Source organism: Ambystoma mexicanum, chromosome 4p (assembly GCF_040938575.1).
Source record: "Ambystoma mexicanum isolate Mex_15411 chromosome 4p, UKY_AmexF1_1, whole genome shotgun sequence".
In the NCBI taxonomy this organism is placed as follows: domain Eukaryota; kingdom Metazoa; phylum Chordata; class Amphibia; order Caudata; family Ambystomatidae; genus Ambystoma; species Ambystoma mexicanum.
In genome coordinates, this window is record NC_090927.1 from 1,205,841,393 (window position 1) to 1,205,913,481 (window position 72,089).

Here is a 72,089-nt window from a genome sequence, read left to right on the forward strand (position 1 = left end):
CCGCCATTAAAAAAAAAACAAAAAAAAAATATTTGACTTTTTTTCTGGCATTTTTCATTCAAGAAAAAGGCATTTGAAATTGTAACAACAACACTGCAATATAACGTGTTGTTTAGATGAGTACATTCTTTAATACTTTACATAGTTCCAAATAGGTCTCCCAATCACTCCTGACATCTTGTTACCAACTTTATAAATACAACCCGTTGTAGAGATTTTTCATCAAAATTAATTGTATATGTGATGTCATCAATGATATTTGTGAAGTCATTGTTGATGTCATGGGTGTTAGTCTTATCAATGCGTGAGTGCGAGTTATGTTTGCTTAGCTTACCATAACCGGCAAATTTTGGGGGTTTTCGGTTTTACTTGTAACCATAAGCCCCTTTAACAACATTTATTCATTGAATTTCATAGGTTTTTATTAATGCAATTTAACCATAAGTCCCTTTTGACAAAGTTTTTTCAGTAAATATATGGATGTAATCTATAGTTACTGATGTTATTTTCCTTTTGTAACAGGACACATCATATCCCTTAGTTGTGATTCTGGCTTTCTAGAGACCTGGGCCCAGGGGGAACCTCCCCACATGCCAAGTGTAGTAACATTATTTTTCCAGGTTAAATGTAATATGGTGAATCGGGAAACTGTGATTAAAGCCTAGTTTGAAATTTGACAGCAGGCTACATCTCCTCCCATCCAATTTGTGATGAATCCTGCAGATCCCTCACTAAAACCCTGCCTAAAGTCTCCTCCCAAGTGGCAAGGGAAAGCAAGACACTACCTGATCCTGACCTTTGGGGTGGTGTACTGCGGGAGAATCAACTGGGAGGAGACAAGGAACAGCCAGTGAGGAGATCCTGTGGGATGAGACACAGTATTTGTCTTTAAAAGGGAAGAACCTTTTCCAGGTACCAAGGCATGTAATGGCTTATTTTCATTATGATATATCTGAACCACGCATTAAGCATTTTGATGTGGGTAAAGCTTGTATGCAATCTCTAAACATCCTAGGAAAGAAAGACCATTTAAGACTTCTAAGGTTAAAAATCTTCCTTACTCCCGCAGGTACAGTAAAAGGAAACCTATAAATCTGTCTTGAAGACACTGCCTTCCCCTTTTCAAGTAAACTCTTGTGATTCTTCCTTAAACACATTTCAGAGAAATAAATCTGCATTTAAAAATAGAAAGCTGACAAGAAAACCTAATTTTCTTATTGGAGACTACAAGTCCCATAATACCCTAAGTACTGGGATGAGGAAAAGGGCCCAAAAGCAATGTTGCAGGAGTAGTCAGCTCGTTAGGCATAATGACCCACACCTGAGGGAAGCAGAGAGGCTTAAAAGGCCCCCTCAGGTGCAGGCAATTAGGTTGAGAAGGAGATGTAGTTGGGACTGGAGTAGTAGCAGCAGCAGAATTAGAGCACGTTTTTGTCACTGCAAGCAGAAGTGGGTGGAAAGAAGGGATGCCAGGACTTTTACCAAGAAGATTTAAGTTGCTTATCCTGAGAGTGTCTTATTTGCCCCTAAATCTGAAGTGCAGAGGTTGCTCAGCAGAAGGCGTGAAGGAAGACAGCTTTTCCCATGTGAACCTGATTGCAGAGATTGCACAGCAAGAAGAGTGCTGCTGAGGGTCCCAGGAGCGAGACAATATTCTTAACCGCATGGCAGGAATGAAGACACCCTCACCGGAGAAGTGTGTATGTCAAACGATGCCAGAAGCAGTTAAAGTCTTGCAACACACAAAGGAAGCAAGACAGAAGCCGGTGAGTGTTACCGAGCGTTCTGATCCCTTGCGCGAACAAAGTCAGGCAACCGTAGCTAAGCAGAATCACTCGCATGTGAATGAAAGTAGGATTAAAAGGACTGTTGATTGTCGGACAATGGAAAGTCACAAAAGTAGCACTTCTGTAACAGTGAAGCTCTCTGAACTACGTTAACTGAATACAAATACTGCATAAGACAGTTGAAAGACTGGTTGTGTGTACTTAAAAGTGAGGTAAGGGTTAACCAAAGAATTCATTATGAAGCAGTTGGAAATAGTAGCACTAAAGGTAATTGACTGGACGTTGATAATTGTGAGTTCTATGAAACAAGCATTGCCCAAAGCCAAGAGGGATACAAGTATTGCCAAAGCATAAAGTGTTGCACAAACATTGTTTAAAGCCCAGAGAGACTAACCAGGCATACCATGAAGCTACTCTGGCTGGCAGGAATCGAAGGGGCAAATGCAAGGATGTAAAAAGGTGAAGCTTGCTGAATGTGACTGTTTCCTAAAAGTTATTATAACTCACATTGCCAAAGCCAAAAGAAGGAGAGGTAGAAATACATCCTTAAAGGCATTATGGTTTTTGGTGTTGCAGAAAGACAAGAATGACAATGAGGCTGCCCTTCTGGAACATGAATGTTCAGAAGAAGAGTGCCTTGCTTACATGGAAGTGTTGAGGGGCACTAAAGTAAATCTTGTAGTTTCTGAAAAATTGTTCAAAGTGACAAAGGTGCAACCTGCTGAAGTTGCTATATTGATGTTGCAGAAAGACAAGTGGAAAAGAGGCTGCCCTTCTTTAAGGTGAATGTTCAGAGGAACAGTGCCTTGCCTACATGAAGGTGTTATGGAGCATTAATGTGAATATTGTCTTTTCTGAGAAATTTCTAAAGGTCACAACATTGCAAACTATTGAAGCTGTGGTAAACGTTTGGTTGTCAGTAGATTTAAAACTTCAGAAGCACAGTTGGAAGTGGAACACTATCAGGCAGGTGAGTAGACCCGCATGGTGATGCCTTACAGAAGTTAACCTGGTATGTGCATTATCCATGTGAAAGCAGAGGTGCTGTGAAGTCATTCTGACAACTATAAACAACTTTATCCCAGATTCATCGACTCCGTTCAGCTTCTCACCTCTATTTATCACTGAAGTGGAAAATATTATTAATAGCCTTAAACCTTCAAACTGCCAAGGGGACCTCTGCCCAGCATCTAGGAAGCGGCCCACGAGCTAGCTCCATTCATCACCACTCATCAATTCCTCCTTTAGCACGGGGACTGTACCGGAAAATTTGAAGGATGCCTGAGTTATCCCGCTCCTAAAAAAACCAACCTTGGATGCCAAAATACCTACGAACTGCAGACCCATCACCATGGTGCCCTTCTTGCTAAAAATCCTTGACCGAGCTGCATACCTACAGATTCAAGACTATCTTGAATCCAATAAACTCCTGGGTCTAAGGCAATCTGGGTTTCGACCCCGTCACGGAACCGAAACTGCCTTATCGACCTCAAAACACAGATCGAAGATTTAAGAGACAAGGGAAAACTTGCTCTACTACTTCTTCGCGATCTCTCTTGGGCTTTTGATCTCATCAATCACCAAATCCTGTGTAGGCAACTTAAACTAGCCACCCATTTTTCTGATAAAGCCACAGCCTGGATCAGTTCATTCCTGGACAATAGATCGATGCGTGTCTTCTCTCCCCTAGCAGCAGCATCACCTGCACCTGTCACCTGCGGGCTACCACAAGGTTCTTGTGTCTCTCCCACGTTGTACAACGTGTTCACAAAACCTCTATTTGATATTTTGGATTATCTGGGTGTCACATATACTAATTATGCTGACGACACCCAGATACTCATCCCAATCTCCGGAGACTACATCGCCGACTCTCTCTCTGTGAAAGCCATCAACCAAGTCTTCCAAGCCTGGATGGCACAACACAGACTCTGTCTGAATGACGAGAAGACAAAGCTCCTCATTCTCGGCTCTCCTCAAAAACTATCCAAACTGGCCCCTGAGTTCAATTCCTTTATCATTGATGGTAACACTATCAAGGCCTCTAAGGACACTAAAACGTTATGGATTTACTTTGACTCTACTTTATCCTTGGCCAGACAAACAAATGCAGTATCCTCCGCAGCGGCATACACCTGCAAGCTCATTACAACTAGCCGCCCTTTCCTATCACCAGCCAACTGTGTCACACTTGCCAGGACTTTTGTGCTGTCAAAAATTGACTATTGTAAGCCCTCTATTTGGGCACCAACAGATGTAACTTAAACAAGTTACAAATCATCCAAAACAATGCTATTAGAGCAGCTCTCAACATCCCTAGGAACCAACACACCTCAGACACCAGACGTGATTTACGCTGGCTCTCCGTCCCTCAACGAATTACACTGAAAACACTTGCTCTCACTCATAAATGCCTATCCAACCAAGCACCCTCCTACCTAGCCAACAGATCCGCCCTCCACAACATTAACAGACCTCACAGAACTGCTCAGACTAACTGCCTCTATACCCCGCTTCAACCTTCAAAGATCTGTCGGAACCAGCTTCCCAGTAATGGCGGCAAAACTCTGGAATTCGCTTCCCAACTTGCTAAGATCTGAACCCTCCTTCCACATATTCAAAAACATGGCCAAAGCCTGGCTAACCGCCCAAGACCCATCACCTACTAGCCAACCACCCCCCATGCGCTAGCCACCTGCCTCACCTCATGCACATAGGCTATGACCTTCTGCTCCTGTAACTGCATTATGTTTATATGTTTATAAATGTAACTGTAATTTTAAACTGTAATTGTATTGCTCCGTCTGCCTTATCATGTTGTAACTAAACTATGTGCCCGGATGCCCTCGGGCCTGGTGCGCTCTACAAATAAAAGAAATACAAATACAAATACAAAGATATCAACTGTGATTTATGATGATAGAAAGAGAGAATTGAGAAGAGTTAACAAGAAGCTGTGTTTCTATAACATTGTCGGAAGTTGTGTTTCTTTTAACCTAAGAAGGAACTGTGTTTCTTCTTTGACATTCATAAGTTGTGGCAAAGCATCTTGACACAGAACACCATTGTTGCTATTTGATGAAGTCGAAATCATTATTCATAGAAAAAGAGAAATCTTTCTGTTGTTTGAACATTGGTTAACAGAACTTTCGATTGACAAACTGAAGGAACCAAGAACTGAATAGGAATTTTGTTGCAAACCCGTATTTCCTTATTTCTTTTTTGTTGATTGTTGGAACTGAATCTAACCTGAAGGGGAGTTCACCAAGGTTATACAAAAGAGGCTATAAATATATTAGAAATACAATTGTCGATCCTGTTGTGAATTGCCATATATTTTCGTATATATGTTATGGTAAAGTGTTAGGGCCAGAAATCCCTTCTTAGAGTGTATATTTTAGTTTTTGATAGGTGTGGCAATCCTCGTCAGGATAGGGAAAGTAAGGCATTTGTTGAAACTTATAACTAAACAAAATGCCATATTTTGAGAAATCATCCAAAAGTTATTGACCTCACATTTCTGACCTCTCACACATTCCATCTTTATTTTTTAATGAATGTAAAGATGTGGGGCAGCTCCAGGAGTTGGGGTCTTAGTCTTGCTGGTAAGTGTGGCACTTGGTCGCATATGTATAAAGCAGACCTAAATATGCACAGGGAACTTGGCTTTCATTGGGGCCCAAAGTTGCACTTTCTTGAAAAGTGGTCTGCATGCTTAATTCATGGAGGCAGAGGCAATGGGGAAGCAGGTCCGCTGGGAGGAGGTGAAGGAGAAAGGAGCATGCTGTGGTTGTGTGTGCATTTATGTTTCAATCTGTGTGATTGTGGTAGTTTGCTGAGTGCATTTGTTGCTGTATAAAGTATATGTAGAAGGATGCAGCTGTGTTCATGTGACAGGTATCTATATATGTGTAAAGGTTGTTGATTTTTATGTGTGTCTTTTGTTGTTCGCATAAGAATGTTTTGGGCAAGACAATGAAAAAACTATCAGAAAACCTCACTTTGTAGTCTACTAAAAACACAAACCTGAATCTTACATCTTTCTGTTTGTATTTGCCACCTGTGACTGAATGCTAGCACTATCAACAACACATCAACTGTTGCCTTAACTACCATATAGTAATATCCATGGGTGCTATTTAGTTATAGATCCAGTCATATTTATTTTATGTTGCTGCAAATCCTTCGTATTTTGGTGGCCAATAATTCTTTTAATTATTAGCAATGATGTTAGCTACATTCTCCTTAATTTTAACACACCTTTCTGTTGTTGTTTTCTGATTTAGACAACCCTGTGTTCCCTTAGTTTATATTTAAAGAACTCTTATCGAATTGGACATTCTTGCATAGTCAAGATAATCAAATCTAACATGCATTTATTAAATATCATATTCCATTTTATTTGACCTACTTGTTACGCCTGCAAATTGGGCGTTGTAGTACTAGCTTTAGGTTGCATAGTATTTTCATCATTTTATGGTACTCTCTGAAAAGCATGTTCTGAGAAGCCAATGATTTTATGATGTCTTTGCAATTTTTAAAAAAATCATGGTTCAATTGTTTATACATTTCAATTTGTCTATGTTTCCTTACATTATTTTGCAAGTGGTTTCCTATTAATTCTAAACATATCTTTGAGGAATATGTAACCAACAACAATTGTTCATCCAGCCTGGTTCCAATTTAGCCTCCTGAAAAAGTACAAGCAATATCTTCCACCAAATAACTTCCACAACCCCTTATAAAAAAGCATGTCCTTTCTCCAATTAGCAGTGGGATCTTCTTGCTAAGTAGCCTCCCAGATTCCACTCTCTCATCACGCAGCTGCACATCTAATCACCAGAAATAAAAGAATCTAATATTTTATCTTTAAAAACAAATCACCTCTCTGAGAATATGTCCAGCATTGAACACATGTACTCCACCACAGCCTGTCTTGTAAATCAGTTAGCGATCAAACACAACATAGGATACTGGCCTTTTCCATTAATGCAAAACAAAAGAGGCGATGGCTTGAAGGTTAAGAATAAATCTTAACCTCTGATATTGCTCCGGGCAACCCTCTAGGCCATCGTTCTTTGCCTGCCAAGCCATTACAAAAAGGGGTAATACCATATGCATATCAGGTTTGGTCCCATCCCCAAATGGGCAGTCCAGCCCGAACTGCTTGGTTACATCCCTTCTGCACGAGACCACAAGCATCCCCAGACATTTTTCGGCCTCATTGGGCCTCATCTGTGGCTTGGGTCTCTAGGCCCAGCAGTCAGGGGATCCACGTTTGGGCATGCCCTTTCCACTTTCCATTGATGCACCAAGATTATGGCATTAACTTCTCCTGTTTGTGAGACTCTTTTCGTTGTACCTAACCTTTAGAAGACAACCTATCTCTTTAAATCATTTCTTGAGTCAAACAAATGAATGATTTAATCTCTTTGCCCTCAATCTTGTCCCCCTTATTATTCTGTTTCCACACTGGCATGCTTTTGCTCAAGTTTATCTTCTGCTAATTAATATAGCTGCTCCCTGATGCCTAAATTAAATATATATAATTCTCTAAGGCTGTCTGTGCATTGGGTACTGGACATTCCCACACTGAGGCACATACCCTCCTCTTCTAAAATTCTTCAGAGACAGGAAGAAAGGCAGCCCTGGGAGCTCAACAGAGTGACAGATGCCACAACCATGTTTTATTTATGTTATTGTTTAAAGCACAGACCTAGCTCGAGAGGCATAGAGCGCTGTACAGAGTGTGGGTAGCTGGCATTTGGGCTGTCACCTTTTAACAGTAGCACAGTACTATGAAGTTTGTGCAACGATATTTGCATCCATTGAATTAGTCCTTTGTGAGGTGTAGTTCAAAGAGCCATGTTTTGAGAGATTTGCAAAATTGGAGACTTGTGGGGGCATTCCGGCCCGGGACCGGATCGCGTTCCAGAGGGTGGGTCCATTGTATCCCTAAATTCTATGGCTGTCCAATTAAGTACACATGGTTCATGGTTACAGACATTTTATTTTTAGGATGGGTGTTTAGCAAAATTAAATGAGGACCAAGGCTGCAGTGCATTATGTACTTATTTACCAATGACTCAAGTTTACAATTCTTTAATCACAAACATATTTGTCAAATACAAAGATCTGGGATCATTCATGTGCTCCCAAAATGCTCTTTGAATTTCTGCAAAACTGCCAGGAACCTTTATGTTTTTAATTGTTGTTGTTGTTGGAGTGAACCGGACTGTCCATCGTGGAATCATAAACTTCTATTGTACAATTATTTAAATTGTTTTTATTTTAGACTTTGATAATGTGCTCAGCAAGACAGTGTAATACTCATCATGACAACAATATATACTGGAAGTGATCCTTAGAAAAGAGCATTGTAAAATTGTTTTGAAAATAGCAAATTTACAATCTAAGTACAATTATATGTTTTTCTTTTTTAATAGCTTCTTTTTACACAACACCTTCATTATGAAGATATCTCTGCGTTCTCTCTGGTCACACTTCGGTTAGCGATGACTGGTGGGGGGCCTCTAGCAAACAAGCACATAGACAGAGAGAGAGAGAGAATGAATGAATGAATGGTAGGGCAGAATAGAATACACCCGGGGAATCTAGCAAGTAGTAATATCCATTTAAAAAACGTTTTTTCACTTGAGAATTTCTAAGAGATGCTGAGATTACTGAGTTCAAAAGGGTGAATGACCACACCAAAAATGACAAATTTGGGTACTGTAAAAGTATCATGAAGCAGGACACAGACAACAGATTCAAAGTTACAAACAAAATGGTTTATTAAATATAATTTCAGGATGGTAGAATGCCTAACTTGTCCTATGTTAAGGTGGGTTTTCCCTACCTGAACAAAACTAAGGAAACTCTGAGTCAAAGAGTTCCACTTAAACGTCTGCCTGTGTCCAAACCTATCCTTGTCCTCACAGCTAAAGCTAAATGTGTGTGGATGTCAATAATAAAGGAAATGGTGATCAACACGAAGTTCTGAGCTTCTTCCATCTCTTAGCTTCCTTTTCATCTCCCCTTCCCCAAGCTCAAGAAAGTTCCACAAACAATCTTAAGATTCCCTTTCTCAAGTTCAAGGCATACAATCCTTGGGGTTCCCTTCCCCAAGTTTCAGCTGTTAGGGAGAATTCTCATATATGTGCTAATTTTCCTTACCTTTTGAGACCCCCAGCAACTTAGCTGGATTTTTAGGACTTCAGTTTTTACCTGGAAAGTTTGTGAGCCTTGTTTCCCACTCATGTATTTTGATATTTGTTTTACTTTTGTGTTCTTTGGCTATGGATTTTTAGACAACTCCATAGGCATCATCTTTTCTTGTGTGTCACACAGCACCTTCAGTGCAGTGGCACAGGGATGTCTTTCAGACTCCCCTGGCACAGACTACTGTCTCCCAATGAATGTAAAGTTAAGTTGACTTTGCAAGTCTGTTTAAATTGCTAGACCCAGCACACACTGCCTTACAGCAGAGTGCTGGAGGGAATACATAGTATTGCCTATGTCTAGAAAACTCAGGTAGCACTCAAATGCTAACCTTTGCTCTCAGAATGGCTGGTGGCAGTGGTATTACCATGATTTTCCCAACCGCGACCCATTTAAACGCTCCATAGCTAAAATCCACCGGAGTCATGTTTTTCAAGATGGCGTCTGCGCACCCTCTGTAAAAACAGGTTCCGATCTACTTTGTTTGCCATTTCTTGTTGGAAAGGTCCTTCTAGTGTTTGTCTCTGCGCGCCAAACCAGGTTTGGTCCCTTTGTTCGTTTGCCTTTGGCAGGCTTCAGTACTGAAGACCGCCTCTGGCACCTCAGTGTCGGGGGTGGACAGAAAGTGAGGGAGGTGCCCAAACCTCCCTGTGCTTAGACTCCTAGGAGACCTGAATGCAGATTGGCATGATTGGCTGGCTGACTGTCTGGCAAGGACAGCCACTCTGCTGGTAGAATGAATGGGAGAAAACTGTTTAAAAGGCAGGTCGCTGGGACTTGGAAGGCAGTGTCGACCCCTGGAATGAAAAAAACGAAGACGAGCTGAAGGAAGACGACTGATGCAACTCCTGGACCGTTGATTTGCCCTTTGAAGCCCTGCTGCAGGTCCGAATAGCCTGAAACTCCCTCAACAGAGAAGCCCCTTCAAGGACAACTTCTTCCCTTGAGCTGGTGGTAACAACCAACTCGCAAGCCTCCTGGAAACCATCTCCATACTGGTCGAATTTTCTTTAGAGTGCTGTTGAAAACCGGATAGCCAGTGAGAAGGATACAAGGCACTCACACCTTAAACCGATGTTTTACCAAGCTTCTGGATCCATCCCGTGCAGTGCAGGGTCCTCCCTCTTGTCCCCATGACTGAGGCCCAGGAACAGTGAGATCTGCAGGAACTGCCAGGAACAATTGCCTCAGCTAAAGATTTTCTTCATTTATAAAGGTACTGTGCAAACGTGGTGGAGAAATCCTCTCTGCTGCAGTGAAAGTTTGTGAAACTTTCCGAACTTTGGAGTCTCGTTCGCTCCTAATCTGACATAACTCTTTTTCGTGCAAACTACTTCTAAGAATATTGGCAAAGACTTAACCGTTTACTACCGCAACTGTGCTATCCTATCCAAGGCACTAATCCTTTGACTTTGGCCAGGCCTATTGAAATGAACTGCCTCTTGTAGTGAACTGAAACTATTTGCCCTGCCAAAAAAAGTATTTGTGTTTAATTCTTATAACTTGTGTCTTTTACTCCCATTTAAAGTTACTGAAGTGCCATTTTGCTCCAACTTCTGGGGAGCTTAACTTGTTCAGAAACATATTGGTTTTGTACTGGGGTGTGTTATAGTGTGATATTGAGTTGCTTATTGCTAGTGGAATGTTTTCTAAATGACTGTGTAAATATATTTATATTGTTTTACCAATAAACCTTGAGTAAGCGTTTGTTTGAGCCACTGTGATTGCAAGTCCTTTGTGTAACACCGTGTACTGCTCACATCCCTCTTGAGATAAGCCTGCTGCTCAGCCCTGCTACCAAAAAACTGTGTAGAACAGACTTATACTAAAGGTGAGATTGTGCTTACACCTGTAGTCTGAATTGTGTGTAGTGTTCTCAAAGGGTACTGCATGTAATTTTGCCTAACATCAGCCAACACAGTCCAAAAGTAAAGGGGTCTTGAGGCTCCGTCCTCAAGACAGCATTTGCAGTTCATCAAGTCTCAGGATTTCCTCAACACAACTCTTTGTCAACCTGTCTTTACCTTTCACAATGTAGGGCTTAATGGTCTAGGTGCCCATCACAGGTCGCGCAACCAGGAACACTAGGCTCTCCATCCCACACAGATTCTTCTGTACTTGCTCCTGTGTACGGATTCACATTCACTTAGCATCTCTGTTCTCCGCTTGGCTTTATCTGTAGTTTCTCACTCTCCTGATCTTGGGAGGATTGCTCAGGGGCAACGTGCTCGCCTTGGAAGCAAGACGACACGAAGCACTACAGGTTCCATCCCCGGGTCTGTGCTTAGAAACCTCTGGGTATTAAGTGTGTTATGAATAACCTATCATATCATATCCTGTCTTCTCCCGGTCAGCCCCTTGGCTTTGCCATAATATGTTACACATCTCTTGTCAGTCTTTGGCCTTGTTGCACCATATACATTCATAAAGTTCACTTTGTGGTGGTCTGGTTCACGCCCCACCTTTCTATTACACTCCCCTACTTGCTGTTACACTCTTTCACACTTGTGCTCTTTTCCATAGGTCGTTTTCAGATGGGCACTTTCCCTCTTGGCTGTCATCTGCCATTAACTTTGCCCATAAAGTTTTATTCAGTTAAGTATTCAATATGCTTTGTTTTAGATTTTCATTCAGTTTACTATTCAATATACTTAGTTTCAGCTTGGTTTCCTGTTTTCATTCATGCAGCACTTAATTTGTTATTTGCAGCCCGCTAGGAATGCCCTGGTTTTTGAGTGGTTTTCCCAGACCCTCATCGGTCCTCAGTATTCCTCTCCGGTGGCTCGAGCTGATTTCTTTCTGCTTCTCGGTCAGTGGATTGCCCTCTGGGAGCCCTGCTTGCACTCTGGATACTGTCCTCCACACGCCAGCAACTCTGTTGCCTCTGTACGGACATGCATGGCGTCCCTGCTGCTTTCTTGCTTGTTTGCAGCCCCAGCTGCTCTCTCCCTCCAACACGGAGGCTCCCATTTAATTTTAACATGTTTTTATTGGCATTTATAGAAGTACAAACAAGTATTTCAATTTTGCAAATCCAATTCTCGTCATGTACTTTGTCAATGTAATGAACGATTACAGTTAACAATAAACAAAACAACTTCCTAAACGTATTTTACTGTGCGCCAGTATTATCTGTTGGAGCAAACAAGTTTTGGTCTGGTGCTCAGTTTTACCTCTCCACCCTGAGATTTCAGGATGGTAACTGTCCGGTTGGGTACATTAGGGTGACCACCCACACGGAGGCTCCGGTTTATAGTCACTATTTCGAATAACATTTGGTCAAAAGTCAAAATGTCGAAAAAATAATGTCGAAAAAAAAAAAAATTTGAATGTCTTTTTTAGTTTGTTTTTTGTTCGAAATGGAGGGGTTCCCCCCCAACCTCCCTTTTTTAAATTTTTTATTTCTGTTTTAAGCCTTTTTTTGACTTGCGGAACCAAAAAAAAACATGTAAATAACAAAAGAAAGCATTCCCAAAAATTTTTTTAGACATCATTTTTTCGAAATTATTGTCATTCAACCAAATGTTTGACATTTTGACTGGACACCGGAGGCTCCCATACCAGTGGCAGCCTAGCAGCCCAGCTCACCTTGGGCTCCACAGATCAACTAGGACATCAGCCGTTGTCCTGCTTCCTTTCAGGCCTGTGTCCTGGCATCCTTTCAGGCCCCACCACGACTGCCTCATCTTGATATGGGTCCCCTGCTGGTCTCTCCCACACAGGCCTCCCTGTCACTCCCTCTGCTGCTCCACTGGTCTCCCTTTATACACCTGCAACCACTCGACAGGTTGCAGATGTGGACTCATACTTGGACTTGCCTGACCATAGTTATAGGGACATGCCTGACCCTCACAGTACTCTGCAGGCATCTTCCTCGTCCTGGTACTAGAGTGGTGCAATGAGGTTTCAGTGTTCATTCATATCAGTCGCCTAGTCCTCTTCTCAGTACTGTCAGAGGTTAAATATGGGGAAATGAGGTGGCTGTTTTACAGTATCCTATAAAGGCTGGGGGAGGTTTAGGTGGGTCTTCAACAGGAAAAGGGGATACCATGTCTTGCCTGTGGGTACCCCACACCCAATCCCTGAGGATCCTCTCTTGCTTCTCCACCCCCAGGGTCGGGATCCAAAAGCGATGGCCTTTCCCTGGCCACCTGAGAAGAGGATCCAGGGGGAGTAGGAGTGAGAATACCCTCAGGTTTCTCACAGTACTCAGATTCCTGTCCCATGTTTGGAAGAGATATTTCCTGTGAGTCAACATATGTTTTGGGTGACAACAAAGCAGTCTATTGGATTATTCATTCAGTAAAGACAATTACATCAAAGTGCAGACCAATCAAAAACATACCAGAGCTAAATCAAGAAATACAAAAGTTCCCAATATATAATTCAATGTAATTGAGCATAAGAAAAACATAATGGGTCAAGTAACTACACCAGGCAAAAACAATTCAAAAAATCAAGTTGATGGGCCTAATACCAGTAACATCAAATGTCAAATGTCACAGACCCATAGCTCTAATGCACATTTCAATTAAAAAGATTAACATTCCAGACCTAATCACATACAATGCACAGTGCACATATGGACTTACTGATTTAATACAGATCCCTGCGTACCCCTTTTAGTTTCACAATAAGGGGCACGTAAATGGGGAGCACTGAATTTGCATTAAGTGCAGAGATAATATGAACAATACCAATTAACTCCAATAAAAAAAATGCAAACATTTCAAGTTTAGGTGCCAGGAATCCCAGTGTTTCTAAACGCCTTTCATACAACAGGAATATTCAATATTTAAACCCGCATGAAGGCAGCAAAACCATACTAGGCATTCTAAATGTATTCTTGTTGAAGTCGTATTACGGTACAAATAATATTCAATTATTCTGCAAACACTGCAGCAGGAAGTGAATGGGTTTCACCAATGCAGAGACATTGGCAGTGAGAGAATATACAGCGCAGGATACTACCTTATCTGCCACCTATGAAAGATGGAGCACAGCTGCAGGAGGTTCATGGACTTTAAGTCTTGTAGGCCGAGGGAGCGGTCATTATCGCACGATAAAGGCTCAACTGCTAAGTGATAATTACCCCTTCTAAGGTCTATAATGCCACTAGCACAGTAATTGCCATTAGTGACTACGCTAATCTTAGGGGCTCCATCTGATTTCAGGAATACTGTCTGTATGGTGACAAAGAATGCACATTTTATGAAATACCAGCAGCGGGATTTTGAGAAATGGTGCATGCATTCTTTAGAAAGATGTTTCAATCATTTTCAGCCTCACCTTGGGAGTGTGGGCAGGGCTTGATTATGCACAGTAGTGGGTCAAGCTGCAGTAGTTCAAATGTTTTATAAGACAGAGAAGGATCATAATGGACACATCTCTGCGTTACTTTGCAAAGGGCGTAAGAAAGTGGCATCAGAGCTGACCACTTTTTCACCCTCCATTTTTGATTTCCAGTCAGACATGCTTTTCTTACTGGAATCTGAAGCACTTTCCTTTACTACTAGTAAAAAAAAAGTAAACTCTTCAAGGGGGCAATAAACAATTTTTACCTCCAACTCTTAACAACCATAAAAGTTACAGGTGTTTTATGTCATTATTCCACCTGGTAATCAGACGGTTGTTATAGATGAATACACACTGTATTCCTTAGGAATAACGCCAGCAGTAAATAAATACCCCATACCTTAGAAAGTGGCAGAAAGTATTTGCGAATACTGCCATTTTACCATTACCAATAAAGCTGGAATGGGGTCCTTTGAAGGTATTATTTTGTATCTTTTACTTTAGTGATTTTTGATCCTCTGCCATGTACAAAAATACACACTCAGAGTGGTAATGTGTCAACCTGTTTTAATTTCTATATTGCTTTGTCTGCTCTCTAAATCTTAGAGTTGAAACACCTAGAATTCAATGTAAAACCCCAGTAACTTGGAAGGCTATAAATCATGGCCTGGAAGTCGGCATGTGGTCAAGGGGCCATTTGTCAAACACCACTGAATTACACGACTTTGCAAAAACAACCTGTATGCCAAAATGTACATCCATAATGGAATGCAGCGATTCATTCACTCTAATGCAGGCTTACACTATGTAACAGAGCAAATGTACTGCTTTGAAGGAATGCAGCGATTCAGTCCCTATAGCATCATCACGTGCAGCTGAATGTTTTCACACACACTGAATAGAAGCATTGTTAGGGAGCTGACAGACACAAGTTACAGTAACACAGTGTCAGGCAGGTGCTACATTCCAAGATGCCACTTGGTTAAGATGTAATGGCCCAATGAAAGGCTTTATCACTTGGGGGCCTCATTATTATGGGCCTCATTATGAGTTCTGTAATTCAGCAGTAAATCCCCCGAATTACCACCGAACTCATCCACTGTTACCACCACATGGTCCCCTGGATTTACTGTGGGATTACTTGTAGTGGTAAGGTGGTGTAAATCCACATTTTATTCTGGGTCCATAGGACATCATGAGGATTTTTAAGGCTTTTACATGAGCTATAATTTTGCTTCACAAAATCTGCCAATTTTTAGCCTTAAAGTGGAGGATCAAGCGCCAATATCTTGCCGGAAGTAAATCTTCCACTTCAATGTTGCAACTCGGACAACAGCGTTGCCGTAAATCTGGTGGTAATTTCATTACTGTCAAAAACGTGACAATAAGATTTACCTGTGTTTTTAACCAACTGGTATGTATCATTTAACCACACTAACAGCAGCAGAAATTGACAAATAAAAGTCATGACGCAATAGCAAGAAATTGCTAAATAATCATTATACCAAGCAGCATAATTCAAAACAAAAAAAAACTCTGGAGCTAATGGTATGGAGACAAAAGAAGCTTGCTTCTACAGAGTGGCTGCCATTAAAATTGAAATTTCAACATTATGCATTAAAAGTGGTACAGACTTTACAGAACAAGAGATCTGCCATTTGGCATTGAAGGTCTAGATTTCTGGTAAATTGGCTGAGCGGGTTAAACGCTTGTTGCTGTGATCTGTGTTTGATCTGCAGGTTGCAGGTTCAAATCCCAGTAAGACCAACTCAGCCTTTCATCATTCCGAGGTCGATACATGAGTACCAATTTTGACTGGGTAATGTGGCGCTGCCCGATGACGGGCTTACGCGGCGGCATGACGTGTCACGCCGCCGCGGTGTGCATAAATAAAGGGGGCGTTCCCGGCCGCGTGAGAGCGACCGGGAAGCCCGAACAGGAAGGACTGGTGCCCGTGTGAGTCCTTGGGGTTGAGGGGCTTACGGGACCGCGTGGGGGCTCTGACCCCGCCCCCAACAGTGGCGACGAGTGGTGACGGAGACCCGGGCCCGGCGGTGAAATCCTTTGGATTAATTTTTATAACGAAGCGGAACGAAGCTTCACCTCGCTTCATGCCGGGTCGCGGGACGCACACGCGGCCGGCGGCCATTTTGTTTTGTAGGCCGTGAAACTTCACGAGGCTCCGGTTTGGAGCGTGAAGGCAACACAGGCCCAATTTTTGGAAACATTGATTGCAGGGAGTCTACCCTGCACGCCCATGCCTGGTTTGTGGTTTTTAACCCAGTTTTGGGACTCCTACGTCGTGTGAAAGCTAGGAGAAGGATTAACATGACAGAGCCTGTCTAGGCCAATCCATAGCCTCAGCTCAATTTTTGGAACACCCAGCTCTATTTGGACTACGGCAAGGTGGATCCACAGTGTTCTCTTTGTCCCCTTCATCATCAGAGCGCTGTGGCTTCTTCTTTGTCTCCTTCATCATCAAGTTTGGCTGCTCTGGGTGTCTTTTGTGCCTCCATTGGTGCCCTGTCCGGAAGCCCCCCCTGTTTGAACTGTTCGTGTGCCCGGAAAGGAAGGGGTGAGTTGCACTATGATGGTGGGAGTTTGAGTTGCGGCCCTCAGGACAGTAGGTGGGGGTGCCTGTGCGCTCAAGCCCATGGGTGACTCTGAGGATTCTGATAGTGGTGCTGCAGCTGCGTCACTCCCCCGCGATCTTGGCCAGGCAGCGGCTCAACAACAGGCTGTCCTACCTCGGGTGATTCAAGCCCCTGCAGGACCGCTACCTGGACAACCAGGACTTCCCATCATGGCTCAAGCACGAGCACCCGCGGCCCATGCCGCCTTGCAGCCCATCCCGGAGTTCGATGCATCGGGCCCACCCTCGAGCATGGGGCCCCGATGGAGAAGATGGGTGAGTCGCCTGGACATGTATTTCAGGGCTGCTCAGGTGACGGATGACGACAGCAGAATTGCCACCATGCTGTACTCGGCAGGGCCGGCAGTCCAGGAGCTATTTGAATCACTTACACCTATTAATAACTCTTATGATGCGGCCAAGGCGGCACTCCTTACACATTTCCTTCCCCTTGCAAATGTGGATTATGAGAGATTCGTCATGCTCTCGGCTAAGCAGAAGGAAGAGGAGACACTGGACACTTTTTATGGTCGCCTACGCCGCCTCTCCCTCGGATGCGCATGGGGGGATGCAGACGACATGATACGCACGATGCTGATCCAGGCATGCTCCTCTGGCAAGCTCAGGAGGCAAGTCCTGAGAGAGCCGGGCATCACGCTGCCCCGCATACTGGAGCTGGGCAGGTGCCACGAGGTAGCAGAAGCCCGAGCCAATAAGATGGAAGCAGGGTCTCGGTCGGTGAGGTCGGAGGAGGTGTGTGTCGTGTGGCGAGGTGGCCGAGGAGTGAGACGCCCGGGTGGAGGACCCCGAGATAGGGCAGGAAGAGCCGGGGAGTCGTGCCAGAAGTGCGGGTACGACCTCCCTCACATGGCAGAATGCCCGGCGGTTGGAAAAACCTGTGGGAGGTGTGGACTGGCCGATCATTTCTCGAGAGTATGTCGTGCAGCCATGCCGGTGATGGTGCCGAGAGGTCAGGCACGGACGTGGACTCCGCGCCAGAGCCAACAGCCCAGTGTAGCCCAGGTAGAACAGGGTGAAGTCGAGTCCCATGCTGAAGGAGCCGAAGAGGAAGACGAGGAGAACATCTTTTTCGTCTCCAGCGTGGGAATACTCAAAGGAAAAAGCAGGAGACAGCCGAGATGTGTGGTGGAGATCAACCACTCCCCAGTCCCAGTGCTCGTTGACACAGGCGCCTCAGTCAATGTGATGGCCAGAGGGCATTATGACTCTCTCAAACCCCTCCCCGGTCTGGTCACACCGAAGGCCCGCATATTTGCTTTTGGGGGTCAGGAACCGATACCGCTAGACGGCGCCTTTGTGGCAGAGGTGGAGCATGATGGCTCACAAATCAAGGCTCGATTCTATGTGACCCCGGTGAGCAGCAATACCTTGCTCAGCTGTGCAGCTGCGGAGGCCTTAGGTATCGTCAGTTTTGCATACTCCGTCCACCTGGAGGACGTTAATGATCTCCTTGACAAATATACTGCACTCTTCAGTGGGATCGGAAAGATGACTGGGTAACCAGTTTGACTACACATCGATGAGTCGGTGCAGCCCATCGCATTGAAACACCGCCGAGTACCATTCCATTTAAGGGAGCAGGTCGATAAGGAGCTGGACAACTTGGTGAGCCTGGATATCATTGAGAAGGTTGAAGGCCCAACCCCCTGGGTGTCTCCAACCTTCGTGGCCAGAACACCCAAGCAACCCGACTCGGACCGCATCTGCGTGGACATGAGGCTCCCCAACAAGGCGATCAAACGGGAGCGACATCTTACACCAACGATTGATGATATCATTGCTGATGTTCAAGGGGCTCGAGTTTTCTCGAAACTGGACCTCCGAGCCGGGTATCACCAGGTCGTCCTTCATCCCGAGTCCCGGTACATAACAACGTTTACCACCCATCGGGGACTGTATCGATACAAGCGGTTGAGTATCGTCTGCCGATGAAGTGTTCCAAAATATCATCAGGGGCGCCCTAGCAGATCTGGAGGGCGTCCTTAACATTAGCGATGATATTTTGGTATTCACCAAAACCGAAGTGGATCACTTGAAGAGGCTCGATAAGACTCTGAAACGACTTCAATCGTTGGGCCTCACCCTTCACAGGGAAAAGTGTGAATTCATGCGCTCCTCTATTGAATTCTTCGGCTTCATATTCAAGGAAGGCGGGGTGTCACCAGACCCGAAAAAGGTCCAGGACATCAAAGCGGCGAAAGCTCCCCGAGTCTGTGACGGACGTGAGGAGTTTCCTGGGGATGGTAACCTACTGTGGGCGGTTCATCCCGAACTTAGCCTCGAGATCTGAACCACTCCGGGCGCTGACCAAGAAAGAGTCACCATGGCATTGGGGCCCTCTCGAACAGGCCGCCTTTGAGGACATTAAGGGTGCCCTCACAACGGGGGACACCATGGCGTTTTTCGACCCCGCATTGGAATCAGAGATCGTGGTCGATGCAAGTCCTTTCGGGTTGGGAGCAGTGCTGACTCAAGTGGACCGCAACGGGATTGTTCGACCGGTGGCGTATGCCAGCAAAGCACTCACCGAAACGGAACAGAGGTACTCCCAGATCGAGCGGCAGGCCTTGGCGGTGCTGTGGGGCTGCAGACATTTCCGGCTCTATGTTTTGGGGCGTCCGGTGACGGTGGTAACTGACCACAAACCACTGCTTTCAATACTGGTGGGCTCCTCTTCAAAACCACCGGCTAGAATCGAGAGGTGGATGCTCGCCCTCCTGGAGTATTCCGTCAACCTGGTGTATAGGCCGGGGGCCAACAATGCCGCAGACTACCTCTCTCGTCATCCGGGAGTGGGTGGGGGAGAGGGGTCTGACACCTGCGGAGAAGAAGCCGACAGTCATGTACGAATGGTGGTGGAGGCGGCAACACCGAAGGCGATGTCCCTAGAGGAGTTGGAGGCTGCGGCGGCTGAGGACGAGTGTTTTCGAATCTTGAAGGACTCGATGCGTAATGGGTCTTGGAAGTCCATCCTCGGAGCTGTCTCCGGGCGCACCCAAGAAGCCAAAACAGTACTGGAGCAGTTGTGGAAGGTGAAGGAGGAGCTGTCGTTCTCGGACTCGGGGTTGCTACTCCGGGGTGACCGAATTGTTGTTCCACGGTCAAAGGTGAGCGAGGTGATCAGTCTCGCCCACCATGGACATCAGGGCGCCGCCAAGACCAAGGCGCGGCTCCGTTCCAAAGTCTGGTTTCCGGAGTTGGAGAAAAGGGTGGACGACTTTGTGGCGGCATGCGTATGGTGTCAGGCGGCCTCTCCTCTGCAACGAGAGCCTGCCATTGAGGCAATGCCCCGAGGCACGAGGCCATGGGAGATCGTCCACGCCGACTTTGGCTCAACATCAGTGGGCACCCACTTCCTGGTAATAGTTGATGAACACTCGAGATACCCGGAGGTCGAGTTTGTTGAATCTGTGGCCTTTGAGCATGTGGTGGTGGCGATGGAGAAAATATTTGCGGCCCATGGTTTTCCCCACACTCTATGCTCTGACAACGGATCGCCCTTCCAAAGTGAGCGGTTCTCCGAGTTGATGGAGAGCTGCGGAATACAACACAGGAAGATATCCCCACTGTGGCCCCGAGCGAACGGGGATGCTGAGAGACTGATACGGACTCTGAACAAAACCTTCCGAATTGCTCAGGGGCAGGGTCAATCATTACAACGCGCCCTCTATCAGTTTCTGTGGGTGTACCGCACCACCCCACATGCCGCCACGGGAGTGGCTCCGGCAGAAGTGTTATTCAAGAGGTGCCCCCGGGGGCTGTTGCCGGAAGTTGGGGAGAAAGAACCGGGGGTCATCGATAGTCAGCGGGTGGAGGCCGAAAGGCGAGTCCGGACTGAACAGGAAAACCTGCACAGGGGTCTCCGACCTCAAAGACTTGAACCGGGAGATGAGGTCCTCATCCGCAACCGACACCCCCACGGGAAGCTCTCACTCCCCTATGAACCGGAGCCATTGGATGTAGTGGCAGTGAAAGGGTCCATGGTGACGGCCTCGGATGGACGATCTGCTGTCACCCGAAATGTGAGTTTTTTCAAGAAGCTGGGTGATCCACGAACTGACACCCCACCCGAACCTGATCCACCAGACATGCCTGCTGGCGGAGGCCTCTGGGACGAGGTACCCGAATTCCCAGTCCGGGGAGAAGCGGCGGAAGGACATCACGTGCCGGAGGTAGGCAGGAGGTACCCCCAGAGGGCTGGGCGAGGGAAACCTGCCTACCTCAGCGAATATGTCGTGGGGCCCTTAGTTAGTGAACTGGGGTGAGAGGATTTGGGTGGATGACATTAAAGGGGTTTTGGGTGTGCAGTAGTGTTTATGATAGATGTGTGGGTTTCTGGTTAATAAAGTTAATGTTAGTCTGTTTTGTTGTTCCTCCCGGAAAAGGAGGAGTGTGGCGCTGCCCGATGACGGGCTTACACGGCGGCGTGACGTGTCACGCCGCCGCGGTGTGCATAAATAAAGGGGGCGTTCCCGGCCGCGTGAGAGCGACCGGGAAGCCCGAACAGGAAGGACTGGTGCCCGTGTGAGTCCTTGGGGTTGAGGGGCTTACGGGACCGAGTGGGGGCTCTGACCCGCCCCCAACAGGTAATAATAGTAGTCTATGTAAATACGTCCTATGGAAAGCGCTATATAAAAAAACGAATAATTATTATATTCAATGGGTTTTGTTTCAGGCAGAAGAATGATGAGGCCCCTGGAACTTCAGCAGATATGATTGTGTTAAAGCTAAACAAGTACTATTTTCTTTTAGTGACCAGTACAACTGCATGTTTCTAAAATGGGTAACAGACCACGTTCAGCCACACCAAACTACAACAATGGTCAGTTTCAGCCCATGCATGTATAGGTTCATTTCAGGTTTTAGGGCCTGTTTAAGTGCTTTGGATATAGAGAACATATTTTGTAGGAAATATGGTATGTTTTCAAAGGGCCCCACATTTAATTTCTTATGAGTATGTCTTTAGTCTTCAGTAAATTCTTCACCTCAATGCTAAAGTGGAAACCGGAACCAGAGAGAGGGGGTGTACATCTCCATTCTCCCTGAATTCTGCATTTACCATGAACGTTTAGAGGCCTCAGCAAAGCCATATCACAGCCCACGGCACACACTTTCCTATGCATGCCTGAGTCTCTGCTGCTCCAAGACCACCTATGGCCGGGTATCACAGTGCCATCCTTTGCCATGCACGCTTTGAGCCACGCCACACATGCACCAAAAGGCATGTGGTGTGCCTGCAGGCCCAGACCTCGAGTGCCCTGCACAACTCCTTTCTCAGGCAGTCTAACAACTGACATGCTGGTGAATGGAGTGCTCTGCCTCAACCTCTGGACTCCTCTGGAAGGGCAAATTATGAACAGGCCATCTCTGCTTGGAACCATGATGGAAATACATCCTGCTGGTGATAAATGCCCCAGCTACATGGTACGTTGTGTATGTCCTCCTGCATCTTGTCATGTCCTCTTGGGATGTGCCCATAAACCAGCCATGCATAATACGGCGAGGGAGGGCATGAGTGAGATCTTTGGCCAAAACAAATACCTGCTCTTCTGCCACACTCCCCCACCCCCCCCAGCTCAACACCAAAAGGTTCCTGCCACAAGCTCTGACCTTCCTCATGTGTCTCCCACTCAATTCCCAAATGCAAAATTATCTCGGTCACTGTTCCCTGTCGTCCTTGTTTACCCTGCCTCTCAATTCCAGAGTGGGATGTTTTCATTAAACTCACATTTTGTATTCATTTTTACAGAAAGAAACACAAAAAACTGTACCAACAGTAACAACAATACAGTAATGTCTGTCTCATCTGGCTCCAATATAGTCCCCCCCATCCACTGACTCCACCCTCCCCCAGAGAACATAACACAACCAAGGGTAGTCAATGTCCACTGTCCTACTTATTCCACACAGGCCTCCAGACCATAGAGGTCAAACCTCGTTTCCACAGCTCCATGACCTCAATAGCCACCTCCCAATGACTGGCTAGGCAACGCCGTTGCGGCCTCATCATTTCCGAACTCTATTGTGGTTCCCTCTGGGCTCCACTATCCCCCCCTTTCCATTAATTTATTCGAAAACTGTGACAATTCCCCTTCCACCCCTGCGCTCTCTCCATGACGTGCCGCTGTGATCTTTTCCATGTAGAAGATATTCCATTGCATATCAGGCAGTCCCTAGCGGCACTATGAGAAATTGTGCCATCTGTGGCAGTCCCCTCCATGCCTCCTCCTGCCGTTCCAGGCCAGAAAGGACCACCATAGGGTTGAGGCTGCGCCTCACTCCTTCCACCTCCTTCATCCACCCTAAGACCTCTATCCAAAACATTGCACCCTCCGACACCCCCACCACTTATGCCAGTAATCAGCTCTTTCCCCACATGCGTGCCAACAGAATGGTGCTACTGATGAGAACATTCTAGAGAGCCGTACCGGACCACATTGCCACCGATGTAGTAATTTAACTCTATGCATCCTATATTGCTAAGCCGTGGAGGTCTTCGAGGCTCTCCTGTGCACCCTTTCTCAAAGGCGTTCCTCCAGCTCAACACCCAAGTCGCTCTGCCACCTCTTGAGAAGCCCTTCAGTGCTACCCGTCTCCCCCACCACCAAAGCTGCATATAGCAGAGAAATCAACCCCTTCATCTCTCTCAGAGTATCTAATATCTTTTCTGTCGTAGTAGGCTCCCTCTGCACAGGTTCTTTCCACTCCCAGAGTGGCATTTAAAAAAAAGGTAATGTGATAAGGTTAAATGCATCAACCTTTCACATAAAACACAAAAGTTATAGACCAAAGACACTTACTTCATCATAATACACAAAACATGGTATGTTACACAACATTTATAAAACTTGAGTAAAGGAAAACCAATCCATTTCATATTTTCATGATTTCTTATATACTAGCTAAAAATAAACATGGTTACTTTCCTTAAAAGTCACAGTCCCTCAAATATAAAAATGGAACATGCTCGATCAAATGATTTCAAAGGGTGAACCTGAGAAAATCAAACCTCTCGAGAATTGCCAACATTACTCACTGGTGTAAATGGAACCTGACATTCCCTCCACCTAGTTAACAAACCGGCCCAGTGATTGGACTCTGGCCTCTTGCAAAGTCTGTGGGGACCACCAGAGTGGCATTGCATTCTGACATACTGGGAGCTGCAAACCTCTGACAGTGACAAGCAGGCGGGTCCCACTCTGGCAGAAAGCTGCAGTGTACCCAGTAATAGGCCTAACACGGTTGGCTGGCCTTTTGCTAAGAACGTGTTTGGCCCCTGACACCAGGGGTGGACTGGCCTGCATATGGACCTCTGAAGATTTCCCTGTGGGACTCTCCAACATGGGCCTCTTTTGTGTGGTTACCTATTATATTTCCAAATTTGCCTATGGGAATGGGGTTGAGCTTTCTCAAAATGTGTAATATCAGGCTTCTTTTGGTTCCCAGTACACCCCTGCCTGACACCACTGGAACCAAGGGCTTGTACCAGTGATAGGCTTGTGGCTCCCCACTCTGTCAAGGAGCAGTGGAACTTTGGCAGGTCGTCTGTCAGCATTAAAGGCTTGTAGAACATAGCACGCTTTGGGAGTGGGCACCTAGCCACTGCTAATTCCTTACCGTCCAACGAGGCCCTGCCGGTAGGAGAAAGTCTCGATTCCCTTGCTGTGACGTCATGACGATGGAAAATTACTTCAATTTCCACTGGCATGACGTCACTATGGGTAATAAGGCTTAGTGAAATATGCACAGTTGCTTCTGGATTCCAGTAGAGGCCCTGCACAACAACGTCTTCCATAACCTGCGGACAAAGTCGGTGGTAACCGGACACACAACGGGTCTCTTGCACTAGCACACTCTCATCGCCTCCCTCAACGCGCATGCGCGTGCCTGACCTCTTGGGCTGCTTACTGGAGCCTTGCCAGCTCACTTAATTCCTTATCTGGGCCAAATGCACACACGCATTCTAAACCTCTGAGAATGTCCCATACTCTGGACTGCGGTCCCCAAGGGAGTTGCTGCCACCAGTGCATTGAGACTATATTAATGGTAAAAGGCACTATACAAATGTCGACTAGAATACAATATGTCCCACCAGTGCTTCCACCGCTATTTGCGTGATTAAACACCTTTCAAGCTCTTGTCCCTGTAGATACACTGGAGATTCCTTGCTTTTCTCCAGTCCCTGGCAACCCTGTTTTCTCACTGCAGCATACTCCGCTAAGCGCCGCAGAGTTGTACCTGTTACTGCTCACGATTAATTTACAGATGTGATGCCTGCAGTTCTTTAGGTAACTTTTTGGGAGGGACTACACATTATAAAATTCCAAGCCTAACAATGTGGAAGCCCAAATACTTTCATGCGTACATGTAAATGTCTGACTTGCAGGACAAAAAGATGGCAGTCAGTAGCCAGGTCTTGCTTTTGAGAGGAGAAGAAAAAAGGGGGCATCGTACAGCAACAAAGGAGTTAATAAAAGCCCCACTCTTTGTTATGGGGAAGGGGGTGGGTGCAGGGCCTTGGAAGACATTCAAGGAAAGAAAACATTGGTGCATGTTCAAGATCACTTATGAGAAGGCTCGGACTGGCCTATAGGGCAACAGGGCAATGACAACCAAAGACGCGCAATACTAGTGTGGGACAGTTTTTTGGTCAAAATGGCCCACTGCTTTGGTCAAAGTGGGCCGGTTTGATTAGTTACTTCACCATGCGGCTAGTAGTTGTGACCATTATTGCTGAATACATATTCTTTAAGTTGCATTAATCAAAAAACGCCTCCTTGGGTACTATTCAAACAGTTAGTCACAAAAGGAATGAATTTTTCAAGGAACCTGGGATTGGTAACCCTAGGTCTCCTGGGGGCAACACTGTGCTTAGAGAGGCATCAGCTTCACCTCACTGATGATCCCCAACAAGGGTGAAACACGTGTATGGGGTTGCTGGTGGTACTCTCGTTCAGGTTGGAATTGCCATTGCATTTCGGTGCTGGACTGCCCCTGGGCAGGACAAAGACTGATATGCAAATGAATATTTCCCATCTGTGAAAGGCACAGTGAGTAAAAGCAGTGGCTGCGAACTCTCAAGTGGTTAATAACCACTGAACAGGTTATCAAGTCTGTTCTTTCGAGAGAGGGGCGCCCGCTACCTTTGTAAAACTATTTTTCAAGGAACCTGGGATTGGTAACCCTAGGTCTCCTGGGGGCAACCAGACGTGGTCTCCCTCTCACTGTGCTTAGAGAGGCATCAGCTTCACCTCACTGATGATCCCCAACAAGGGTGAAACACGTGTATGGGGTTGCTGGTGGTACTCTTGTTCAGGTTGGAATTGCCATTGCATTTCGGTGCTGGACTGCCCCTGGGCAGGACAAAGACTGATATGCAAATGAATATTTCCCATCTGTGAAAGGCACAGTGAGTAAAAGCAGTGGCTGCGAACTCTCAAGTGGTTAATAACCACTGAACAGGTTATCAAGTCTGTTCTTTCGAGAGAGGGGCGCCCGCTACCTTTGTAAAACTATTTTTCAAGGAACCTGGGATTGGTAACCCTAGGTCTCCTGGGGGCAACCAGACGTGGTCTCCCTCTCACTGTGCTTAGAGAGGCATCAGCTTCACCTCACTGATGATCCCCAACAAGGGTGAAACACGTGTATGGGGTTGCTGGTGGTACTCTTGTTCAGGTTGGAATTGCCATTGCATTTCGGTGCTGGACTGCCCCTGGGCAGGACAAAGACTGATATGCAAATGAATATTTCCCATCTGTGAAAGGCACAGTGAGTAAAAGCAGTGGCTGCGAACTCTCAAGTGGTTAATAACCACTGAACAGGTTATCAAGTCTGTTCTTTCGAGAGAGGGGCGCCCGCTACCTTTGTAAAACCAGTTGCAACTGTTGGCCACGTTTTCATTGGTGCCCTACGCCATTTTAATCTCTAGTCCAACCCTGCTTATGAGGGTCCACACCTCGAAGCCATTTCGTCAACACAGTTCAACCTACACAAGTCTTTGACCTCCCGGATCATATTTGGAGGACATTTTATTTTACTGGCTTAACTTAAGCAGTGGCTGGCACTCCGCTCTCCTCGCAGGAACCCTTTCACAGTAGACCTCTGGCCCATATTTATTCTCGTAATTGCAACAACCTAAGTTATTTGGGCTCTAATAATATACTTCGCTCAGAGTTGAGCAACCTGGGGTTTCCTAAATGTGGCTTCTTAATTTGCTTTGCCTTTAATTAGGTGTAGGTTGGTTGAACAGCAGCCCGCCAAAAGTAATTATTACCCAAACAGCCCACGTGTTTCCAGCAGCGGAACAATCTAAGCGCACCTGTTAAAGGGCACTGTTGTGCCATGTGAGTACCGAGGCGACCAGGTCACGTAGGCCTATAATTAAAATTCCACTTCAGTGACCTTTGTGCGTGTCTTTCATTTTAACGAGTCTTCAATCAATTCATTATTTGGAACAACGCGTGAATATACATTTTCAAACCTGGAACTATCTAAATTGTTAAACATACATTAGCAACCTGGATTTACCTGAAACAACCCGTTTATTTGCATTATGCATGCAAGGTAAATGCGTGTGCCCCATGAGTGTATCAGTGTGTGCGTGTTGTAATTCCCTTTTTAATTAGGCTTTGTACTCTGAGGGAGGAGTCATGATCCTGGGATAATGACCTGCCTGCCCCAAGTTATTGCCAGCAGTAAAGCAGGGACTATACATTGAGAAAGGCTCTCCATCTTAATCCCCAGTAACACTTGTAAAACTATTAGCGCATAGAAAGTGAATTATTTTAAGCTGCTGCTCACGTCAGAATGTTTGAAACATGGTCTGTGTGGCGCTGGCCCATTAAGGGCGCGCCCATTAAGTGGCGTCTCACTCCGTCGCGTGCCTGCATAAATAAACGGGGCGTTCCTGGCTGCCTCAGAGCCAACGGGGAGCCCGCACCAGCAGCACCGTGTCCGTGTGTCTGTGTCCAGGGGTGTGGGGGCTCCGGTGATTGCTAACAGTGGTGACGGGTTGGGGATAATACCCAGGAAAGGCAGTGACTTTCATCAGTGTGCGAATGAGCAGATGTGAAGCGCACTTCATGAAACATGCCGCAGAGAGGGGAATGATCCACACGGTTGGTGGCTATCTTTGCTAATAGGCCCTGGGAGGTCGCGGCTTCGTTTGAAGCGACGGTGAGCCATCCAGGCATAATTTCTGGATGCTCTTGTGGCGGACAGCCACAGGATGCACTGAATGTGTTTCTTGAAGTGAATTTTTCACATTTTCACTGTTTTTCATCGAGTGTTGGGTGTGGAGCTAGGGAAGGCCTGCTGTTGTGTGCACACCGTGGGCCCACCCTACTCAATTTTCGGTACCTCTGAACTGCCCGACATCTACCCTGCCATACTGACGGGCATTTTGACTATGGGAATCCTGATCCTGGAAGCTACTGCTTACATCTGGTGCCTGTCAATCACGTAAGGCCTGCCTAGGTCCACCTGTGAAGGAGGTGGTGGTGAGTTGCGGCCCCTGTTTATTTTCACTACATCAGGGGTGCCTGTGCGCTCGCCATCATGAACGCCGGACAAGCTTCTGACCAACCGCAAGCCCCTCCAGTAGTGGGCCAACAGCCACCGCCAGCATTACCACCAAGACCAATGCTAAAACTACCTGCCGCCCTACAGCCAGTGCCTGAGTTTGATCTCAGGTGCACCATAAAGTCTGGGGCCAAGGTGGAAAATGTGGATGGACAGGTTAGAAATGTACTTTAGAGCTACCATGGTGACCAGTGATGACAGTAAGGTGGTCACCCTCCTGTACTGTGCTGGCCATGCGGTACATGAGGTGTTCCTGTCCCTCCAACAGGCAAATGGTACATATGCAGCGGCCAAGGACGCTCTCCACAATCATTTTCTACCCATGGCAAATGCTGATTACGAATGATTCCTCATGGGTGCAGTCCGCCAAAAGGACGATTAGACACTGGATGTATTTTATGGGAGACTGCGCAGGCTGGCGGTCCCCTGTGCCTGGACTGACCCTGATACAATAAGAAACCAACTCATCCAGGGGTGTGTGTCTGGCAAGTTGCACCACCAGTTCCTGAGGGAGATGGGCATCATCCTTCCCCGTATCCTGGAATTGGGGAGGTGCCATGAAGTCGCCGAGTTGCGGGCGACTCGAATGGAGGCAGGAGTGCGCCCCAGCAAGGTGGAGGACATCTGCGCCATTGGCAGAGGCAAGGGTTTAGAAGCCCAGCAGGCAACCAAGGGATAAGAGGGCAGTCATCAATCAACTTGTGTCTGAAGTGCAGGTACGACCTCCCACATCCTGCAGAGTGCCCAGCCATTGGAAAAACGTGCGGCAGCTGTGGAGGTACTGATCACTACGCCCGCATGTGCAAGGCTGTAACAACGTTCCCAGAGGGCCGGTCCGGGCGGGTTTCTTCCGCCAGCAGCGATCGTCAAATGTGGCTCAGGTGGGCCAAGGGGACGTTGGAAATGGTCCGGAAGGTGAGGAAGAGGAAGAAGAAGAAGAAAATGTATTCTCTGTGTCCGGTGTGGGTGTCCTGCGGTCCAACTCCAGTTGACAGCCCGGATGTAATGTCCTGGTGAATGGAGACTCGATACCGATGCTTGTGGACACTGGCGCATCTGTCAACATAATGGCCAGGGAACATTATGGCACCATGCAATCCCCACCTTGCCTATCCACACCGAAGGCGTGCATCTTCTCGTTCGGTGGGGAACAGCCTATCCCGCTGGACGGTGCATTCATCGCAGATATGAAGCATGGTGGAGCCAAAATCCGGGCCAGGTTCTACGTCACACCAGTGAGTAACGACACCTTACTGTACTGTGCTGTGCTGCGGCAGAGGCTCTAGGCATCGTGACATTTGCCTACTCGGTGTACGTGGATGACATCCAGGTGCTGTTGAGAAAACACTCGCCTCTGTTTGAGGGCATAGGACAGATGGCTGGTGAACCTGTCCGGCTACACATTGACGAGTCCATCCAGCCAGTGGCACTCAAACATCGGCGAGTGCCATTCCACCTCAGAGACCTGGTGGATAAGGAACTAGGTACCCTCATCAAGCGGGACATCAAGCGGGACATTATCAAAAAAGTGGAGGGCCCCACCCCATGGATCTCACTGATTGTGATTGTCCGGAAACCCAAACAGCCTGTTTGGATGAGAATTTATGTGGACATGCGCCTGCCAACAAGGCGATAAAGCCGGAGAGACACATAACCCCTACCATTGATCACATTATAACAGAGCTACAGGGTGCTAGGTTCTTTTCCAAATTGGACCTCAGAGCCGGGTACCATCAGGTGGTGCTCCACCCCGAATCACACTACATCACCACTTTCACCACTCACCGGGGGCTGTTTGGGGTGTCGTCAGCGGCAGATATCTTTCAAAACATCATCAGATGGTCCCTTGCAGACCTGGAAGGGGTGCTTAATATCAGTGAGGATATCCTGGTGTTCGCGAGGTCGGAGGCGGAACATCTGGCACGTCTGGCATAGACATTTGAACGCCTGCGCTCATTGGGACTCACACTGCACAGGGACAAGTGCGAATTTCTCCAGACCATCATTGAAGTTTTCGGCTTCGTCTTCAAGGCAAATGGACTGTCCCTTGATCGGCATAAGGGGAGAGACATTCAGGAGGCCAGGCCGCCAGAGAACATGGCTGAGGTGAGGAACTTCTTGGGCATGGTCGCATACTGTGGCTGGTTCATTTGGAACCTGGCATCCCGTTCGGAGCTGCTGCGGACACTAACAAGGAAGGACGTCACCTGGCAGTGGGCGCCACTGGAACAAGCTGCCTTCAATGACATCAAGGGTGCCCTCACTGCAGAGGACACTATGGCGGTTTTTGACCAGGCGTTACAGACAGAGATTATCGTGGATGCCAGCCCCTCTGGCCTCGCAGTGGTCCTCACTCAAGTGGGGGCTGACCAAGAAGTCCGCCCGATAGCGTATGCCAGCAAGGCGCTCTCGGAGACGGAGCAGCGTTATTCGCAGATCGAGCAAGAGGCGCTGGCTGTGCTGTGGGGCTGCAGACATTTCCGACTTCATGTCCTAGGGAGGCCGGTGACGGTGGTCACGGACCATAGCCCCTACTTACCATCCTAGCGGGCTCATCTTCCAAACTTCCTGTGAGGATAGAACGATGGATTTTGGCGCTCCTTGAATACGGTGTGTCCCTGGTCTACTACCGCCCAGGCACCCAAGAGGGGACGATCAGCCATCCACGTGCGCTGTGAAAGTGTGGTTGCCTGAGCTAGAAAGGAGAGTGGAGAAATTTGTGGCCTCCTGTGTGTGGTGCCAGGCAGCCTCACCGGCGATGCGCGAGCCAACCATCGAAAGCATGCCCAGAGGGAGAAGGCTGTGGGAAGTGGTGCACGCAGACTTTGGGTCCACAACCAGGGGCACACACTTCCTGGTGGTTGTCGATGAGTGGTCCCGATATCCAGAGGTGGAATTAGTGGAGTCTGTGGCGTTTGAAAGAGTGGTGGTAGCATTGGAGAAAATCTTCGCCAACCATGGACTGCCTAAGGTACTATGCTCCGATAACGGTGCCCCATTCCAGGGCGAGTGTTTCACTAACCTCATGACGGGATATGGCATCCACCATAGGAAGGTCACTCCGCTGTGGCCCTGAGTGAACGGAAAAAGAGGATCGGATGATGCGCACGCTGAATATAGTCTTCCGGATCGCAAAAGGCAAAGGTGTGAGTGCCTACAAAGGGCACTATATATGTGTTCCTGAGGGGGTACAGGGCCACCCCACACTCATCCACGGGGGCGGTGCCAACAGAGGCATTGTTCCAGCACTGCCCGAGGGACATAATACCGGAGGTGGGGGAGCGAGAACCTGCCGTCATCAACAATGAGCAGGTGGAAGAGGAGAGAAGGGCATGGACAGAGACGGAGAACGCCCGCAGGGGTTTAAGACCACCAAGACTCGCCCCGGGGGATGAAGTTCTGGTCAGAAACCATCACCCTCAGGGCAAGATCACCCTCACCTATGAGCCAGCTCTGTTGGACGTGGTGTGGGTCAAGGGATCAATGATGACCGCGTCCAATGGAACGGCATCTGTCACCAGGAATGCCAGCTTCTTTAAGAGACTGGGTGAGCCCAGGGCAGAGATTATGGCAGATATGGACTTATAGGAGGTGCCAGACGAAGGAGGCAGACCCTCAGTCCAAGTGGAGTCCCCGACCCGCGACGTGCATGGCGAAGGAACACCTACCAGAGAGACAGGCAGGAGGTACCCCTGAGGACAGGGCGAGGGGAAACCTGCCCGTTTTACAAACTATGTCATGGACCAAGTAATGTTTGTCAGGTTGTCAAGATCCCGGAGCCTGTGGAGATGATGCCACCGGGGGACCCAGGGTGGGTATCATTAAAGGGGCTTCCGGGGACATGTTGACATAGTGTGCTGTGATGTGCGATAGTTAGGTCCTCCTTTTCAGTTGTTGTTGTTATGGAAAAGGAGGAGTGTAGCGCTGGTCCTTTAAGGGCGCACACGTGAGGGAGTGACGTCTCACTGCGTTGCGTGCCTGTATAAATAAACGGGGCATTCCCGGCAGCCTCAGAGCCACTGGGGAGCTCGCACCAGCAGCACTGTGTCCGCGTGTCTGTGTCCAGGGGTGTGGGGGCTCACGGGCGTGTGACATCCAGTGACCGCTAACAGTCTGTACCAGAGATTAAAATGTGCATTCCAACCTCTCTCATTGGATGGTACGAGGTCTATACAATCCATGCGCTAATTAAGCAATAATCCCAGACGTTCTTTAGGACCTGGTAATTAGCAGACCTTTCATGCTTGCCAATGCAGGTGTTTATTGCATGCTTTCCAGGGATGCCAATGGATTTTTTTTTTAAAGTTTAGAAACTGCAAGGATGCTGTTTATCAACTACAAAACAAAATGGCCACCATGGGCATAGGGAGAAGTGAACTATGTGTAGTCCCATTTCCATGGCGGCCATTGAGAGCGAGATGGGAAGAGCCAGAACATAAGTGTTGCAGGCGCCGGCAGTGAGGAGGTGGCTACAGGTAAGTGGGCCCAGGGTTGGGGTAGAGAGGGGGAACTTGTGAGTGATCAAGGGGTAAGCAGTGTGGTGCAGCAAGAACTTACCTGCCAGGGAGGAAGATGGTGGCCTCCCGTTACTGAGCACTTTCGAAATAAGGGCTATACAATGAGGTATAGCTCGCCTTTTGAGCTTCCCGATTGGCTGGGAGACCCTGTGACAACCTCTTTGGTGGTAATGTAATTAAGTCCCAGAGTGAACTGTTGAAACCTCTAAGTGACCATTTACTTTTAGGTTTCATCATACCAAGTGTTATTCTTTGATATATACTGCTGGTGAAAGAACCCCTTTCACCTCATTAAAACCAGTGCTCCATCAGTGAGTAACTCACACCACAGTAATCCAGGAAATGGTTACATTTTACACAACTGCAGGGCAAAAATTAGGAAGAGCTGGTGTCTAGTACAAAATGACGGCTTGCCTTTCCAGCACACGCACATCCTGTTCCAATGCCATCAGTGGTACAACTCCAGAGGCACTAAGCCCTGAGGAGTAGCCTGGTCACCTCTGTATGCACAGTTCATGCTATTACACACGGCATGCGCATTCTGCAGATGTGGATTGGGGGTATGTGGAAAGGGCATGATGCCCTCTCCATGCACCATGTGTGCCTTTGAGAAATACCGCCCCAACTCTTGCATTTGTAACAGATGAGACCCATTATAAGACCATAAACAGTTGCTGCAGGGGACTATGCCAGACAAGGGGCATGAAATCAATAGGCACACTGCACATTTCTGATGGTTCTGCTTTCAGCCGCATTGTTATTGATGAATGTGTGGTTTGCAAATTCAGCTCCACAGATCCTCCAGTTGCGCGGGCACACCACAGCTGCACCACTTGAACAGAAAAGAATGGAAGGATGCAGGCATAAAACGGCAAATAATGCTTTTGGCCAGGTTTTTCCCTGCATCAGCTAGGATGGGAATGCTGCTGTTAGTCTCCAGCTCTGTATTTTATATTACACAGAACATGCTCTAAATATTGGGACTTTATGGGACTAGAGAGAAGCGGCACGTCCCACCACACCACAGTTTAGGTTTTTCCAATACCGAAACCCACTCATAAAGTATCAAACTGTGTGACATGTTGCACAGCTTATCTTGCTTACTCTGCTTTCCATCCATTTTATTGGTAAACGTGCCACTTACTCATGTTTTTAAAACGTTATGTATTGAGCATTTGTAAGGCGCCTATACAGCAGAAATTGTTTCCAGTCGCCACAAGGCAAGTGGGGAGGGGCGAACGGAGGAGGAAAAACAGCAATAAACAGTCCTACTAGGCCTTGTGACATTCGCATCGTGCACGTGCAGTAACTCTGCTGTGAATGCTGTCCTTCCTCTAAACGAGTAGATCTGTTAGCTGCCTTAACGTACACTTGCTTGGAGTCTAAATTTCTCTCATGCTTATCCCCTGGTTAATATTCATTACACATGTTCTGGCGACGTTTACACAGCACCAGTCCATGGGAAATTAAAGTAATTAAGGGCTGCCTTTACCGAACTGGGGCGTCGCTCTCACTCTCGCAGCACGACGTCTCCATATGTTCATTAAACATAATGAATTTCTGTGAGCTGGGGTCTCCTTTGTGGTGTGTGGTGATGCGCACGGCTTCCATGCACATCCCGGGCCACAGGAGGCAAGCGGTCTGTGTGGCCATTTGGGGAGAACTAGTGAGCTCCCAAGCCCCCCATGCTCTGTAAAATGAAGCGTCCCTGCTCTGTATGGGGGCAAGCAGTGCAACAAAAAAAGTGTCATTATCCCCTACAACCACAATAAAAGAAACCTGTAAAGAAATGTCATTGTCACGTGATCTCAATGTCACCTGGCCTAGTAGGATCGTTGTCTGTCTTACCTCTCTTCCCTCTCTTCCCCCTCCCTTGCCTCGTCGCGCCTTGAAACATTTGTGTATAGGCGCGTTATAAATGCCATATCATATCATTAGGAAAATCATATATTTTGGGAAGAATACAGCATCTGAGGAAGAGGCAGTAATAGGAAGGGAGACTATTAATCAGGGGTGTTGCTAGGTCTGGAAAAGATCCAGGGCTGCACTAATGTCGGGACTGTCGAGACTCGGGGCTAGCTAGCCTTTGGGTGTAGCTCCTGAGCATCTATCCGGGGCTACAACCAAAAGGTCCAGGGGCTATAGCCCCCTAACCCCCCCTGGCCCCCCCAGCAATGCCTCTGCTATTAATGCAGGATAGAGGAGTTAGAGATGACCATCTCCAGTAGGAGAATTGACAGAAGGACTATGGCTACTACAAAGCAACAAAGAAAGCTTAGGGCTGATGACTGCTATCAACAAACCAGTTGCTGATATTATGACTACATCCAAACTTAATTGAGAACAGTGAGTGTGCACAACTATTGTATTGTATCCTCATACTTCTGATGTAGAAAAGATTTCAATCTCTGAGTGGGGTGCAAACCCAATATAAGGTGCCTCCGTGAAGAGCACTCGGAAATGGGACAAAAAAGAACCCTGGCTGATCAGCCAGCGGTGTGGGCTGCACACCCCGAATGTCCACTGAGTGGTTTCCAAAGTGTGTAATTGTAAAGGATGGTAGTACAACTCGAAAATGAGCACCAATATTAATGATTTCACTAATAAAGAGACTCTTAATCAATTGTTAATAATTTGGAAGCAGATGTACATTGGGCCTATGCATTTCGGACAGTAATGGTCCTTCGTCAGGACCTGTATGATCATCTTGGTAAGTTCCAAATTGTCACATCAATACGCCCAATAGTAGAGCACAACAGTAAAATATAAGCACATAGTAAATGTGCATGTTGGTACTACGTATTGTTTGGTTATGCTTTGTTTGATGTGCCTACTCTGTATCTGGATCTATTTCCTCAAATTGCTTTTTATGATCAGGCCAACAAACTGAATAAAGGAATATAGACCAAAGCAATGTCTTTGGGTCCATTAATGATATCTTAGTGACTCTGTACTTTACACACTGTAATCACGGACTAAATCTAGTCCATAGTGTTTCATTTCAATTTTTTGATGTCCGTAACCATGTGAATTATCTTGAACAATTAGGTCAACGACTGAAGTCGATTAATTATTTTGATTGACTATCTTGAATAGCACAACAAATCTGTCTTTATCCTTGTTTTTTTCCCTCTAACTTCACACTACGCATTTGTCTCTATTCATTGTTTTTTCCCTCTAGCTCCAAGTACCTTGCACTAATTCACATGAATTATACTCTGATGTGCAATTCGATCAGCACCTCCATGCGTACTATAAAGTAATATTAAAGTATACAACAGCAATTTTCCTATAATATGCCAGAGATTTATTCCAGCATAAAATAGAATGTTATTGACAGAGTTTGAGAAGTGATCGGCACCTAGAGCCCCTGAGTAAGACGCATCGCATGAGATACAACATACAGTTAGAGCCATTCCAAGATGGCCGCTTCAGGAACCGAGAGACATCCTCTCTCTAGTTTCCTTGACAACTGGTCGTTGCCTTAGCTATTACTTACCCGTGCAACCACGAGAAGCGATGAACGCGAAATGACACGCTGCTCTTCACACGAAGGTAAGCACATCACTTTGACTCTCTCCCTCTCCCTATGATTTCGAGATGTAAATTGTTAAGAAAATAATATCTGCCATGACCGTGATCTGTATATCCTCTTCAGATCCACAGCAGCAGAACAGGTGAACTCCATTGGCAACTTGTCAATTTTTCTTCTTTTGATCACGGCGGCTTGCCTCACACACGCCGGCGCCGTCAATAACTATTGAGCCTTTGAGGAATTGAGCCACCTCTCATATGGTAAGATAGATATCAAAATGTGGTAATACATTATTGTCAGTTTGCAGCCAGTTCAATTACAGATACAACAATTAATTCAGGCTCAATTTCCTTTCTATTACAGATCGCCTCATTTTTTGAAGGCCCCGCCAGGTCAGCACATGTTCTATTTTTAGTAATTCTTTGCAATTCGACAGAAACCATTCAACTAATACTATTCTCTCTTTTTCTTTCCCTTTTCCTTCTCCCCCATATGTCATGTGGATTTGTTGTATGTTTGTTCAACGCTTGTGACATGTAATACTTGGTACCAACATGCACATTTACTATGTGCTTATATTTTACTGTTGTGCGCTACTGTTGTGATGAACTATATTGGGTGTATTGATGTGACAATTTGGAACTTACCAAGATGATCATACAGGCCCTGACGAAGGACCTTTACTGTCCGAAATGCACAGGCCCAATGTACATATGCTTCAATTAATTGACTTAGATTATCTTTATAAGTGAATACATTAATATTGTTGCTCATTTTCAAATTGTACTACCATTGTTTACAATTACAATCATTGGAAACCACTCAGTGGACATTCGGGTGTGCAGCCCACACTGCTGGCTGATCAGCCAAGGTTCTTTTTTGTCCTACATCCAAACTTAAAGCAAACTTAGTTTATCAAATGTTCTGTTTTATTTTGCGAAACATAGTGACTGATACTGCTATCCATTAATGATTATGTACATCATCTCTCATCCAAGTTACATATATTAGCACTAATCCCCCAAGTAACCCCCAAAAAGTATATGAAAATGTAGGATACTTGTACATCAATAACAGTACAATTTGCTTGTTTGAGATGTCCACCCGAGCACTGCCATAGTTTGCTATAAAAACCGCATATTTGCTGGTGGTGTGTAACTAAAGTATAGCTTCTGAAAAAATACAGACATTAGTAACAACTACGGATTTAAAAACTAAACAGTGTGCCAATTCCCTAATGGTGAAAACCCTTGAATCATTGTGGAAATTAAATGAATTAAATTGATGTGCTGCAGTGATAGAAAACATACCCCTGTTACAATTCAATCTGCTTTAAATTAACAATTAGGTTGGATTCCTGTTTCCAAGGGAACATGTGTTCCAAGGATTGCAAATCTCTTGAGAAAAACATTAGAATGAATGCAACATTGAATCCAAAATAATTTATAAAAATTGGCCAACACGTGTTTCGCACCTTTGGGCAAGCTAAAGCCAACAATTCATGCTTCTCCAGGGCCCTTTTTTGCTAGCACTGTTTTCATGTCACTTTCTGAATGATTCTCCATATTAATAGACGCATTTAGTTGCACACTCTTCAATAGTACTTTCAATTGCAAGAGACACCGAATATATTCCTTCTTTGATATGAAATAAATATTTTCCAAAAATGTTCTTCAAGGAATATAAATTAATCCTATTATGTCCTCTGACATTTTTTTTAATTCATTGTTCATTTGTAATAAAAGATCTCTTTAGTTCCTTTGCTGTTTATCATATCTGGTGTTTCCTTTAACATGATTTAGAATTGCGATTGATTCCTGCTTTCAACCTCGCACAGATGATAGGCCGCATGTTCACTGCAGTTCTTGTTGACATTAAACATGCGGTCTACACACGGCTCGAAATTCCTTCATATTATAGTATACATGCTAATTACTAGTTACTTGAAGTAAACATTTTTCATCCAATATGTATTACTTATCAATGAAGGAACACAAAGAAACATCATAAGTGGATGGGTCATCCGTTCAAAAGATCCTGTCGTTATCTCCTGAGAGGTAAAGCGCAAGAATGGCACGGGCTGCTCCAATGTAACACTACTATACTGTAATATCATCCCATCTAAAGTTGCAACTCAATTTTGCAAGGGAGTACCTACTTATTATTCAACCCTTCAACCAGAAAACATCTGTGTGCATGCAAGTTCGTATAAGAGTTCCCTCTCTACGAAATAAGTGGTATTTATAGACATTCAAGGTGTCAATAAGTTGTTGTAAAAATGTCCTCAAATAGATACCATAGAGAGCACAAAAAACGGTTATAGTGCCCTACAATATCCATTAGAGATTTTCATTTGGACCAACGGTTTTGAAAACAAGTTTCTTTTCCCGCTTCCTCAGAGTCTATTCACCATTTGCCACTTATTTTACAGCCAAGATCACCCTCCATAGTTTATTCATAGTAGAAGACATGTTTGAAAGGAATGCGATACCAAAGGCGCATTCATGTTCTTGGTATTGCTACAGCTGCTGTGTTCTCCAATTCTGTGCCTCGCTGGTTGCACCATGAATCGGATACACTGTTTCCGTCATGGGCATATGATCATGGTGGTACCCCTTTGTGAATTGCCATTTCTAAATTAGATCGGCCACCACATTGTATCAGAACCACTATCTTATTCCCAGGTGTGATAGTTTAATTCACATGCTTCACAAGATCCACTTGAAAAGGTATCCCCTCAGTGGCAAGCTGGCCTCGAGGTGGTGGCGAACGGAATGGGAGCTGCGGTCTCGAAGCGTCTACTCAAGCAGTGCAGGTTGGGGGGTTATCAGGTCTAGTTCGGCAGTCAAAATGGGACTGCGGTTGAGCTGGAACCAAGATGCGCAGGTGAATCGTTTCGATGTAAAGGCTCGGATGTTGTGGTTCGGGGAAAAGTACTGGCAGTAGTGAAGAGCGCGGAGGAAGGCCGCGATCCCATAAGAACCAGTGATGCCAACCTGTCAAGAAAAAGGCAAAGGCAATGGTTCACCCCTGTTCCTCTAAAACTATCAAGGACCACTGGAGTCTTCCCATCCCCCCTTAAGCACTCTCTTGTGCACCCTCTTCTTAAGAAACCCTCTGCTGACCTCTCCTCCCCAGCTAACTATCGCCCAATCTCCATCACTCCCTTCTTGTGCAAGCTCCTGGAGAAACTGGCTATCTCCCAGCTTAATCTCCACACTGAATCTATTGGTTGTCTTCATAACCATCAGTCTGGCTTCTCAGCTGCCAGAAGCACGGAAACTGCTCTCCTGAACATGTTATGTTATGTCATTTTTCTTATACTGCGCCAAAGCCCGTAGGCATCCAGGCGCCGAGAGACAGAAAAGTTGGCGGCCACCAGTAATGGAAACGTATTAATAGAAAGTCTTCAGAAGTTTCCGAAACACAAGTAGGTCCCCGGTTTTACGCAGGGTAGCTGGCAGGGCATTCCAGGCCTTGGCGCCTTGGATATGAAACGCTCTGCCAAGCCCACGGGCTCGTCTCACGCAGTGGTGGGCTAATAGAAGATCTTTTGCTGATCTGAGTCTTCTTGTGGGTTAATAGATATTTATAACGTCTTTCAGGTAGCTAGGTGCAGACCCATAAATACATTTATGGCAAATGGTAAGTAGCTTAAACTGAATGCAAGCCTCTACAGGGAGCTAGTGTACTTTTATTCTGGCAGCAGTGATCGATTCAAAATGTTTCATCTGAAAGATGATACGGATGGCTTTGTTTTCTGAAGTTCAAGGAGATCAGCTTTACTTGCCCCACATAAAAGTGCGTTACAGTAATCCACGCGAGGTAAAATGACAGCTCTCACAAGTTTAGTGCGGTTTTCGATAGAGACAAGTGGGGCAACCTGTCTGAGCACTTTAAGATGGTAGTTGGTGCTCCTAGAAATAGCTGTAATGTGAGCATCACAGTCTAAGCTGCTCTCCATGTAAGTACCTAGCGTTTTAACTTTCTGCACGACTTTTATGTCACTGCCATCAATCCTAAAGCCTGAGTACGCCTGGTCCAGTTTAGTTAGTGCCTGGGTGGGTCCAAAAAGCATAAGCTCAGTTTTTGATGCATTTAGGCAGAGCCAGTTGGTAGACATCCACTTTTTTATTAGTTGATACACCATGTCCACCAGGTGTTGGTCGGTATCATGATTGCCAGTGATGTCAAGGACCAATTGAAAATCATCTGCATAGTTGCAGAAGAAGATTTGAAAATGTTCTAAATCATAACAGAGGGGGAGGATATAGATATTAAACAATAAAGGGGAGAGTCATGCCCCTTGAGGGACTCCACAAGTCAGTATCTGTGGTTCAGAGGCACAATCCCCCCAGTATACCTGAGATTGTCGACCCTCTAAAAAAGATTTTAACCAAGCTATGGCATTTGCAGAGAGGCCCCCGACTGACTGCATTCTGTCAAGAAGGATGTTGTGATCAAGCAGGTCGAAAGCTGCCGATAAGTCCAGCAGCATCAGCAGCCCCGACCTGCTTTCTTCCAGCTTAGAGAGCATAAAGGTCTGTAGATCTAAAAGGGCACTCTCAGTGCCAAGATAACTTCTAAAACCAGACTGCTTTGTGTGAAGTATATCAGCTGTTTGTACATGGTCCTGCAGTTGAATGGTTGCTATCTTATCTATGAGTTTAAGTAAAAACAAAGTATTCGTGATTGGCCTGCGGGTTGCAGCTTGAGAAGGGTCTAATCCAACTTTTTTTAATAATGGTGAAACCGCAACATTTTTCAGCGGCTGGGGAATTTTTCCCAATCGAAAAGAAGCATTTGCGAATCTACATAGAAAAGGCGCAAACTGCTCTTTGTGCTCCAGAATAATTTTGGTTGGGAGAAGTTCACCAGGACAGCTGGTAGGGTGCATAGATTTCAGTATATTTATCATTTCCACTAGAGTAGTTTCCTTGAAACTAAAGCCAGAGGCGGGGTCTGTTTTAGTGGCAGTGTTAGGTATGAGGTTTTGTTTCGTATCAATCAATTTAGTGTCAGATGCTAACGTCTTATTAGGTAACAATACAGGCCTGACAGTAAGGGGTGAGGGAACATCTGTGAAGACCTGCTCTCTAACACCCATTGTGTCCTCATTCTGCTTGATCTCTCTTCTGCCTTGACACTGTCAACCATGCCATCCTGCTCAACCGTCTCCGTGACAACCTGGGTATCACTGGGCAGGCTCTGGCGTGGCTGACTTCTTTCCTCTCTGACCATCCCTCCCAGGTCCAACTTGGGTCCTTCCTCTCTGCTATCTTTTTCTCTACCTGTGGTGTCCCCCAGGGGTCTAACCTCTCTCCCTGGCTGTTCAACCAATACCTAGCACTCCTTGCCCACTGCATTGCCGCTTTCTGCCCGAACTTTCAGAGTTATGCGGATGACACTCAGCTCATTTTCAGGCTACCCTTGGCCTCCTCTTCTCCTTCCCTCATCTTTGACTGTCTGTCTGCTATCCAAGAATGGTGTGCCGCCAATGACCTATCCCTTAATGCCAGTAAGACTGAGATTCTCCTCATCAGCACACCCGCTGCCTCCTTTCCTGTAGCTCTCTGGCTGGCATCTCTTGGCCCTCTTCCTGCTCCCAACTGCAAGGCCAAAAACCTCAGGGTCATCTTTGACTCCACACTCTCCTTCTCTCCTCACATCTCTGACGTCTCTAAGAAGTCGCACTACCAGCTGCACCTCCTCAGAGGTATTCTTCCTTTCCTCTCCTTCCCCCGGAAGCTCACTGTCTCCAGAGCTCTGGTTCTCTCTAGGCTGGACTGCTGCAACAGTCTCTTTCTAAATCTGCCTGCCTCTACTCTTCGCCCTCTGCAACTCATACAGAACAGGACTGCAAGACTTGTCCTTGGCCTCAAGCCCAGGGATTGTATCTCTCCAGGACTGAAATCTCTGCACTTGCTCCCAGTGGCTGCGAGGATTAAGTTCAAAATCCTTTGCATCGCCCACAAGGCCTTCTGGGGCCTGGGACCTCAATATCTTCAACTCTCTCTTCCTAAATATCTTCCTTCTTGAGCTCTTCGCTCATCCGCCTACAACTCCCTCAGGGTCAGCCACTTCTCCAAGAAACAGGTTGGTGGTAGATCTCTTTCTTCAGCTGGGGCCTCCTTCTAGAACAGCCTCCCAGCTTCCCTTAAACTTGAGGAGAACCATCTCCGGTTCTGGAATCACCTCAAAACCTTTCTCTTTGCTTCTGCCTTTTCTCTTCTTCTCCCCTGCTGACCCCCTGGCTGTCACCGAACTGCATTGGCTACCTGGACACCCTCTGATCTCGGGCCCAGGTCCGCCCCCAGCTTCACACACCTGCACTGCCCGCCTGTCAACCCCTGCACTTGGGGACTGTTTCTGTATTCCTACAGTCCCCCTTTCAGCCCTTGACACCTGATGTCTGCACTTACCCCTTGCACTTGCCACATGCTGGCTGTTACTTATTGTTTATATATTCCCATGTACTGCACTGTCCCTGCCCCCTTCCCACGCACTTGCGCGATCTGAATGGCACCTAGCCTAGTAGGGTTGGTGTCTGTCCTCCCTCTGTTCCCCCTCCCTCACCTCATCGCGCCTTGAAACACTTGTGTATAGGCGCATTATAAATGTCATGTCATCTAATATCAATCGGAGCCGCGGGAGAACCAGTTTGGGACGGGGGCATTGAGAAAAGCCAAGATGACTTTGGGAGTTATCTCCCTCATCTTAGTTATTTGGAAAACATTAAAGCAAGTCAAGACGAATTCGGGAGGGTTTATAGTGATAATGTCGAAAAACAATGTCGAAAGTCAAAATGTCGAAAACAATGTAGAAAAAATAAATTCCAATATCTTTTTTTCTTTGTTTTTTGTCCCCCCCCAATAACCCCCTTTTTTTCTTCTGTTTAACCTTTTTTTTTTACCTGTGGAACCCAAAAAAAACATGTAAATAAAAAAATAAAGCATTCGAAAAAAATGTTTGCAACATTATTTTTTCGACATTTTTGTAATTCGACATTATGTTTTCGACATTATAACTGCACACCCTTTGGGAGTCATCTCCCTCTCCCCAGTAGCTATTACACCAGAAAAGGAAATCAAGAGTACGACAGAGACGTCGCTCTCATCCCAGGGGTAGTAATGTAACTAAAGTCAATCGAGAGGATTGTGGGGCTTGTGATACTCATCCCAGTAACAGCGAAAGAGACACTAACAGAAACCCGGCGGGGAAAAGAACAAGATCTTGACCTATTGAAACACAGAACATTGAGACAAAAGAACAATTGGACATTTAACAGAGACTGGAAGAGGCCCCTTAAGGAACAACAGGGGTTAATTAAAAATATCACAAGGAACTATATGAAGATAAGTTACTAAGGCTGAGTAAGCCTGTCAAGGGGAAGGGAGTCATTCTCGTGGACCACTTTTTGTTTGCTGAACCTTTGTTCTTTAGCTGTAGGGTCGGGGTAGATTCGTTTTTGGACAGAGGACGGACTAGTCTGATTTGGACAACGTCACTGAAGATGAGCACCATAGTTAGATTTATGCTAGGCAGGCAATTCCCCCGCCCACTTATAGGGACAGATAGGCCTTTTTTCCTATAAGTTTAATAAAGTGTTGGTTAAAAAGCCACCCCCTTGTCTGCCTCCTTCTTCTGGCCTCCCACCTGTGTCAGAGGTGGGATCAGGCCTGGCTGATAAAGGTTGGGGAACCCTAAAATTCTGCAAACTTACGGTCAGCGCCTCATCCCCAACAGAAGCAACAGCAGAACCTATTGGATTTGACCTCCATAGCAATGCCGAAGTCACCATTGAAGTAGGAGAGCAGCAATTAGTTCCCACCAGACTAATTCTATCTCCACCTAAGGGAATCTATGTAAGACTAGTTTTCACATCTGGGTTGGCCTGGAAATATGGTCTTGATGTCATGGCCGGTGTCATTGATGCAGACTATAGGGGCGACATAAAAATCCTGATACATAATCATGGAAAGTAGGTGTACCAGGTTAATATAGGGGAAAAAGTTGCTGAAAGGATACTTGAGAATGCTGTCTTTGCCATACCCACAAAAGATGCAGAACATGAGGTTACCGAAAGGGGTATCCGAGGGTTTAGAGTAACAGATCAGCCAGTCCAGGACAAACTAGCCCTACAGGTTGAGGAGGCTGAGCGTATTCCATACATAGCCGTTGCCAAGCACAATGACTGAACCTTAACAGAATCCTTTTCAAATGTAATTCCGTAGACTGAAAGTAAGGCTCAAAGTAGTCCCTTTTTTTTCCTAAAAAGAAGACTTCTGTACCGGGGCAACAGCATCCCTGGTGGCTTGTCAAGGACCCAGTTAGTAGTCCCTCTCAGCCACCCACAGGAAGTCTTAGAACTGGCCCACTCGCTTCTAACCTCCGGACATCGACATAGGGACAAGTCATCCTAATGTTCTACTGGCTAGGGGTCTATGCCGACAAAGAATTTTGTAACCACTTGCTCCTTGTGTCAAAAAACATCCTCCCCTATGGTGTCACCTGCCCCTCTCCAAACTCTCCAAATTATTGAGGTACCCTTTTCCCAGATTGCAATGGACTTCATTGGCCCTCTCAAACCCTCTAAACTGGGGAACAAGTATATATTGGTAATACTTGACTATCCCACATGATATCCAGAGAAGTTTGCCCATAGAACTAACACCTCCCAGTAGATTTTGAAACATCTTATTCCCTTTCTGACTCGGGTAGGATTTCCCAGGGAGGTTTTGGCAGACCAGGGAAGCACATTTATGTCCAAGATAATGGCTGGGTCGAAGGAAATACTGCAAATTAAGACACTACGCACATCCGTTTATCATCCCCAAACAGAGTAGTTGAACGCTTCTACTAGACATTAAAGAACATTTTAAAGAAACTGGTTGAAAATAATGGGAAAGACTAGGTCACGATGATTCCCTGTGTGCTTTTCTGCAGTACGTAAATCACCTCAGGCCCCCTTGGGATTCTCCCGTTTTGAGCTTCCCTACATAATAGAGCTGAGTGATGTGCTGGACATGCTCAGAGAGACTTAGGAGGAGAAGGAAGAATCAATCATACCCATCTCTCAAACTTCCAAGTGCTTAAAACAACACATGACCATAGTAAGAGAAATAGTAACTAAACATGTAGAACAGGCCCAAAAAAGTCAAGAGACTTGGTGGATAGAAAGGCTGTCCATCATTCTGTTTCTGTAGGTCAAAAGGTGCAAGTGTTAGTATAAACCCAACCTCCAACCAGAAGATGCTTTCAAAATGGTGTGGGCCATATGATATAATAGACAAGAAAGGTCTGTATAACTATATGGTGGGCCAGCCAGACCGTAGACAAAAGACACAGATTTACCATATTAAATCTGTTGAAGAAATGGAAGGTCACCCCTATAGAAAACAACTCAGTAAACATGGCCACTCTTCTAACTAGGGAAAGTCAGGAAAATAATCTTGTCTCTTCCGGGTGAACACACAGCAACAAGAAGAAATTCAAGATTTATACCAGTTCCCTGTCTTCAGTGACAAATCAGGGAGGGTCTAGGACTTCATGCATCACATTTGAACTCTGCAGGGGAAGTTGGTGAATTTAAAACCATACAGGATCTCAGAATCCCAAAAAGAAACAATACTCTGGGAAGTGGACAAAATGTTGGAAGCCGATATATTAGAACTGTTGGAAAGTCTTTGCCAATAGTCTTAGTGGCTAACCCTGACCAATCATGGACATTTTGTATTGACTTTAGAAAGCTAAACTCCATCTCCCAGTTTGATAAGTATCCTATGCCTAGGATCAATGATTTAATAGACAAACTGGAACCAACAAATTACATCCATGATTTACCTCACAAAGGGCTATTGGCAGGTCCCCTTGAATACCTCCGACAAAGAAAGAACTGCTTTCTCCCCTCCCCAGGGATTGTTTTAGTTTAAAGTTCTACCTTTTCGGGTTGCATGGGGCCCACGCCACCTTACAACGTTTAACGGATAAGGTATTGCAATCCTTTTTTCATTTTTGCACAGCATACCTGGATGATATTCAGATCCATAGCGAGAGTTGGGAGGAACATCTCTTCCATTTGTATGAAGTCATAAGGGCACTGAGAAAGGCTGGGCTGACCGCCAACCCTAGGAAATGTCACATTGGACAGTCAGCCATAAAGCTGTAAAAATGACATCTTCCTCTAAAACATAAAGGGAGCTTTAGGTCTGCTTAACATTTACTTGGTACTACCGCAGGTTTATCCCTAGCTATTCCACCATTACTTCCTGTCTCACACAAACTTAAAAATGCAGAACCCCAACAAGTACAGTGAGAAAAGCATATCAGGACACCTTTCACATTCTAAAATACATTCTATGTAGTGAGCATGCCCTCAATGTCCCAAATTTCAGCTCTGAGCTTATCCTACAAACAGATGCTCCAAAGGAGGTCTTGCAGTTGTACTCTCAAAGGGATGGTAAGGGATAGAACATCCTGTCCTGTATATTAGCAGGAAACTCTTCACTAGAGATCAAAATTATGCCACTGTTGAATTAGAGCTTCTTGCCATCAAGTGGGCGAAAACATAGTTTACGTGTTGCCTAACAGGCTGAAGATTTAGGTTGGTGACTAACCATTCCCTCTTGACCTGGCTAATCATTAAGAAGGGCACCAACCCTCACATAAAGTGTTGGTTTCTTGATCTCCAGCCCCACTGCTTCTCCATTGAACACAGGAAAGGGAAGGAATGGGGGAATATCGATTTTCAGAGTCGATTTCTTATCTGTGAGGAAGGGGGAGGCAGTCTCTTAAGGGAAAGGGTATGTGAAGATTCATGGGATCTTATTACTTCTACTCAGTGGGGGGGGCCTTCCTGTTAGGTGAGGGAGGTGAGCCCACTATGCAACATTCTCCTTAGAGGTGGCGGTAAGCAGGACCTCACAGGCAGAGACTGTGGATTGTGGGTTGATGACCCAATGCAATATGAACTGTGGTGTTTTGTGAAAATAAGTACATTATAAATTGTGACTGAAACCAACTTTATATGGAGCCAGCACAGAATTTTCACATAGGGGAATCCATTCAACTCACAAAGATCCCAGTCACCCAGCATACAGGATAAGAGGATAGATAAGTTCCTTTCCCAAGCTAATAAACTCTTTTAAGCTGTACACAGCATATAATGAGCTTCCTTCAAACAGGTAAAGCAAACTAGACCGCGCAATAACGTTTAAGGGTTGAGTTGTATTACTTGCCCTGTGTGTCTGTTAGAGGGAACATTTTAAAAAACATTATTTGAATTCAGATGAATCTGTGGTCCTGCTCATTGAAATCTACTAACGCCATCTTGCAGGCCTTCCTGACCATAGGAATGTAATAAATTGACAGGATTGCAGGTCTGGAAACCGTTCAAGAGGAGGCAGGACAGAAGTCGTAAAACCCCCAAGAACTGCAAACTACAAGGGTGGTAACCATGTCCAGGCCCCCACCATAAATATCTTGCGGCTCTACATTAACAGCACGGAGAACAGATACCAGGCAGAAAAAACAAAGATGCTATGTGATTTTTTGTATATAAAAAAATGCAACATGGGATTCAATATTTTGACCACAACTCTTCATCAGAACCTCGTAGAAACTTAATTCATTTTGTGAAATGTTCAGTCTGGGATTATCTATTCCAGGCCAGCAAAACGATTTTGCTAATGTGAGCTTTAATTATGCAAATTAGACGAATGTGTGTTTTGATGCAAAGAAAGACTGCACGCTAGTGGGTCATACATCCTAACATTCGCAGTGACAAGCCTGTTATGTTGCAATAGAAACATTATTTGAATGTAAATGCAGAAGTGAGATAAAGGGAAAAATCTATAATCTGAAATTATTCATTCTATAATGATAAGGACTGCATCAATTGATTTGTGCCGCAGAATCTGCTGAGGAAATTATTAAAGTGGTCACATAGATATAATTTAATGGATCAGAATGTGATACATTTTAATGCCAGAAACCTCTCAGATGACATCATATTAAATGGGAGCAGAGGTTACTCCCATTGGTGGTCCCCTTAATTAATACCAAGGGGACAGTCTACTGTGATGGCACTTTGGGAACATTGTGCAAGCATATACATTGACCCATTAGAATGGGGAAAGTGTAGACAACTCAAAAAGGTGGGGTTTTCTGTTGTATGAAAGATCAAACAAACACAGACTGGGGAGACTCAGACTCACTCATGGACACTCACTGAAGAAACTCACTGACTGATGTGAGAGAATAGGGAAACAAGGATTGATAGTAACCAGAAAGAGATGGAATAGATTGCTCTCTGTTGGGAGCCATTTTGGATTATCATGAGAGCCCTGAAAGAAGGCCTAGAAGGAGTTAAAGTCTCAGGCCTTCTTCAGTGGAAGACAAAGCAGAAAGGCTGTGGAAAAAAAGCTGATCCTATATTACCGGCTAATGCACACCACCTTCTGGAGGGGGGAAATTGAAGCAGCCCTTAAGAGGGTGCCCACCTGTCTGTGATTCAGCCAAAAGAAATCCTGATGTGAGTATTATCTAAAAGGCAATTAATCTTGTGGGGAGATATCCTAAAAAGGGAATTATATTTAATCCTGTCTCTGTTCTTTGTTAGTTCTGAGGGGTGGGAATATATAATTTGATAGTGCATCCCAAGAATTTAGGGAACACTTCAGAAGTGTATCTGCTTCTGGAAAAATATATATTTGATAGATTATGTCCCATGGTGCGTATACAGTGAGATCCACCTGACTCTTTTCTCTGGTGATGACGTCTAGCACAGAAGAACTATTAACGGGGGTCAAAAAGGTCATCTTTAATTGCTGGGTGTACATCAAGCAGAATAGGGGTTTTTGTGGGGTTGCTCAAAAAAGGGAAAGCATGATTATTCACTGTTCATATTTTTGCACTGTTCAAGGTGCCCATTGAAAGGGAGAATGATACATTTTACACAGTAATTGAAAAGAAACATCCCTGAAGGGAATTTTGCTAACATATTTCTGAATATACAGTTTCTTTTCTACAAGCCATTCACATGCTCGAAGGTACAATCGTTTGTTACAATTGAATTGAAGCTCTGACTTTTCTATCGAGTAAGGGTGGGGTGGTCTTTTGAAAAAAGGGGTAGTAGTGAGAAGTGGATAGGCAGGGATATTTTAACTAATTTGCTGTTTGCACAAATGTAAAGATTACTCCTGGACTCTCATGCACTAGATACTTATGGTGCAACCGTGTGTGTTTCTTAGACCAAAAGTGAAGGGAAGTTATGGGGAATCAATTCTATTAAAATGTGGGTTTCAGATTCACAAAAAGAACCTTATAAAATAAAAGAGAATGGGGTGGGTGGAAAATTCCCCTGAATTAGATATCACCCATTTAAAACATCCTGCACTCTCTTCCGGGGGGGAAGGGCCATCCGGGAATTATGCTTCCTTTCCATTGGCTGAATTTTAGCTGGGTCTGAGGGTAACAATGCTGGTGCACGTCCAGTAGATAATGCAGAGACAACCTAGGAGAATTATATGTATTAAAGGTACAGTGGACCGAAATGTTAGGCAATTCTCCTCTGAACAAGAGTACCATCAGCAACCCCAGACAGGTGTTTTGGCCTTGGTGAGCCTCCTTCGTGAGTTGAAGCTGAGTCTCTCTAAAGCACAATGAGAAAGGGGTGCACGTCTGGATTACCCAGGGTCCTTTAGGGTGAAACCCTACATTTTACAAATTAAGCAAGGGGGTAGGAGCCCTTCTAATGAGAACAAACATGGGTCAAATACCCAGTTCCATTGAGTTTCTTCCACTCAGGAGTGTCTATAACTATGTTTTAGCTCACTGCACCCTTCACAGAGGAGAAATACCATTTGCATATCAGGCTGGTCCCACCCACAAGAGCAGCACCAAAATGCTTGGCAATTGCCATGCAACTTGTGGTGGACACTAATGCATTCTAACAAAGGCTATATTTCTCTCTTTTTTATTAGAAGGAGGAAGGTTACAAGAAAGTGGGAAACGAAAAATCAAAAGGAGTGTCAGAAAGGTTTTCACCAAGAGTTTTCACAAATGGTTTCTTTTTTTGTTAAAGAAGAGAGTATTCAAGGGACAGAGATTTTTTTTTAAAACATTGTTTCACTGAGAATTGCTCAAAGGGACAGTCACAATTTAAGAAAATGTACAAAACAAGCACAATCAAAAAAGAATTTCACAAACATCAAATAAAATGGGGAAACGATACAGAAAAACTCTATCAGTGGCAAAAGCACAATCATTCCTGCTCTCTTCTATTTTGAATCAGCCCGGACTGTTCTTCCTTCTTGCCAGCAAACACAGTTGACTTTTATTTAAAGCTGTATTTACAGTAACCAACAAAACACAACATAACCATTCAGAGTGTAGTTGAAATTAGCATCATAAAGACATCCACGTGTTCCCCGGATCAATGACATTTGTGATGTCATCTTTGATGTCCTGGGTGTTAGTCTTAGCAGTGCACGGTGGTGGCGCGAGTTATGGTTGCTTAGCTTACCATAACTGGCGAATTTCAGGGGTTTTCCGGTTTTACTTTGACCCATAACGTCCCTTTAACAAAGCTTTTTTACTGAATTTCATAGGTTTTTAGTAGCACAACTTAACCATAACGTCCCTTTAACACAGTTTTTTTACTGAATATACATTTTCATAGTGTGAATTTGATAGATGTTTACGAGGATTCCCTTACTTTATATACATATAACATAGAACATACTGAACCCCCTGCTAATGATTTTGATGTCTGCGGACTGTAGTATGTCTGCGAACGGTCGGGGATGACATCAACACTACCCAAACACTCAGGGGGTATCTTAAATTGTTCTATCATACCATATAAACACTGCACAAGTTAAAAAAGCAACACAAACACATTATATGTAATAATAAATAACCAGTGCAACCTATATATCTAACATCAACCGTCCATTTAAATACCATATGTTGTAAAATGGAATTTACCTAAACAAAAAAGATATGCCTCCAACATAATTACCTCACAGAAACTGCAGAGCTAGATGCAACAGTAGACCTACACAACACTATGAATACAATTTACCAGAAACTAGTAAGTAAACTTAATTTTTCTTATATATTTCTAAACTTTTTGTATTAGGTACACTACAATTAATATATTTTTGTTTTTCACACAGAAATGTGCAGTATTTTGGAATGGCTTGAGGAGAATTTTCCACGTGAGGAAATGTCTGAAGACAGTGATAATAATGGTAGACACTTCTCTATATAAGCAAATTAATAATCATTACTTTATGTGTACTTAACATATATATATATATATATATATATTTATTTTTAACAGACCATACAAACACTGAAAATAATACACCAAAAGACACAATGGAAAAGACTCTGCAACGCATGGAACAGAAAATGGACATGCTCAAGGAAAATTTCAATGTTTTGAAATAGTTTGTGGAGGACCACATCAAAGAAAAAATTAAATACCATTGTCCCACGTGTACCTGTTCCCCCTCTACATGTCCCAGACAACTATCCCCAAACCCTGAACACCAAGAAAAACGTTTTGATGAGACTTCCATCCCTTCATCCCCTCCCGTCCATCCTCTCTAAACCCGTAATTCCCCTGTATTTGGATCAGTTTCTGCTTCCCCTCTCTTTCATAAATTGTGTATATGTATATAATAGAAATATTATGTTTCTTTTAATAAATTCTTTGTGTCTTATTTTTTTTTTTAAAGCAGTTAAAATGTCTGCGGACAGCATGCTTGTCTGGGCTGTCCGTAATTAAAAAAATGGGGATATCCTAAGGACACTACACCTGTCCGTACCATTTGTAATCAAGATGGAACTGTTCTTAGAAAACACCCAGTGTCCAGGATGTCCGCAACTGAACAAAAAGGAGGAATCCTAAGGACACTATACCTGTCCGTACCATCCGCAGCCAAGTTGAAACTGCCCTAAGAACACGTGCGGTGTCTGGGATGTCCGTAGTCAAACAAAATGGAGGTGTCCTAAGGACACTATACCTGTTCGTACAGTCTGTAGAACATCTACGCACATGCGCACCACACCCATAAATTATGCGAACATCACGCCTGTCCGTAAATGTCCGTCTCACTTGTGTCGCACTTTTAATTTGTTTGAGGACCTGAACACTGTCCGTAGAACACCTGCGCGCATGCGCACATCCGTTCCTGTGCATTTGGTGTCCCGCGGACACCCGTTCCCTTCGCGGACGTGTTCCCACCATCATCATGTGACCGCACCCACGCTGAGCGTGTGTCCTAATTTGCGGACACTGTCCGGTTCCCCAACATTTTAAAATAACTTTTTCAGACAATCCAAATTATTTTACAGTAAAAATTCACCATTGCACATGTCCCAGACAATGACTTTGCTTTCCACATGCTTTTTGGAAGTTTTTGAACCTTTTTGGGTGTTCGATCTGTTCGCCAAGCGCACCCCTCCACCCCTATAAAAGGCCACACCCCAGAGCTGATCTTCATTGTACTTCTGGCTATTGCAGATTGACTTTTGCTGCCTTTGCTGCTTTTGCTGAGATTATCTCATCAACCCTGATGGCATCCATGGCTGCTGTTGCTACATCTGCCTCAACACCACCCCCAAACCCTCCACCACCACCACCTCCCCAAGAGCCTGCAGCAGGGAACAGGCGTGAAGATGTAGAGAACGAGGATGAAGAGGATGAAGAGAATGAGGTCGAGAAACTCCCTACTACCAGCACTCGCCTAGAGTCTTGGGTGTGGCGGTTGTTTAGCATTCATGGTAACGTACCAAAAGCACGTGCTAACAAGGTCACCGCAAACAGTGCAAAATGGTGCCGAGTCGTGGGAGACATGGTTTGTACAGCTTTGGTACAACATCCATGAAGCAACACCGAATGTCGTTCCACAGTGCGGACATTCGCAAGGTTGTACCTTGTGATAAATGTAGTAGGTTGAGTTCCTCTACAGCATCCTCCGTTTCCGCTCCTCTCACCACAAGAGACACTCCTGTGGGAAAGCGCATCCCTCCAGCTGCTTCACAGGCCATTCACAATGTTGTTGACCCTTACCTTTCGAGGGTCACAATATTATGTATGTACGGCGACACAGTACTCTGCAGGGGGGAGAGTCTTCGAAGTGCTTTCGAGACTACGGTCATGGAGCACCAGAAGACCTGCTAACTACCTAAGTAAGGCCCACCCAACATCTTCCTCTCTCCGCCTGCCCTTTCTTATCCCCGTGGTTTGTGTCCCTTGATTACCCTCCTCTCCCCTCCTCTCCTAGTGTGTTGTGTGTAAAGAAAACAAAAAAAATATAAAAATAACAAAAAACAAAAAGGCCCTTTTCAGAGCCACCTTTCACAGTTTAAAAATAGAAGTGGCAAATAAACACTGCAGGGCCTGCACTTTTTTTAAAGTCCGTGGACAGCCCTAGGGCATATTAAGTTTTGGGGTGCTACCCTAGCAAAACCAATGCACTTTTCTCTGGGAGGAAGTGGTGGCTCTGAAAAGAGCCTTTTGGTGGTGTTTTTGTGTGTTTGAAAAAAAACTTGAAATCGTCAACACCTACTGCAAAATGGATGACTAATTCCAAAAAAGGTTGCAATGCATTTTGTACATATCTCAGAAAAATCTGATTGCCAGCATAAGTAAGATGGACTCCATCTCTGCGAAAAATGTATATAATAATAATAATAATTTGGCATTTATATAGCGCTACGAACCGTCAGGTATCTGAGCGCTGCTTATTATTACCCACGGTGTGTGGTGCTACGAAACATAATATTTTCATTGTGAAAAGAGGACATGTCAACATCTCTTAGAAAGGCACAAACAGCCTTATTGACATTTCGCCTTGCTTTCTCCATTTGTGGACCAAATGAAGAAGAACGCAGCCACGTTTGTCTTTGCACAATACAAGAAAAAAATAATTGGGAATTTGGAAACATATCCATGACCTTCCCAAGTCCTTCTTTCATTGCAAATTGCAAAGAAATTCCAGACACACGTCCTAAACTGTTCCCTCCACAATGAATTATAATTATGTCTGGATGATACTTTGTCTCTAAAGTAGCACAGACAGGTACCAAGTCCAGCCACTTCATTCCACGCACTCCATGCCAGTGCACTTCCGCATGAGGGAATCCAAGATCTGCAGCTACTCCACAGCGTTCTGCATGCACCTCCAACCAATGTATCCATGAGTCTCCCAAAATCCAGATAATCTGTTTTTGGAAACACACAGCCGTAGCTATCTGTACTTCTCTCAGGAAAAAGACGTTCTGACAAAATCTCTCCTTACACAACACACCCAGTAAACTTTACGGACCAATCCCTTGCTCTGCTCATACTCATTTGCATGCCTCTCCACCCCAGAATCCCTGCATGTAATATGCACTGTGCGCGGACTACCGCCATGTCCGCGGACATATCGAAAATCTGATCGTGGTGAATGTAAAATTAAATAGTGTGCCCCATTTCCCCTTTGAGGTTGGCTCTGAAAAGAGCTGTTTTTTATGTGTGTTTTTTTGCAGATGCCTGACAGACACCTGTTATTTTGTATTTCTTTGGGGTTTTTTCTTCTTACTTTACTACTAAAATCTTCACATAACATTCTCCAAAGCAACCCTTACATTCCAAAACAGTGTGGCATTTCCCAAAAAAGATAAGGAAATGCCATCTTCTTCAAAATAAACAGCATGACTCGAATCAATATTCTCATTATTACAGAAAAACATACCAGCTCTAAGCATGAAAGCACACATGCCTCGGTTGATTGCACACCTAGCAATGTTTTGCTGAGGACAAAAAACAGAACTATTTTCCTATATTGCCCTAGGTAGTAATCCAGAGAAAATAATTTTCGCATTTGGAAGGATGTTCATTACTGATTAAACAAACTGTTCCAAATCTGCCAACAAAGTAGGGGCACTAATGTAGCCCAAATGGAAAGCACCATAGTGCAAAACTACCAGATGGAGACTGTTCATCCTGCGCATATCTTCACAAACTTGTAGAATTCCATCTACATTGCAATCAGGCACAGCGCTCCACACCACCTCCACTCCTTTAACATTGAAAATGGTCGCCACATGCCTGCATTGAGCATACTGCTGTAATCCATGCACAAACATATCTCCAAGCACCAACACCCTGACTTTCTCCACCTCTGCCATCTTCACTACACACTCTCTACACAAATCCACAACGTCAACATCTGATTGGCTGATCCCTAGAGCCCCCTTTCCATATTGGATTTGCTGGAAAACCCTGGATGTAGCACGTCCTATCCGCGGACAGCCGTGGTGTCCGCGCAGCATGTAACTCTTAGCCAGCCCTTCTACCCTTTCCACATCACTCTCGGTGCCATTCCCTCATTGGATACAGCTAAGCAGTCACAGAACCATCCACCAATCACATCCAGGACCTCTACATCTAACTCCATCATCAGAGTTCCGCACTTCAAATGTACTGTTGATCACTCCGAGTACAAGTCTCATATCATTGGAAAGCACCTACTACAAAAACTACTCTACAAGTCTCCAAGATTTCTACTTACAACTGCATTAATATCCACATGCATGAATACAAACTACAGATATGCATATTTTATTCACAGTACATGCACACCTCTTATGAATCCATATAAACAGAGTAATGCCACTTAACCTGCATAGACTATACATACATGCCAACTCTCCCGATTTAAGCGCGAGACTCCCGATTTTTCATTGAAAAGTTGCACTATTTTTTACTGTCTCCCACCTAAATTAATGCTAATCCCAATGCAATCCTATAGGAAAAATAAATGTTCCGATTGCTGTGGTGAAATCTCCCACTCAGAGGCTCCTGATTGTTGGCATGTCTACCTATAAAATTAACTTACTGAAATTTTTTCCATATACTATAATCAACTGTCACTTCCAAACCTGTCTGCTATCTACAACACAGCTTTAAAAAACCAACTGAATTTCATGCACTTAAAATTCTACTCATTTGCAAACCATGTTGAACTAAAATTGTAAATAAAATATAAAGGCTGCACATTGTCAAATGAAATGCATGCATACACTATGTTCAGAAATCAAACACGAATACTACCACAAAAACATACAAATCAACGTCTACATTAACATCAGTGCTATAAACACACAAAATTACTAACTTCTTTCTTTTACAATTGCAGTGAAGACCATTCTCCTGAAAATCAGCAGCATCTGAACTACAAACAACATATCTGAAGAAACCTGCTCATTCCACAAAAAAAGAGTAAGTACAATACTACCTTAATATTCTTACTGTTCCTCAAACACACTGTGTAGTTCATTCATGTAATTTGCACACCAAAAAAAAGTGATTTCTGAACCTTTCTGCCCACAAATCCCCATTTATTAAACAGGGATTAGCAGGCAGAATGGCACACAGATCCCTGTTTTTTCGGAACACAAATAACACTCAACCCTTAGAATGTTAGTACTACAAAACAAAGAAACTGTTTTAATTTTAAACCATTAGGTTTACTATTAATGCTTCTCCTCACCACTAGCTCACTTTCTACTCTCATCTGAACCACTGATTAGTAACTCACAAATAGAAGAATAGCCTTCCCAACTAATTGTAGCTGCCCAATGCACAATCACACACCACCACATACATCTTTGCCATCATACTCAGACATTCATGCACACAGCACACATACATTGCAGAACAGCCCAACCCATACCTTCTTTTTTTTCCAACAGACCCCAAAGAATGCCTACCAAAAAGCAAGTTCCTTATAAAGCAACTTAGAAATAGAGTAAATGACAATAAAAGTGTCCAAAATAAGCATCCACCTCTACCAGTGTTTGTACAAACAGTTCAAACAAAACAGCTAATGCAGTCATTTAGCGAAACAAAACAAGCTTACACTACAGAAACTTTACCTCCTCTATCAAAATGTAAAACAAAACAGAAAATGATTAACAAGAATTCAGCTACCACTACTGCTAAAACTGCTCCTATAAATCTTGATATACAAGCAAGTAACCGTACCAAAACATTTTTTGTAGCAAAAATGTTCCGCCACAGAGTCCTTCAGAATCTTATAAAAACAGGAGACAAATCATACACAAACCCTTCAAACCTACCGTAGAAAATTAATCTTAGAAGCTTTGATAGACAATGCAATCCTTCTCCAAAGAAAGTTATTAACTTTAGTGTTAAACAGAATGAAAGCACTAACAAAACTAACTACTAAATTACAAAAAAGACTTCTCAATAAACGGAATGTCAACAAAAATAACTTCTTAAATATCTGAAGGTGAATGGAGTCACACCACGAGCACAGAACCCTATTTTAATGAAGAAGCATACAAACAAAACCAAACAAACACAATTGCCATCCATAGCAGTGGACGAGGTTATGTAAAAATTAATAATACCATAATGGAACAAGAAATACTGCTTACAAAAATATACCCAGAGAACTCAGAATTACCTCTCCATTCAACTAAACCAGAACGTCCAGTATACAAATGGCCATGCACGTCAATGTGTAACATTCCCAAAAAATCTTTCAAATATTTACGCCAGTTCCTCAATCAGTATGTGAAAGGCAAAGACAAAATCAAAATGAAAGTGCTGAAAAATATGGATACCTGTCCAGTGCGCAAATACACAGGACTACAAGTACATTCATTAGCCTGTATTTCAGGACCTATTTTCAAAAGCACCTTCCATTATTTCAAAATGATATCAACACATCATTCAACTATAAGAAATCTAGTCTATAAACTGTACTATGCTAAAAGTCCTGCTTTAGCACTAGCCAATTTAAATAACACTCTTCTACATGGTACACCCAAAGACCTACTCGAAGAAATCGACCATATCCAGAGAAAATATTTTGGAAGTGAAAGCCACTTACAAAATGCAATAGCTTTACAACAGACTAGCAACAATTCTGCACATGGCAACCTTCTACTACACACAAACAAAAAAGAAATACTAAAATTTAAAAGTACATCCACTGAAGTATCAAACCATGTGTGTGTGTGTGTTGCCGCAGAACTTTTTATAAAAGTAACACAAAAACTGTAGACCTAACATACAAAATAGAAGACAATGAAGATTCCAAATGGTTTGAATTAGCTCTCTACCTTATAGCAGAAAACAAATACGAAATAACTGACCCCTTAATACTTTGCAGTTACTGCACTACAAAACTTAACAACAACCAAACTCCTTCACGTGCTATCACAAATAACTTGGAATTATTCCCACTACCAAAATCCCTGCAACAACTCAATTTATATGAGAGCATCATAATTCAAACAGTGCACCCATTTCAAGCAATAATACGCCTTCAACCAAAAACAGCAAAATTACCTCCCTCTGAATTGGTGAAAGGCCTTTGTGTCAAAGTAGTTTATTTACCATTAGATCTGAAAGAAAATGTGCACACTCTGGGAGTACAACGTCCGATAGAGCAATCTTTAATTATCTTAGTAAATAGTGTACCTACAAAAGACAAAAAAAATTGGCAACAACTCGTAGACTTACATAAATTAGACAAGCTTTGCAATATCTAAAATACAATAATGAATACTACAAAGAAATAAATATTGAAGAAAGGGAAGCAACTGAAATAATTCTAGAGTCACCAGAAACTGTTCTATTTGAACTTCTAGATCCCGCTACAGTATCCAATATTTTAGACCATTATACAATTCATCCATTACACTCTAATGACACCATAGATGATGTACTAGAAACGTACCAAATGGAACAAACCAAAGGATCACCAATCAGCATATGGAAAAAAGTATAGAAGCACACGCTTTTCCTCTACTCTTTCCTACTGGCAAAAGAGGAAGGTACGATGATAGACCCACTCAGATAACAGCATCAGAATACCGCTTGTTACAAATGTATTCTGAAGATCCACATTTTGTCTAAATCTGGGAATACATATTCCACCTACTCTTTGAAAGTGAACTAGCAAATCTATGTTACAGAGTTGCACACATTTTGAAATCAGGAACCCACTTTCAAAATATGTCAGCTACGCAATTAATACAAAAAGTGCAGGAAAAGGATGAGCTTTTACAATCAAGCATTACAAATCTGTTAGTAAATACGCATGGTACGAAAGAGTACTGGTTCCGACGTCACAGAGATGTACCTTGTATGATAAGAAACCTTGGCCCACCCACTTGGTTTATTACATTGAGTTGTACAGAATATGCATGGGAAGATTTACAGGATTTCCTATGCATATCAAACAAAAGCAAAACAAACATAGATATACTAACACCTGGAGAACTTTGCTCTCTAGATCCTGTTAATGTTTAAAGATATTTCCATCATCGTTTCATTGCTATGCTACACTTTGTTTGTGGTAAAACTGTCCCTCCCCTCGGAGAAGTGCAACACTTCTTTTGGAGAAAAGAATACCAAGCCAGAGGAGCACCACATATCCACATGCTTTTATGGATTAAAGATGCTCCTAAATTTGGTCAAGACAGTGATGCCACTGTTTTACAGTTTATTCAAAAATATGTCACTTGTGAAATTCCATCAAAAGCAACAAATAGTGATCTTCATGCACAAATTATACAATTTCAAAGACACAAATGTGGCAAATAATGTTGTCGCAAATACAAAAACAAAGGGAAATACTACAGCAAATGCCGCTTTGGTTTCCCTAGACCAGTTACAGAAAAAGGTGAAGTGAACAACTTCATGTCTTCAGTTAGACATAGTGTTAAAGGTAAATCACCTAAGAACACATATTACATAAAAAGAACAGAAAAATCGAAATATTTCAATGATTACAATACAATCATTGCCCTCTTATGAAATGCAAACATAGATGTGCAGTACATTGCAGACAATTCCACTGCAGTTACACAATATGTTACATCCTACTTAACAAAAGCAGAAAAAAACACAGCTTCAAGACCTCTGGAATGACCCATCATCGGACAAAACACTATCTCAGAATTTGTACAGCTTAGGCATAAAAATGCTCTCTCATTGAGAATGTGGCTCCTATGAAGCTGCAGATCGTTTAACCGGTACTGCTTTGTATGGAAAATCTGAAAATATAGTATGGCTATGTCTTGGTCCTGTTAAATGTAGAAAAAGAGTTCTTAAATCATACGACAAAATAGAAATAATAGTCAAAAATGATCCCAACAGCCAAGACATTTTGAAAAACAATGTACTATACACATACTACCAGAACAGGAGTACCACTTTGGAAACCATGTGTCTATACCACATAGCTCAAAACTTCACATACAAACATAATATAAAACCTGATTAAAAAAAGGTAGATATAGAGTGACAGATTGTGAAGGCAGCTTAGTGAAACTTACCAAACGAAGCTTAATTAATCATATCAAATTGCCATTAAAAACTCCTCAACATAAAGAACTATATTACATGTCCCTTCTACAACTTTTTAAACCATGAAGAAAAGAAGAAGAGATACTAGAAAACTATGACTCCTATGAAGACTCTTTCAAAGCAAATGAAAGCACTATCACCGATATAAACTTTATGCAGTACAAAACAATGTTGCACAATGAACAGCAACACGAAGAAGAACTCCAGGCCCAACTAGGTAAGGACACTCCCGACAGTAGTCAACCTTCTGTGACAGGAAGTCAATAACCACTGGGACAGCCACTAATAGCAAATGAGGCAGAATTAGCTATGACAGAAGTAGAGAACACCATGTGTCACTATGAAGAAGATACAGAAGACTTAACTGTACTACAATCAAAACTGAACAAAGAGCAGTGTACCATTTTTCAAGAAGTAACAAAAGAAATTGCACATGGTGTACAACATGAAAATAAAGAATGCACCTGCCAAAATTACAAACCTATACTACTATACATCAGTGGTGAAGCTGGTTCAGGCAAAACATTCTAAATCAAAATCAACAGCAAGTTCCTTCAACAATTGGCAAACAAAAAGCTGTCAGCTGTTGTAACTGCCCACACATGTTTAGCTGCCTGCAACATAGGCAGTGTCACTTTACACCGATTACTACTCCTTCCAGTAGAACACCAAAATAAATAAAATATTACAAACTTTCTACAGAAGCTGCAATGGAACTATGCAGAGTGTTAAAACAAATGGAAATGCTACTAACAGATGAAGTGAGCATGGTCTCCAACCTAATGTTGGCTTTGATTCACCTCAGATTGCCAGAAGTACTTAAAACAAACTACGAAGAGCTTTGAAGGAAAACACATTATTGTTTTCGGAGATCTTCTTCAATTGACACCAGTGAAAGGTGAACCTATTTTTAAAACCTTAGGACACAAACTCTACCATAAAACTGTTGGCAGCATAGGAAATGTCAACCTTTGGCAACATTTCTAATACAGAGAATTAACAGAAAACATGTGCCAATCTGCAGACCTCACTTATGCCAACATTTTTAAAAGTATTAGAGTTGTTGTACTATCTCAAGAAGCACAAGCAATATTAAAAACCCGGCACATCCATGCACTTTATGGCCATAACTCATGTGCTACTGATGTTATGTAACAATTAGCACACAAGTGACATCAGTGATGTCATCAATTACATTTGTGATGTCATCTTTGATGTCCTGGGTGTTAGTCTTAGCAGTGCATGGTGGTGGCGCGAGTTATGGTTGCTTAGCTTACATAACTGGTGAATTTCAAGGGTTTTTCGGTTTTACTTGGAACCATAACGTCCCTTTGACAAAGTTTTTTTACTGAATTTGAAAGGTTTTTAGTAGTGCAACTTAACCATAACATCCATTTAACAAAGTTTTTTCACTGAATTTCATAGGTTTTTAGTAGTGCAACTTAACAATAATGACTTTGACTTTATATACATATCATATGGAACTGACTGAATCTCTTCTACTGTACTTGATGTCCGCGAACTCATTTAATGTTCGCGGACATGTTCGAAGAACAGTACCACTACCTAAAAACTCTGGGGGGTATGTTTGATTGTTATATTGTAACATAGGAACATTTAACAAATTCAAAAAGAAGCACACAAACACATTATATGTACTAATACATAAGAAATGTAACCAATATATACAACCCACTAACCATTCATTTAAATGCACTATGTTCTAAAATGGAATATACCACAAGAAAATAAATTGGCTTCCAACATAATTACCTCACAAACACGACAGAACTGAGAACAAGAGCAGACCCACTGAGTACATAGGACATATCTTACCTGAAATAGTAAGTGTACTTAATTTTATTCATATATTTATAAACTTAAGTATGTTGATTATACAATGTAATAAGTCATTACAAAATACTAATACTAACATGCTATTTTCTTTTATCACAGAAATTAACAAGAAATACATGTACTCCGGTTACTAGACCAAACAGTAAGTATACAATAATAAGTAGAACCATAGCTGCATATCACATCGATAGTATCTAATACCTTTGTTCCTTATACATTTGTTTTTCACCCAAAGTTATAAGCAAATATGAATGTCATATGCTGCGGTGGTTGTTGCCAGGGCATAGAGTCTTGGGTGCATGGCCAAGTGGACATGCACCCAAGACTCTATGCCCTGGCAACAACCACCGCAGCATATCACATCCATAGAGTCAAACATTTCAACTATGGTGTATGGAAACTTTTAATGTCCGCAGACATTATGAGTGTTCTTAGAACACTTTCAACTTGCCAGCGAACAATACGGACAGCGTTTTCAGGACACCCCCTACGAACATTTCAGAACAACACGATAGTTCTTAGAACACTTTCAACTTGACAACGAACAATACGGACAGTGTCCTCAGAACACCCCCATTTAGTTTATTTTCGAACATTTCAGGACACCATGAGTGTTCTAAGAACACATTCAACTTGCCAGCGAACAATACAGACTACGCCTTCAGGACACCCCCTACGAACATTCCAGGACACCGTGAGTGTTCTTAGAACACATTCAACTTGACAGCGAACAATACGGACAGCGTTTTCAGGACACCCCCTACGAACATTTCAGAACAACACGATAGTTCTTAGAACACTTTCAACTTGACAACGAACAATACGGACAGTGTCCTCAGAACACCCCATTTCGTTTATTTGCGAACATTTCAGGACACCATGAGTGTTCTAAGAACACATTCAACTTGCCAGCGAACAATACAGACTACGCCTTTAGGACACCCCCTACGAACATTTCAGGACACCGCGAAAGTTCTTAGAACACATTCAACTTGCCAGCCACAACCCCCATTCATATTTGCGAACATTTCAGGACACAGCGAGTGTTCGACAACGTCTTCAGAATACTCCCATTTTGTGTATTTGCGAACATTTCAGGACACCGCGAGTGTTCTTAGAACACATTCGACTTGACAGAGAACAATACGGACAGCGTCCTCAGGACGCCCTCTACGAACATTCCCCGGACACTGCGAGTGTTCTTAGAAGCGTCTTCAGAACACCCTCATTTTGTGTATTTGCGAACATTTCAGGACACCGCGAGTGTTCTTAGAACACATTCAACTTGACAACGAACAATACGGATAGCGTCCTCAGGACACCCCCATTTTGTTTATTTGCAAACATTTCAGGGCACTGCGAGTGTTCTTAGAACAGTTTCAGTTTGCTTGCGAACAAAACAGGCACATATTGAGTCCTCAGAACACCCCCCATTCAGTTTATTTAGAACATTTCAGAACACCTGTGATGTCCGCAGACAAATCGAACACAAAACAGAACGTCTAAAACATAAAAAACACAACTTTCATCCTATCTCATACACTCCCACCCTCCCCAAACACTCCTACACACCAACACACTCTACTAAATACAAATTTTGAACAAAGTTTCACCGCGCTGTCCGCGGACGACCGTGAATCCAAGATGGCGGGCGCTACCGAAAATCTGACGCGCTTCACGCTCCACGCCGTCCAATCAGCGAACACGTTGCATGTCCGCGAACATCACGCAAGCCGATTGGCCAATCAGGACACTGTCCGCAGAGCGAACAGGGAAGTGTGTCCGCGGACCGAACACAGATATCACTAATTTGTAGTGACCTACTTTTTGGTCATTTTAAAATAAACTACTGGACGGATTTTCACCAAATTTGCAAAAGCATGCTTTCGGGACCAAGCCGCTGTTCCTGGTCCGAATTTGGTGAAAATCCGTCCAGCGGTTTGGGCAGTAGATGTGAGCAAAATTTTGTTCCCATTCAGTCTATGGGGGGAAAAAAAAAGTTTTGGGACCCCTCCCTATAACTTTGCCCCCCCCGGACGAATCCTCACCAAACTTTGCAAAAAAATTCAGAGTGGCCCAAATACTTTTTTTGAAAAGTTTGGTGAGGATTCGTCCAGGGAGAGCGACGTTATAAGCCACCCAAAAATTGCTCTTCCTATGGCAACACCAATTTAACCATAACTACATGGCCACTACCTTGGCCACGTAATATATATATATTTTTTATTTTTTATTTTATTTTTTTGACAGGTTACATATGTTCAAACTATGGTTATCGAGTGCATCATATCAAGGTAAGATATCTTTACATTTCCATTTCCACGGTTGAATTGGCATACATACAGTGAAGTTTATTTAAGGCCCATTATCAGACTGGTTGGAAAGAAATGTGGAATTCAGCCCAGACATTTTAGGGGCGGGAGTGTGGGACCAGTGAGTTCACATATTCCTCCTCACATGTTTGAGTCCAGGTAAGTGCAGTCAACCATATTGTGAAAGTGGGGTGGGAGGACTGTTCCCAGTGATGAAGAATGCACCTCTTGGCTACGATACAACTTACATTCAGAAAGGATAACATTTTCCTATTAACAACACCTTCCCACACTCCAAACATAACCCCAGGTTCAAGGGTAGAACCCACAATTTCAGTAAGTGCCTGTAGGATCTCTTTCCAAAAGTTATGAAGTTTGGTACATGTCCAAAACATATGCATGTGATCGGCATCTTGGGCAAGTATGGAGTGAATGCCGGGCAAATCGGTTAAGCCTGTGAGGGGTGTAATACAATCTATTCAAAAGTTTGTACTGTATGCATCGGAACCTAAAAGTAAGGGAAACTCTGCGTGTATGGGAACACATAGTTTTCCATAGGGCATCCGAGATGTCCAGGTCAAGCTCATTTGCCCAAGCATTACGAACTCCAGGTGACAAGTCTGGGGATTTCCTTAGCAGCATTCTATATACAGAGGAGACTACCCTGCGACCTCCACTAGAGTTGGCAATGTAATGTATTTCTTGCGTGTCGGGGGGCTTGTCAGGGAAGCAAGGGCACATATAACGGAATGAGGTGTGGAGCCTATAGTATTGCAGCATCTCTATGCCGAACCCAAATGTCCGACGCGCCATGTGTGGGGCGTGATGAACCTCCCCTCAAGGATTAAGTCAGTTAGAGCCCTGTATCCCAACCCATGCCAGTGTTGTGTCAGCGCTGTATAGTGTGTGGGTTCAAGCCCAGGGAATCTCCAGATCAGGAGCCTTTTATAAGAGGGGTGTGACTCGTTCAGTGATGGTAGCACCAAGTGCCAGGCCAGTAATATGGTGGCTGTGGTGTCCAATGGGGAGTCATCTTTGTAAGTATGATGTTGAGTTAACATTTTAAAGTTAATTTCACCGGCTGCTAGTTGTTCTAATTTAACATGAGGTGGACAACCAGAATCAACATACCGGTACGAGGCATATTGCGCTTGCGCTGCTATCCAATATATTGAATTGAAGCTCTGACCTTTCTATCGACTAAGGGGGGGTGGCCTTTTGAAAAAAGGGGTATTAGTGAGGAGTGGATAGGCAGGGATATTTTAACTAATTTGTTGTTTGCACAAAGGTAAAGATTCCTCCTGAACTCTCATGCACTAGATACTTATGGTGAACTGTGCGTAGCTAAAGTCTCTATTTCCATATCTGTGGCATTAAGAACTGAAGTGACTAGTGACTTTTTATTTCTTATAATTGACTTGTGACAAAACATTTTTTATCTGTAATTTGATACACTTATTTCTATTTGGTTAATAACTAGACCTTTGGTGCAACCTTGTGTGTTTCTTAGACCAAAAGTGAAGGGAAGTTATGGGGGAATCAATTGTATTAAAATGGGGGTCCCAGATTCACAACAAGATAGCTCAAGGTTAGGTGTGGTGAAGCCACCTCCCTTTTAGGGCAGAGTTATATGAGCCCATTTCTTCCGCACAGCCCCAGCGTGCCAGAGGAATTTTGCGCAGATATAGTGAGCCTAGCAAATGATTACTTCCTAGGCCAGATAGGAACATTTGCAAAGAAGTTTCGGGACCAGAATCATTTTCACTAGTGACAGTCTGCCCGCCATTGTGATTGGGAGAAAACACTATCTTGTAATTTTAGACTCAACATAGTTTTCCACAGTGATGTAATTGTCAGCCAACAACGTTGGCCTGGCCCTGGACACCTGGACCCCCAGATACCTGATTCCATCAGGTGACCAGCGAAGTGGAAACTCACTTGTGGGATGTTCGATTTTCATGGTAAGTGGGAAAATCTCAGATTTACTGTAATTGATCATAAAGCCAGAGGAGCTGCCTATTCGGATCACATCTCTTAGTATTGGATCAAGATTTGTTGATGGGTCTCTAATGTCCAATAACACATTGTCTGCGTGTAGCGATATTATCTCAGGTTGGCCCTTCAGCCGGATTCCCCTCTGGGCGTGCCGGGCCCTGATGTAGTCAGCCATTGGTTCTATGACCAGAGCAAAAAGGATGGGGGAGAGTAGACAGCCCTGTTGGGTACCTCTGTTCAATTTGAAAGGAGCGGATCTCTGGGAGTTAACTAGTACACTCGCCGTGGGACATGTGTATAATAATTTGATGTACCTATTCACTTCTGGCCCAATACCCATCTTTTCTAGGACCTCCCACATGTATTGCCATGAGACCATGTCGAAGGCCTTTGAGCGTTCAGTGTTGCTCCCACTGCCTGCGCGTTCTGTTCGATTCTGGATATTACATTAAAAAGTCTTCTAATATTCGCAGACGTTGATTTTCCGGTGGCAAACCCTTTTTGATCGGCAAGTACCAAGTGGGGCATAAGTGGTAAAAACCTATTTGCCAAGTTTTTTGCAAAAATGTTTGTATCCATGTTCATGAGTGATAAAGGCCTATATGATCCACATTCAGTACTCGGTTTGCCTGGCTTCAGGCATCGCGCAGTGAGCGGGGGAGAGTGGACTCAACGTGTTCTTGGTAGAACTCCAGAGTAAGGCTGTCCAGACCCGGGGCCTTGCCTTTCATCAGCTCATTTATAGCTTCCACTATTTCTTCTAGGGTGTTCTGTCTTTCGAGGTCATCTCTAGTTTGGGGGCTAATGGAGGTCATGGGAATCTGATCAATAAAGGCAGAAATAGCATATGCATCGTGTGGTTGGCTCGATGCGTACAGGGCACTATAGAAGTTTGACATTTTTTTAAGGATTTCATGATCTATCCACTGCAGGGCACCATGTTCATCAGTAATACATTCCACCTGGGTTTGACCTTCTTCCATTCTGGTTAGCCTAGCCAGTGTCCTACCCGGTCTCTCTTCTTCCCCATATTTTTTTGCCGCCTGTGGGTGTGAGAAATAGTGTATTTCCCTAAGGCATGTGACTCAAAGATCTCTAACTTGCTCGTATCTGTGCCAATTTATTAGGGCTCGCCATAGTTGCACACTCCTGCTCTAGTCCCTTGATTTTGGCTTATGAGCGCCAAAGTTCATTTCTAATTACTTTTAGTATGCCTGCTTCTCTTGATATGGACATGGCCCGTATGTACACCTTGAAGGCCACCCATCTCACTGCTATGGCTGTGTCATGTTGAGTATTGCAATAGAAAAATGTCTCGATATCGGATCTCCGCCTTGAACACAATGGGCCTCATTACAAGGTTGCAGGTAAAAAAATGAACCAACCGGCATGCCGGTGCTACTGTTTCCATGTAGCACTGCTGCCAGAATCTACGGTAGATTCTGAGTCAGCGTGTACGCGCATTCAAGCATGCCGGAAATTATAGCACTGGCATGCCGGTAACAGCCCCTAAACCCCTGATACCGGCATCCTCTATACCGCAGGCACTGACTCCGGCACTGATGATGCCGTTATTACCGGTACCAGTAATACCGGCACCCGAAGCAACATCATTGCGCCAGAACAGGAAATGCATCGGCGGCCATCTTTAAAATGCAGTCCATTGCAATCCTCAGTCCACAGGAGTCCTACTGGAAAACTGAGTAGACACCGACAAAGTATACACCATGTCAGCCAGGCAAGGAGCCGTCTGTCGCAGAAAACCACGTTTCAGCGAGCAGGAGCTGAACATGTTAGCTGACACACACGTTGAACATGCAAACGTCGTGTTTTGCGCTGATCTGCGGCAGGCAGGACAACTGAGGAAGAAGGCAATATGGGAGGAAGTGGCCCGCAAGGTATCGGCAGTGGGGACAACACCCTGGACTGTCTGAGATTACCGTAAGTGGTTGGACGATCTACGTCTCCGTGTCTGCAACCTCCTCGCTGCAGAGCACAGCCACAGGGTGGCCACAGGAGGCAAACCCCCATCCTCCCATCCCCCATCAAACTCAGGGTGTGGGAGGAGACCTGCAGCACCGTACTCCACATGGAGAGTATTGAGGGAGTAGGAGATGCGGAGATGGGAGCAGCAACATCGGATGATGACGGTGAGTGTCCCTTACCGTAATCCCAAAGTCACACCACACCTTCATCCCCAATGCCAATGGCAATGGCAAAGTCCAAATGTCAAGTAGGTGGCACCAGATACATGTTGCATTTGCACCCACTGAAAGCCACCTCCCACACAAGTACAATGTACTTGCCACAAACAAAAACAAATCCCACTGACACACCCCACATGTCCCCTGTATTGCCGACACAAGTACCATCTGCATGCATGCACACACACACACACACACACACACACACACACACACACACACACACACACACACTGTCCAACTGCTGCCGTCACCACCATGCCACCTCATCACAAGATGCACACATCACCAGCACCAGTTGCACACCTGTCACACCCACCATGTCCACAGACAGAGTAAACATCAATGCATCAACATACAAATACATCAGTTCCACAATGAAACACCACATGGCACACAGCCCCTGTGACATGGCCACAGCACCCAAACCACTAGACACTGGTACCCCAGCCAACAGACACTGTGCACAACTTGGCCGCACCAGAAGGTTGCTCTGACACTGCATACCCCCCCACATTCATGTGTGCACCATGACAGGCCCTCCAACATGTCCATGGCAATGCGCATGACTCGGAATGTACTAGCATCGATGTATGTCAGATAGATGCACACACATTACTAATGCCCTGCCTCACTGACCCCACAGGCACAGTAACTGACAGCGAGGGTGAACATGCCAGTACACCCGGGTCAGCCGCTGAACGTCGCCGCCACCACCACCAAGACACCACCTCCAGCCAGGAGCCAGCCAACTCCACTGCAAGACACAAGCGCGCCACACCATCTACGGCACAGCCCCCCCGCCACCAGGAAACACAGGCTGGCAAGTAGCCCAAGCACCCACCATCAACTTCCAACAAGACCCCTCAGCACCCATCAAGATTTGCCAGCAAGGCCCCCCCAGGGCCCATCCACATCTACCAGCAAGGCCCCCCCAGCACCCATCAACCTCTGCCAGCAAGGCCCACCCAGCACTCATCAACATTTGGGGCACAGCAGGCCCATCAGCTGGAAGAGCCGGAATCCCCAGTGGCCAGCGAGCAGGAGGAGGCACAATCTGCAGTGTACAGTGAGCAGGAGGAGGTGTCACAATCTGCAGTGCACAGTGAGCAGGATGAGCCAGACTCCCCAGGCCACAGCCAGCAGGAGGAGGCAGAATCCACGCCACCAAGGCAGATGAGCATACATGGTACACATGCAGATGTGTCAGGAGCACACAGCGCAGTGGAGCCCAGTGGGCCTGATACACATAGGGACGGTGCATACGGTGCACATGATGACGACAATGCTGTATTCAATCCCCCAAGCCCACCCCTGTGCCACTCCCAGGACTCTGCAACATCAGAGACATCGAGGAGCGACTCACTTGCATGCAAGAGCGGTAGCAGGCAATGCATGACCTGGTCAGCTAGTACATCACTGAGGCGCAACTGACCCGGCACGCAATGCAGGACACCCATGCACAACATGCGAAGGATGCTTGGCAGAGCGACGGAGGGAATCTACCACCTGGCGAGGCATGTGCAAGAGGGCAATGGGGTGATGTCCAATATAGCTGTGTCTATTGACAGGTTGGTGACCGCCATTGCTGCTCAACAGAACACTACACCCAGCAGCTCCATTCAAAGCAGGCTTGTGCGTCGCTTGCAGCGACTAAATAGCCCAAAAGAGCCTCACCCCCATCCTCCAAAAAGGGGGCACAAATAGGCCAAGTGACTACTGTTTGTGTGGAGGGAGTAGTTAGGAAGGGGTCGTGGGGGTATTGGGGTAGTGGGGGTGTGGGCGAGGGGGTGTGAACTCAAATCAAGGGGATAGTATTGTTAGGTAAATAATGCATATCTGTACATATTTGCTCCTTTTTCAATACACTTGGCGTAGCACAAAGAAATGACTGGACATTGCTTCTTGAGTGTGTGTCCCTTTAATCATGTACAGTGTCCATTGTCCAGTGTGGCCCTTGCCCCGTGCCGTGTATGTTATAGTCCATCAAAAGTAGTGGTCAATTAAATCTTGCTGTGTTGCACCTCCATCATTGACATTGTGGCGCTGAAGAATTCCAGCATCTTCCTCACCCTCATCCTCAGGTGGCATCATGTCCATGTCCATGTCCATGTCCGGGGGACATTGCGCCGGATACACATGTTGTGCAGCATGGCACATACTAGCACAATTTTTCCCACCTTCTCAGGTCTGTCAATCAGGGCACCCTGCGACTTGCTGAGGCAGCGGAACCAGGCTTTCAACAGGCCAAATGTCTGTTCGATGGTGATACGGGTGCGTGCATGTGCACGGTTGTACGCCTCTTCGTGCTAACTGTACATGGCATCTGTCATTCTGCATGGGCCCGGTAAGGGAACATAGGGCTGATCCATGGGTGGAGGGGGTGCTTGCAGTTGCTGTCACATGGCTCGTTGAATGTGGACCTGCACACCCACAATTCAAGTACAACAGACCACAATGGTGTCAGATTTAATTGATGTATTACCTATGCAAATGGACTGTGCATATACAATGGGAACTCACACATATGCCTAATTTGATTGTAATACAGTGTATCCCCGGTATGCATTGTACATATACAGGTCTCCATGTACACATACATCGACACCTTCCCCCATCGGACTAGGTCAGATATCCATTGGTGGTATGATTCACGAGTGAAGGGTTGTGTTACTGTAATACGGCTGGGTAGGTGTCAGCATGGTGGAACGGAGCTACATTGGATGA